This window comes from Sciurus vulgaris (genome assembly GCF_902686455.1).
Source record: "Sciurus vulgaris genome assembly, contig: HiC_scaffold_570_arrow_ctg1, whole genome shotgun sequence".
In the NCBI taxonomy this organism is placed as follows: Eukaryota; Metazoa; Chordata; class Mammalia; order Rodentia; family Sciuridae; genus Sciurus; species Sciurus vulgaris.
Genome location: NW_027632454.1, coordinates 2,806,356 through 2,878,444, shown reverse-complemented (window position 1 = coordinate 2,878,444; position 72,089 = coordinate 2,806,356).

Here is a 72,089-nt window from a genome sequence, read left to right as displayed (position 1 = left end):
GTCAAAGTTCTCAATAAGCGTATATTTTGAGTATGAGAGTTCACAGTGGGGGTAATATATGAGTATCAAAGTCACACAGAGTATTATGTGACACAGGAAAAGTGAGGATATTATATGTCAGAGGATATAATGAGAAAATATTTTCAGCATCAGGCACCATACTGTGAATATTTTATGACACTAACAGGTTATGATGAGGTTATTTTGTTAGAGTCACAAGCCAAGTGAAAACATTGTGTAAATGTCAGAGGTCACATGGATGTTATGATATAAATATCAGAGATCAAGTGAGGATATAAAATGTGTCACAGGCAACACTGTGGGTACTATGTGTGTATCAGAGGAGAGGCCAAATTGAGAAGAGTATTTGACTGTCAGAGGTCATGTTCATATTATTAAATGAATGTAAGAGGACAAAATAGGTATTATGTCAGTGTCATAGAACACAGTGAGGATAGTAAATGAGTGCTCACTGTCACAGTGAGTATATTGTTAGTTTAAGAGGCCATGATAACATATGATGTAGTGTCAGATCCCAGTGAGTTATTGTAATAGTGTTAGGGGCAACTGTAATGGTATTATGTAAGTGTCAGAGACCAGAGTGAGGAATTTATGTGTCAGATGCCACAGTGAGGGTTTCATTGCAGTGTCAGAAGCCCCAGGTAGAATATGTGTCATGGGGCGCTGTGAGTGTATTATGTCCATGTCTGAGGTCACTCTGAGATAAAGGTATGAGCATCAGAAGCCACAGTGAGGATATGATGTCAATTAGAGGACACATTGTGGGTATCAGGTTTGTGTCTCAGGTCACACTAAAGAAATAATATGAGTGAGACATGTCACTGTGATGGTATTATGTCAGTGTCAGAGGTCAGAATGAGGGTGTTATGTGAACATCAGAGAACACAGTAGTGTATTATGTGAGTGTCAGCAGCCAAGTGAAGATATTATGTGAATGGCATAGGATAAAATGAGGGTATTATGTGAGTGTCAGTGGCCACAGGAGAATACTATATGTCTGAGATCATACTGACTTTCCTGTGTCGATGTCAGAGGCCACAGGGAGGATATTTTGTGGGTAACAGAAGTTATGTGACAATAATATGTGAGTGCTAGAAGTCATAGTGAGAATTTTTTGTGTCATCAGTGTCCACAGTAAGGCTATTATGTGAGTGACACAAGAACATTAAAGATATTATGTCAGTATCAGAGGACAAGTGAGGATATTATGTGAATGCCAGAGACCACATGAAGGTATTTGGGGAGTGTTTGTGTCACAGTGAGTAAATTATATAATGTCAGATGTCTGGTGAAAATTTTGTGAGACTGCAAAATGGGGATATTTTGTAATTGTCAGAGGGCAGAATGAAGGCATTATGTGATGGAAAGTAGGCACAGTGAAGGCATTAGGTGAGTGTCAGAAATCCCAATGAGAATATTCTGAGTGTCAGAGGCCACATTTTTGGTATAATGTGTCAGACAGCATATGCAGGTGCTATATTAGTATCTGAGGTTACACTGAGGGCATTATATAAGTGTGAGAAATCACAGTGAGTGCATCTTTTGAGGATCAGAAGTCACATTAGGGTATTTTATCAGTGACAATGGTTATACTTAGGGTATTATTTGAGTGCCTGAAGTCACACTGAGGGTATTATGTGAGTGTGGTCATACTGAGGTAATTATGTGTCAGAGGTCACAGAGTATAATATGTGAGGATCAGAGATCACAGTGAGAATATTATGTCAGTGTCAGAGGCCAAGTTGTTGAGGGGGTTTAGGCAGCAGGGAGAGAGAGGATATTTTGTGTTTTATAGATCAAATTGATGCTTTTATATCAGAAGTTCCAGTATGGTAATATGTGAGTATCACAGATAACAGTGAGCAAATTGTATGAAAGTCAGTGTTCACAGTGATTGTATTATGTGAGTATAAAATTCAGAATGATATGTCAGTGTCAGACACCAAGTGAGGATATTACATAGTGTCATAGGCCACATTTAAGGTATTATGTAAGATTTAAAGACCTCATTGAGTATAATATGTGTGTAGGAAGCCAAAATATTGGTATTATGTGAAGGTCTGAGGTCACAATGGGGATATAATGTGTCAGTGGTAACAATGAAGGAATTATGTGTCAAGAGACTGATTGAGAACATTCTGTGTCAGAGGCCACAGCATGGTATTTCATGAGTGTTTGATGCCACACTGAGTGTATTATGTGAGGAACTCATGTGACAGTGAGTGTAATATGTTAAAGACATTTTGTGAATGAGAAGATATTTTTTAAATGTCAGAGGCCACAGTTAGGAAAAAATTTCAATCTCAGGGCTATTCTGAATAAATATGTGAATATATGTGAACATTGTAAGAATATTTGAGAGCATCAGATGCCATAGTGAGTACATTTTGTTATTCACAGGGGCCATAATATTATGTGACTGTCAAGGTCACAGTGATGATATTGTATGAATGTCAACATCAGAGTGAGAATATTTTGTGAGAGTCAGAGGCCAAGTGAGGATATTATGTGAATGTCAAAAGTCACAGTAAAGTATTATGTGAATGTCAGATGTCACACTGAGCATGATATGTGAGAGTGAGAGGCCCCAGTGAGGTGCTATATTAGTATCTGAGGTTACACTGTATCAGAAGTCACTAAAAATGCTCTGTATGATAGGCCATGGTGAGGGTGTTTTGAGTGTCAGAGGCCCAAGTAAGGATATTATGTGAATGTCAGAGGCCAGAGTAATGTAGCATATTATTGTAGCAGGACACAGTGAAGGTATTATGTGAGCGTAGGAGATTATAATGAGGACATTATGTGAGTGAACCAGACCATGTCAGTATATTATGTGACTATCAGAGAACACATTGCTCCATTTTTTAAATTAAAATTGTATATCTTGAAAGATTGACTAGGAAGTTTAAGGAATATACACAGGATTTCATGGATGCTCAGTACACAGCTGTCATGCCCATGATGATGAGAAAAATGGATGTGGGGTAAGAAGAGGAAATAGAGACAAGAGGTACAACAGAAAATGCAACATGTTGGGACCAAGAGCCCCACATTCTCCCATGAAGTGTAAGTTAATGGTTGCCAGACCTGGTCCTAAGGTCTTGATATGAGGAATGGGCCACTTCCCAAACTAAGACCATTTTCTGAAAGACCATTTCCCTTGCTAAGCCAAACTTAGACTGGTAACAATTGTGTCCAAAATCCTCCCAGCCATGGTGTGCCATGTCCCTCGGGAGTCACAAATTGAGGTCAGTACACACTTGGCTAATTGAAGTTTAATTTTGCAGTCATTCCTTCTGGGCACATTGGACTAGGTGCTGAGTTGAAGGCCAGCACAGATTCTTGGGCATGTCTGACATGGACTCAAGTGTCCTAGGATTTTCTAGCCAGTGCAAATTTTAGCCTTAACAAGTAGTAATGATATTAAGGGGACCAGGGCTCTAGTTTCATTCTATTGGTAACAAGCAGCATATCAACTTATGAACTTCAACAGTGCTGGTGAAGGAACTTCCTTGTGGAGTCCTGCTGAGGGGGTTCAGGCAGCAGGGAGAGAGAGAAAAAGACTCAGAGAACTGCAGCATTGGCTGGCAGCATAGTTTGGAACCCTTGAACTCCCTTACAATGCTAGAGGACAAGCCAAAAGCAAAAGGTTCACTTGTAAATATTCACCCTGGATGATAAAATCCCTGAGGTCAGGCTCAGGGCTCAATGCCCAGACAACATTGACACATTCAGTCCCTTGGGAATATTCATTTTGATTCTGAATATTTAGGGGAAACCCTCAAGATGACTTGGATTCCACAATATCCAGTGCCATTATTCTTAACATGGCACCTTCCATGGGGCAGGACAGGTGAGGCACACCTGGATCAGCTTCCTATCATTAGTTCCCAGTAGCAGGTGTGTAGGGTTTGTAGGAAAGAGTTGGGTGTCCCAGGCAGCTCTGAGGCTCTAAGTGGGGACAGTGGGCCTAATCAGGTCTCATATCTCTATATTTCTGCACACTACCCCACAAGTTACTAGCAGTACTATATTGAATGTTTTAGAACTTTTGCTCAGCAAGTACATCATCAGATGGTACTGTAGTAATCTCATTGTGCATGCAACTTTCTATTTTTCTTTACATTTGAGTATTTTCTGAGTTACATAAACCACCATATTTTTAACTATCATTCTTAAGTCTGTAGAAGAGTTGTGGAACAATGTAACAATTGATTCAGTCATATTGCTCCTCTTGAATATTTAGTTTCCTCTAGGTTTTTGCTAGTATGAAAATAATCTGGAAAATTTAAATATCTTACCAAAAATAGTAAAACCAGAGTGAGTGTAGAGGAATTTTGGTTGAGGAAAGAATTCTGTTGTCTCCCATCCCTTTCCGACAAGACCAGTCTTCCTTGGAATCCTGTTTCCTTTGCACAAGTTCGGCCCTTGAATGGTCCAGACCTTTGCCCCTTAGACTGTGTCACTTGCTCCTACTCAGCTCTATTCCTGGTGAAGTTGTGCTGAATCTTGGATGGTGGAAAGCAGCCTCCTCTCTTGGTTATTCCCCACCAAAATTGGAAGAAGACTCAGGTAGCCAGACTGAAGCTCAGTTGTAAATTAGGGCTGATCAACAGGGAGTAGAGTGGCTGACTGTGAGACAAAAGGGCACAGGCCACAGCCTGACACCTGAAAGACACAATGACTCCATAGTTCTTTCTAAGGAAGATAAAATTTACTACATGTGCAGCATCTGGTTTATGCGGTCACATAAAATCTTTCCCATTCACAGGATGAAAAGTCTTGGAGTCCTCTGGAGGAGGGTGGGGTGGGTTGGCATTTTTAAATATTTTTAGGTGACCCATGCCTGTGATCTCTATTTATTTAGGTTCATTTGAGTCTAGCAGATCATGTGGTTAATTTCCCAGGTCACAGAATATACTTGTGACTGCATTGCCACATTATAGAAACTAGATTATTCTTGAGTGAGGGGTTAATAATCTGTCCTTGGAGCTATAAGCCCAATGCAATTTGTGGTGGAAACATTTTCAGTTGAATAAATGATGACCATGTGCCAGGAGTCAGGGAACATTAATTCAATATAGCTGTACCCCAGCTGGTTTTGCAAGATGGGAGACAAAGGCCTTCAGTGCTGGCTTGCTTCTCTGTACACCTGAGGGCTTTTTCCTGCATACTCTCAAAGCCCCTTTTTTCCTTTGGTGGCTCCTCTGTTCTTCCATGGAGATTGGTCTCTGGCAGACATTTGAGAAGCAGATGGACAGTAGGAGAGTGGGAAAAGATGTGACTGCTCCACCTAGTACTACCTGACTTCCTGGGGACACTGTGCAAACCTGGTTTCTTCTTCCTAGAGCTTTTAACAAGCAGTAATCAGAATATTTAAATTGGGAGTCATGACATGACTCAATGGTCAGGAAAGAAGTTGTTGGAAAGAATCATGACCCCTCTATTAGATCACATCTAAAAGTATATGTGGTTGGAAACTAAGGATGCAGTGACCAGAACCAGGAACCTGGTTTTGAAGTGTGTGAACTTGACTATATTTGGGGTAGTATATCTTCCTGGCCTCCTGGCTGAGGGAAGTTGGGACATCCCCACATTTCTCTCTGAGTGCAATGGAGATTGAAGGAGTTCCTGGATAACTGCATGTGGCAGAAGAGCACAGGGGTCATTGGTGTTCTGGTATGACCCAGTAGCTCCAAATCTCCAAGCTCAGTCTGAAGACCCTGCCTCAGATGAATGATTTTGAATGATGCACATATGACTGGTAATTAATTTAGTAGTTCAATGGAATTTTGAAGTCAATTATTATTTGGGGCAAATGATACTCATTTTTATTGAAAATTTCCATAAACCACTGAGGTTTTTAATATATTTTAGTAAGTATAATAGGCAAGGTGACTTGAGAAAAATAAGTAAACAAAATTAAGTGCAAAAATTACAAAGACGATGTGGAAATAAATATATGTGGAAACCACTAGAAGATATGAGCAGACAGGAAGTCTTCCAAACTCAGCCACAAACTGACTGGTGTGGGGCCTCCATGAGGTGCTATCAAAGAGTGTTCATCCTTTCTGATTCCTCTCTTCCTTCTCAAGGTCTATGATAATTTTTTGTACCTCAGGGAGCCTATTAGTGCACTGGTAGTCCAAGAATGATTTAAAACATACCTTTTGAGGCTGGATTTTTCTTTATATTCTGGCTCTACCACTTTCAAGACCAGTGGCCTTGGGAAGGAAGTTTAACACCCTCTGAGCCCTGGTCTCCTTGTCTATGAAGAGGAGATGTCCTGATACCTGGGTTCTTTGACAGTGCCATGAGGTGACATAGAGGCTTCCCAACTCTGTGGTGTAGTCCACTATTCTCCTGCATATCAGAGGGAAGTGTGGAAAGTGGTGGCAGAGAATGGGATAGCAGTTTCTGAGATTGGGGGTCTCTGAGGGCCTCATGGTTGTGGCATGCCTGGTGCCTGGGAATGTTTCTGTACAAGGGCACAGGATGCTGGGCTGCTGCTGTGGCAATGCCCTGCATAAGGAGACTCTGTGTAAGAGCTCTATCAACTCTAATCTTGATCTCAGTCTTATAGCTCCTGGGAAAGAAGAAATTTTTATGCTTGACAAACCCAGTATTTCACCAGCTCCACTTCTCTGGTGTCTGCCCACTTTAGAATAACTTTTAACAATGGATTTTCTTGAGAGAAACACAAAGCTCCTAACATTAAACTTTGCAACAGTAGATTGAAACTGAGGAAAATCTACTTAGATGTCCTAGTTACTGTGACTTTCCTGAATACAGAGAATAATGGTTTCATAAGCATTAACCTGATAATGAGACATATATAAATAAGGATTCCTGTTATAAATCTTTAGATCTACATCTCCATCACAGTGCAGAGCTCGATTTTATCCCAGTGTAATCTTCAAAATCTGGGTGAATCTTGATTTCCTAATCCCCTTTTGCCCTTCACTTGAGCTGAAAATTTAGCCACATTAGTCACAGCAGGGGAATCTGCCCAGAATATTTTTATCTGTCTCCAGTGTCTATTTTCTCTTCTTCCATAAATAACTCCTGATTTTTCCTGGAATTCTTCCTCTGCATTTTACCTTATGTTGTGTGAGGTGGGAATATGACCAAGTCTAATAAATTAGAGTATGGAAACCCACTGAACAAGAAAACACAGTCTGCCAAGTTGGCTTGAACTGGTCCACACAGACTCTTTCAGAGGCCCGCAAATGGCTCGTATGAGTTGAGCATGAAAATCTTACTGCCATCTTGTAGTTACAGAGGAAGTCAGAAAATGGGATGGAAGCTAAGAGATGAAAAGACAAAAATTAAAAAAAAAGACATCAGTAAAACCAGCTGTGCCTGCAGTCAGAACTATCCCCAGATTTATTTCCTGTAAAAGAAAACATTGCCTCCACCTTTGTCTGTTAGTTTGAGTTGATTTTCTTTTACTTGAAAACAATAGTGCTTACTGACCTAGTGAGTGTTTTTCTCAATTTCCTTTTATTTATAGTAATAAAGGGACAAGAGAATGGTAACAAGGAACAACAGAAGATTAAATATCCAAAAAATCCAATTACCTAATTAATCAATAGGCAAGTGAACTAAACAGACACTTCTCAAAAGAATAAATACAAATGACAAAAAAATATATGGAAGTATGTTCAACATCATTAGTAATTAGGGAAATGTAAATCAAAACTACACTGATATTTCATCTCACATCAGTCAGAATGGCATTCATCAAGAACACAAATAATAGATGCTGGAGAGGATATGGAGAAAAAGGAGCACTTTTACACTATTGAGGGAACTGACAATTAGTATAACTACAATGGAAATCAGTATGGAGTCTCCTCAAAAGACTAGGCATGGAATGAACATATGACCCAGATATACCACTCTTTGGTATTTATCTTGAAGAACTAAAGTCATCATACTACAGGGATACATACTTATCCATATTTATAGGGGCACAATTCACAATTGCTAAACCATGGAACTGGCCTAGGTGTCCATCAATTGATAAATGGATAAACAAAATGTGGTAGAGATACAGAATTGATTTTTATTCAACTATAAAGAAAAATGAAATTGTATCATTTGCAGGAAAATGAATGGCACTAGAGACAAACAAGTTAAATGAAATAAGTCAAACTGAAAAGGTGAAGGGTTAGATGTCCCCCAGGGAAGATAGAAATGGAAAAGAGGAAAACAAAGCTGGGGGTGGATCTCCTAAAAATCAAAGGGAGACCAGTAAAGGAAAGGAACCAAGGGGTAGGACCAAGTGGGGAGGGAGAGGGGAAGTGCTGGTTAAATAATAGTGTTTGATTGTGTGCATGTGCAAATATATAACAAATCTGAGCATTATGTACAACTCTAATGCACTAATAAAATGTGGGGAAAAGAAGTTAAATCCATACAAGCCTTGAGAACAACCAAATTCTGGCCACGTTTTGGAGCACATCTTTTAAGAGTCTTAGAGACTTGCTTCTGCTTTCATAAGCTCCTCCCTATGCAAAGGTTAAAATTTACATTGTGCTAGTGGCTTGTATGAAGATGAATATAATCCAGGACATATTACAGTCATCTATTTTTCTTTAGATTTCAAAATAAAACATTTCTGTGGGATGTAGGCATGGTGCCTATTGTGTCCAATGGACAAATGAACTCTGAAAGTTCTTGCTTTTTTTCTGTATTATATGTAGCACTTTCTCAGTAGGCATGTTTGTAAAAAATTATTTGTTCTATTTTCAAGCAAATCATATTTGAATAGATCTACAATGCATATTAAGAATGGTATCAACCGGGGCATCCACCATGTGGAGGAGAAAGACAGTGTTTAGCTCTATATTATACTTTCTCCATTTGAGTTTTCCTGAAGAGTTGGAAAAGCCAGAAAGCTTGACAATGCAGCTGAAGTAAGATCAATGCAGATCTTGAGAACTGTTTAAAATATTTAGTGTTTACAGGACTGGTGACTTCTGGGAAACTAATGCAGTTCAAAGACCCACCTTCAAATCCTGATTCTTGCAACGAAATTACAAAGATTTAAGCCATGTCACTCAAAGTAACAGACAGGAGTTTATTGAAGTGATAGTACAAGGGAAAGGAGACACTCTCAAAAGAGATTGGATTCTCTCAGAGAGGAGACAGAGGTGTTCCTCTCCTGCACACTAGTTTTATTGGAGGATCTCATGGAAGTTTCATGAGAGCCCTGTCCAGGTCCACCTTTTGACTGGTACCTGAACTGTCATGTCCCCACTGCCAATGACAAATCTAGGTCACCTTGGCCGATGCTGTTTCTAATTGGCTTATTAAACATAAGTTCTTAGAGACTATCTTTCTCATCCTGAGTTTCAGGATCTGGTCTGTAAAAAGGGTCACAAAAGTCACTCTCTTCAGAGTAACTTGATTCCCTCAACATTATTTCAGGCCTGCATTTTTCCTTCAGAATATAGGTAATTTGCTGAGGAAAGTGTCATAGTCCATCCACTTAGGCCAGGCAGGGATGCAGGTAAATTGCTTCTTGGAAAAGAAAACATTTGGGGGTCATCACAGTGGGCCCACTTTAAAGAATAATTCTCTTAATTAGAGTGGGGTTCTCATCACTCAAAACTATCTGTTCTCTATTGATATGGGAAATCAGGATCATGTCCCATGGTGTTGAAGATTGACAACTGAGTGAGCCACAACTTGCATAGAAAACAAGTTTTATTTAAAAGATGTAACAGAAATAGTAGACTCTTCAAGAGAGGAGCTGGGACCCAGAGCTTGTGCTCCTGAGTGTGGGAATATTTTGCTTTTTGATAGACACCCACCTCCTTTATTTGATGTGGATGTTTCCAAAGGCAGAAAAGAATAACCTCAGGGGGTAATTACTTGTGTTGGAACTTGTGATCCTTCTAACCTGGAGGTATTAGCTATAAGTTGAACTTGAGCTGGGAAGTGCTATCCAGAGGTTAGCTGTTAGCAACTCATTTTCTTTGATAAACATTTAAAGGTCCTTTGCTCTGGTTCTTTTTTTTTTATTGTAAACAAATGGGATACATGTTGTTTCTCTATTTGTACATAGAGTCAAGGCGTACTATTTGTGTAATCATAAATTTACATAGGGCAATATTGTTTGATTCATTCTGTGATTTTTTTACTCTGGTTCTTTAGCAGTTCAGCCCAAGTCACACTAGGGTTCTAGTTGGGCTCCCAACAGTGGCCCCCGACCAGCATCTGTTTCACCAGAGAAATTGATAGGAATCAAATTCTCAGGCCACACCCCAGACCTGCAGTATCTGACTCAGGGTGGATCAGGAATCCTAATTTTCATAATCCCTCCAGGTGCACAATTGAGGCTAAATACTTATGCCTTGTTTTGGTCTCTTCTCCAAGAACAGATCTTTTTCACCACTTTGCATAAAGACTTTTTATGATAACCTCTCTCACTGACCCCTGGCAGACAGGCATCCAGTATTAGCCAATTACAACCAAGGCGTACTGACTCTGAGATATAAGGGGCTAGGCTCATGGCTCCTTAGTGCTCAGGAGTCCAGGGAATATTGTTCCAGTGTTCCCTTTAAGACCTTCAAACACAGCCTAATATTCAAAACCCTGTAAATGTTTTGACTTTCACTTCTCCAGAGGTGAAAGCAAAAACCAATTCATTGTTTAATAAGTTCTGAAAATCATGTTGCTGCTCTTTGACCACTATTGAGAGGATCAGTTTTGAAGATCACGTCTTTTTTATATGGAAGATCCTGGGTCCTGGTGCAGAGATCTCCACTGTTGCCCCGGATGACCACTACATGGCGGGGATGCACTTACCTGCTGACACCTAGCGGTGCTCCACAGTCAGTCTCCCTGCTTCTCTGGGTCCCATCATAGTCCCTGAATCCTCAGTGTGCTGAGGTTGATTGTAGTGAGGTGTCCAGGAAGTGATATGCATCCAGGGGGTTTGACTAGAGGGAGTAATGGCCATGATACTGTGGCAGAAAAATCCTTTAGAATTTTACAGTCTTCCTATCCATGCAGATTAAGCTGAATATCTTCCCACAATCTTGAGTCATGAGAGGTGGTAGAGCTCTGGTCACAGGCCCTAAAACCAATCAGGGGAAGGAGAGCTCATAAAGTGGTGACAGGTCATTTTCTTCTCATAGGAAGTCTAGTCTGTTTGTAACGAGAAAAAAGACCTGTCTATTTTGATGCTTTAAAGTGTTCACTGGGAAGGTAACTGAGGAGGTGGAAAGAGAACTAGCATTTGAATCTTGGGTTCAAGTTAGGCTCCCCTCCTAAATATGGAGGGCTTTTATCTGCTCCTGCGTCTCTTCTTTGACCCAATTTTGTTGCCAGGACAAGAGGGTGTGTACAACAGGATCCATGATTGAAAACTTACTCTTCTCATGTGCAGCTGCCTTCCTATCCTCCCACACATGGAAGCCCTTCCTATTCCCCTCATTAAGATGGGAAGGTCTAACAGAAAGTACAGGGCTAGGTGAACCACCTGAGAAACTTTGTAGGTTTGGCAATGCTGCAAGTATACCTTGGGTTTGTATTAATCTGGTATGGTAAGACTCATAGGAACAACTTTGACTCTCACAGATGGCTACATTTTCTTACAAACAGTTGTGCAGAGCTATGTGGGAAGTATTGAAGGGTTATGAAAAATAATAGTCCTATAAGACAGCTCTCCAAGAAAATGGAAGGACAGTGTGACTTTGAAGAAAGGAGGGGAAATTGATCAAACATTAAACCTCTCCCAGGACATTCTTTCCTAATAACAATGGGCCCTGTTGCAAAGGGGTGGATACTGAATCCTGGGTTCTAAATCTTTACCTTCCCCCATGGCAAATTGGTCCTAAATGACAATGGACAAGATTTGAGTACTCATCTCTTACGATCCAGCCTCTTATCCCCCCAGACAACAATGAATTTTAGACGTTTTACGACTCTCCTAAATTAAAGTTTTAACCTGTAAAACTAGCCCCTGATGGTTAAAACTGCATGTACACAGTTTCCAATTACATCATTGTACCCTATGAAACCAAAATGTCATTTGTAGCTGATGGCCATTTTTCCATCCAGAAAGTGAACCCCACAGTGCCCAAGTCCATGAAGGAATAAAGTCTTCTCTGAATCCGCTGAGGTCTGCCTCTTGTCTTTTTGTGCTTACAGTAAGAACCCTTTCTTTACATCCTTAAGCTTTCCTTACTTTTGGTAGGGCTCTCACAAGTATATATCTTAATTTATAGAAAAAAAATTGCTTTTCATTTGAGTTGTCAATGTAGGATTGCACAGGCTGTACTCTCCTGCCAGGTGTTTAAGACCATGCTAGTCAAAACTGACCTTGTTTGTATCTATTTTTATGAATGAGCTGAGATTCCTCAGAGATCACACTTGAGGATGCATGTGAAGCCTCCTGACTCCTTTACCTTTCCTGTCCCAGTGGTGCCATGTGCCAGGATGAATCAGGTCAATGTCTTGATGACCAAATGTGGCTTCTCTTGGAAGTATCAGGGACATTTCTGTGTCCAATGACCCTCTTCTTTGTAGAAGTTGCACCAGAGCTGGATTTCTGTTCTCTAGAGACCTCTTGATCTTCCTGATTGGCAGATCAGGTAACTTATCAGAATTTCAGAGTCCTTAGTGGAGTCCCTCCTATCATTCTCTGGATACTCACTGACCTTAGAGGGCAAGGGCCAAATAGTGGCTGCTTTTTCCTTGGTTCTTTTACTTCCTTGATTTTGGTATCCAAATTTTTTTTAAACATCCAGCAAGGAAGTTTCACAAGTCTTAAGGAGGGAGTAACAGGTTATAACTTCAATATCTCTAATTCTACATTCATTTACCACTTCTCTTTAATTGGGGTCGGTATTAGTAGTTGATGTATGACATATGGTCTCTCCTCTGTAGGTGATTACCCATTACCTCAAATTAACTCGGGTTGTTATATTAGAAGTTACACTTCTGTAAAGTACTAACACATAACAATTAAAGTTTTCAAGAAAAATACAAAATTAAATTAACAATCACAAAATTGCATTCAGTTTGTACAATAGCTATGGTCCAAGAAAAACAACTTTTTTATAACCCCAATCCTCACTTAGTTATATTATATCTCCTGTTTCTTTTGAGACAACAGTAGTCTTTACAACAAAAATTGATCTTTTGAACACAACTTTAAGTGAGCATAAGTCTAAACTATTTGGGAGTCATTCTAACATGAAGCAAAGTGGGAGGCAGAATCTTATCTCAGGTTAGGTTGGGCTCTTCACAATATTATATCTGAAAGATGAATCAAAATCTAAAGAGGTTTTGATCCTTTTTTGCTGAAAAGTGGCAAAATGCTTGTATGTTTTACAATATCCACCTTTAAATAGATCAGAATCTCATTATCTTTTTAAAATACTTTTAAATTTTTAAATGTATTTATAAATACATGTAAAAAGTAACATAAAATTTTACATACATCTTATTAATAGTAGGTTCAGTTACAGAATATTAAATGATATAAATTTCCAATTTAATTTTTTTATTCCTATATGATTTTAAATGAACAATTTAGACAAATTCAGTTTGGAGAACACCAGTTTGGTAAAGTGCTCTTCCAAGCTTTATATTTATAATTTGTATCTTAGAAGAACATGAGTATACTAAATATAAAAAGAACTAATAATATCACCATTATACAGATATCCTTATTTTAACTAGGTTTAATTTTTCAGAGTAAAATTCAGAATCCACAAATGTTTACAGGCTTGCAGAGTTTAGCAGTACTAGTAAAAATAATTGGTAGCCTTAAATCTCTTATATATTTAGGAAACAGTGTTAATAATTCAAATTAGACCTAGTCAAAGCAGACAGATACAGGTAAGTTTTCCAAGTGGCAGTGTTTCACTATGCCAGATGTAAGGTATAAAAGATAGTCCTTACTGGTTAAATCTACATGAACTTTTATTTTTTTACTTTCATACAATATTTAGGTAAGGCTCAGACTAATATGTTTAGTTTCAGATGTATACATATTTGTAGTCAGATATACTTAGGTTATTCATGAAAATCAAGCCTGTTCAAGATCTTAAGTCATCAGTTTCTCTTATAAAGAAAAATCCTAAAAGCAATTGACATCATATTTTAATATTTTATAGCTTTCAAGTCTTGAACAAATTGGTATTTATCAGTGTGAGGTGTTTTATCAGGCAGAAGAGGCAGAGTAGGATATCTAGCAAAGCAGACTCATTGTATAATTTAAACAACTGTCCAGAAGAGAATGAGTGCCTCTTCTTTTATTATTATTATTTCATTTTTGGAGACAGCATTTTGATTCATTGTACATGAATGGGGCACATATTTTTGTTTCTATGGTTTTGTACAATGTATATTTATACCATTCGTTTCATCATACATGTACATAGGGTAATGATGTCTGTCTCATTCCATTTTTCATACCCCTCCCTCTCATTTTCCTCTATGTAATCTAAAGTTCCTCCATTCTTCTCTTACCCAACACCCCAATTATGTATCATCATCTACTTATCAGGGAAAACATTCTGCCTTGGTTTTGGGGGATTGGCTTGTTTCACTTAGCATGTTATTCTCCAATTGCATCCATTTATCTGGAAATGTTATAATATTATTATTCTTTATGACTGGATAATATTCCATTATGTATATATACCACAGTTTCTTTATCCATTCATCTGTTGAAGGGCATATGGGTTAGTTCCACAATCTGGAAATTATAAACTGAGCTGCTATTGTTTTCCCCTTGGACAAGTTATTCCCTCCTAAATCTTATCTTGGTTAAGATAACTTTGATCACTTTTCCCAGGATCACTTTTTCTTAAAAGACCTTTCTCACTTCTAGTAGTCCTACAGCAGAGCAGGTTCTGTTTTCTTTGCCTGGAAGATACTTGCACTTGAAATTTTTAATTTTGGTGTGAGAATGTTATCTGTACATTTAATTTAAACAACAAATTTTATCCAGCAAAGGGATTAGACAGTTTGGCATATTTAAAATCTGTGACTTAATTTTTTTTCCAATTTACACTTAAGGGGTTGTAACAGGTTATTGTTTGACCAGTCTCCCTTACCATCATCATAATGCCATTAACTTTTACGTGAGTTACCCATTGTTAATTGTACCCAGGGACTCTCTCTTTACATACTTTTGTATATAATGGCACTGTCTAGTGAAGGTCACAGAAATTATTAGGAACCTCTTTCTTCAGTAATCAGGCCAAATGAAATATATTTAAATTCATGGGGGCTCATGGAGACCTTTGTATTTTAGCTCTGTGGGCAAGAGGGAAGGTCTGCAGAAGTGTCCCCTGACCAAATAGGGAAGATCTTAATAAGGAGAGACAATTTTGTTCTCACATTACAATTTAATAATATTAGAACTCATTGTTTCATTTCTTGTGATTGGCAGCTTTCATCTTCCATCCCTATTAAGATAATTTAGTTAATTCTCAATGAATATAATGGGCCCAGATAGGGTTTTTTCAAATGTAAAGGCAACCCTGTGAGCTTAAGCATTCCAGTCCACTTTTTGACAAACAGTGGCAGGAAGATAAAAATGGGAGTGAACCCAAATGGAAGTTACAAAAAATTCAGACTTAAGAACCAAAAGCATATAGCCAAATACAAAGTTATGGGCCAAGTCAACAGCCTTGGTACCTTTCCAACAACTGTACAAAATAGATTCCAACAATTAGTCTTAACACTTTTAATATCTGTTGAGCATGGACTCTGATAAATATCTTTGTCCAAAGTCTAATTTCTGAACTAGTATACTCAAGTGGAGAAGATTTCCAAAGCTTCCCTCTCACATCACAGGGAGATCCATCTCCTTTTTTCCTTTCATTCAAAACTAATTTTATTTCTTTTCTTTTTGTCCTCTCCCACCATACATGAATTTCATTCTTTGAATCTAAGGAGCAGAAACCCAGAAAGAAAATCAGTGAGGTCTATGGTTCATATAGATTCATTCACCTGCAGAAGCTGTTAAGTGAACCCTGTTTTCAAATTCTGGTTTTATTCTCATGGGCAGAGTGGCTGGAAAGTAGGGTAGAGGCCATATCCTCCCTGCCTATTTCTCTATAGACCAGGCAACTTTCCTAGGATCTTCTTTTTTCTCCTTTATATCAGGACTGTGTCCTGACCCACAGCAATATGATTTGCTGTTGCCTGGGGCAAGACTGAGAAGTAGTACTCAGACTGTTAGCACTCATTAGGAAAGAAAAATAAATAAATCCTACATTGTACTCCTGCTATACTCACACATTAGAAGGAGCACCTCTTTGCATCCAACTTAGTTTTTGCCTGTTAAGATTTATTACATAATTGCATACATGCCTGTACATACAAAATATTTTTTTAACCTCTGACAGACCAACTCCCAAGTGCAAGATTGTAATAATACAGAAAACCATTAAAAGAGCAGAGTATTACAGTAAAACATCATCTTTTCCTTAGACATGTTTATACCTATAGGTGACCCACTCAGCCAAGATATTTCCCAAGAAACAATCTATACAATCAACACAGTATTTCCCATGTCTTAAGGGAAAAGAAACAAATGCAAACAAAAAAATCTAGAGACAAATAATTAGGATCCCCAAACCTTGGCTGACAGAAGGAAACCTTTAAAGCAGACAGACCAGATGAGAAAAATTCTTCCAAGTTCCCAACTACCACTGAAACATGACATCTACACCACAGGTGACACCACAGGTGTCCCTACAAAAAGAGAATAGATATTCCCACAAAGGGGAACCAGATGTGTAGAATCAAGGGTCTTGGTGTGAACAACGAAGGAGCTTACCAAATGATGGAGGTGTCCTGACATTACTGCTTTCAGTTTCCTTTTTTTCAAAGTAGACCAAGATGGAGACATCCTTAAAATACAGGAAAGGAAGGCTGAAGTTCCCTGAATCAAAGGGGTCTTCATCAGCTGCTGGGAATCCCTCAGTCACCCCCATTACTTATAGGAATAGCTCCTCTTGATCAACCCAAGGCAAGCTCTCCCATCTACTAATTTTCCAGTAGTCAGCTCTCAAAAATGTTGCCATACTTCTTCATTCAACATGGAAGTGTGGTTGCTTGCAGTGCCAGGCCTACCCAAGAAAGCCAGAGTTTGGAGCTGCTCTTGGGTCCCCAGGTAGGGGAACAAATTTGTAACCAAATGCTCTGTCCTTGTCCCCAATGACAATTAAATAACAAGAAAATGGTTTTGAGAAAAAGAAAAAAAAATTCTTGCTTTGCTAGCAATGGAGAAACACAGGGGACTCCTGTCACAAAGGCTGTGATTCTCCCCATCAGGAGGAACAAGGGCATGTTATAGATACAGTTCAAAGGCTACATTCCAGGTATGCCCTGACAGGACACCCTGATGGTGTGTTAATATTGACTTTTTAATATGGAAGATATTCATTTTCCAGAACTTCTGGCAGATATCTCCTTCCCGTGGAGCACAGATCACTCGATGTAATCTTGTTCCCCACCCCCAGGTTAGGGAGGGTGAGAGGGAAAAGAGGAAAAGGAAAACATACCACTTTTAAAAATAAGCCTCAGATCTATATTCAAAAAGTGAAGTGGATCACTTTCACAGTTATACCCACCTCCTCTGCATCAGGGTTTGAACCTAAGGCTGTCTGAGGCAGTGGACAGACAAATTGATGGAATCTGAGTTCATAGAAAAACAATCCTCCTTCCCTGAGATGACTCAAACAAACCCATAAGTTATTCATGGCCCTTTAAATTAAAGCTGGGAACCCCACCATCACCTGGAAGCTAGGCATGGACTTTCTGTAAAATAGATACCAGCATAACTGTGGCCTTTTCTGTCTTTGGTTCTATCTGCACTGTACTGGTACACACTTCTGGTGCTCTCTGAAATATTCCTACAAACTTTTACTCACGAAGTAGCATTATTGAGGAGGGATGTTTATGAAGAAATCCTTGGAGGACAGGCAAGCTCAGTAGTTATAGAGACATGCAAAGATGTAAAAGAGTCTCAATTTGTACCTAACTGTCATTCCTTACTATCTCCATGACACAAAGTTAGTATTTGATCTCATCTATCTTTGATTTCCTTTTTGTTAAGAAGGATTGATAGGAATATTAAAGAACCACTTAGTACTTTTTAGCATTTTGGTGAACACTCAGTAACCATAGCTATTATCATATTAAAATTATTTACAAATGATGTGATTGTTCTGACTTAAACACAGCAAAAATTGAGTCTGACTGTTACAAAGTCTGAGTCTTGCAGAAGCACGGGAAAACAAGAAGAACTGAAGTCAAAGACATTATTTCAAACTTTATTAAATCTAAAACCAGCTGCAGATGCTCAGAGGAGATTTCATCAGGTGCTGGGGCTGCCCATTATGCCATGACCATGGACGCCACTGCTGCTGCCTGCAGGTCTTCTCTGGGGGGTGGGGTATAGCTGCCACAGATGCCCGGATGTCTTTTCCCTGGGTGTGACACCTGCACCTGATGCTCCTGCTTCAGGTGCCCAGAGGTCTTTCTCCAGGCCCTGCTGCTGCTCTTGATGCTGTCACAGTCAGCATTACCTGGAGGTCTGCTGCCCGCAATGGTTCCTTGGACACTTGGCTGCCAACTACATTGCTGCTGCTGCTGCCACCAACACCAAAAAAGCTCTTTCTGCTCCAAGAATATCACCTAGAGTTATCCTCTTTGGGTGCTGCTCCACTTGCAGCCAGAGCTGCAGTTGCCACAGTCCTCCCACCTACATCACCAATGACTGCAGCTCTTGCTGACACCCTGCCAGCTAACATTGACTTGTGCTACTACCATTTCTAACACTGCCCAGAGGTGAGACTCCAGGGAGACTCCAGGTTTAGATGAATGTGGTCACATACATTTTAAGATGCCAGCCAGAGCATGGGGTTAGTTTGGGGTGCCAGTGCGTTTGGTGCCACTGCCATTTTGGGGCACAGCTGCACCTGTCTGGAGACACTGGCTAGGATCTGGAGGTTCATTGTCAGGGTGCCTATGGGTGCCTATGGGTTTGTCTGCAATTGGGGTCTTCCTCTTGGGAGTGTGGGCTGCTCCCATCTAGTACAGCATCTCAGAATTGCTCATCTCTGGTTGTCTCCCTCCAAATTCTAGTGGCATTGTGATCCTGGAATTTCAATTTGGCCAAACCCAGGACATGTGAGGTCCACAGTGGTTAGGTAGTGGCTAGGTCTTCCAGGGTTTCTCTTGTGGGAAGTCAGAGACAGGACTGAGAAGATTTTGGATGCTGGCAGAGGCAGTTGTTCAGTTTTCCACTGAGATTTAATTTATTATTTTCTGTTCTCTGACCTCTCTCTCTATATCATATTTTCAGCAGGGTGTTTTTTATTTATTTATTTTTTGAATCAGTTTGTTGAAGACAATAATATACACATGGTGTTTTAAAGTTCTGCTAATATATTCTGTATATTATTATACTTTTAATTGTTTCTTCTCTCAGTATCTATTCTTCCACTTGCTTGTCTGTCTTCCTAGATTCCATTTCTACCATTTCTCCACATAACAGCCAATCTCTGTTGGTTTCTCTCCCATGCTTTGTGGATTTTTGTTTCTGGTTTCTCTGTTTCTCCTTCATGAACACCATGTCCTGCACTGTTTCTGTTCTGCTTTGTTCATTATTTGAGATTGTAAGTCTGTATAACAAACTTTCTATTTTTATTGTGGACAGTGATTGAACTCATCATTGCTGTTTATAGCAAGAGGGCAGTGAAAGACTTGCAGGGAGATATTAGATTGAGGCTGTATATTGTTTGCACTGGGTGTTTTTGATATTGGTCTCCCTCTTAAAGGTGGGATAATGGTAATCTTTATTTACAATACACGTATACAGGGTAGAATCTCTATCGTCTCATATCCAAAAAACAAATGGGAAAACATACATGGAAACAAACAAAAAACAAGGGAACAAAAAAGGAATAAACAAATCAAGAGGCCCCAATTAGAGACACTACTGACAACACAATAGAAGAAATGTCCAAGACAAGTTTACAAACTATATGGTTAATCTGGATCTGTGATTAATCTGGTTCTGTGAAACAAAGGATGGTATAAAGAGTGAAATAAAAGAGAAAGTACAGGCAGTGAAAGATAACTTCAATAAAGAATTAGAGATTATGAAACAAAGCAAGCATATATCCTCAAAATGAAGTAATCAATGAATCAAATTATAAACTCAATGGAAAGCTTCACCAACATTAGACAATTTGGAGGAAAGAACCTCAGATAATAAAAACAAACTATTTATAATGTTGACCACGCAGCGATGGTAACAATTCATGAACAGAATTTCCAGGAACTATGGGATAACTTGAGAAGAAAAAATTAAAAGGGTAATCTGGTAGAAGAAGGAACAGAGATACAAACAAAAGTAATGCACAATCTTTTCGATGACATAATATCAGAAAATTTCTCAAACCTAAGGAATAAAATTGCAAATCAAATATAGAAGGCTTACAGGACCCCAAATGTAAAAAACTACAGAAGACACACACCAAGACAAATTATAGTGAAAATAACTAAAATACAGAATAAGGACAAGATCTTAAAGGCTATGAGAGGGAAAAAGTGAGTTATGTATAAGAAAATCCAATTCACATTTCAGCTGATTTCTCCATCCAGACCCTTAAAGCTCTGAAAGAAAATGGATGCCATACAAGAATTTCATACCCAGCAAAATTAGCTTTCAGATTTGAAGATGAAATAAAAATCTTCCAAGATAAACAGAAGTTTAAAAAATCACAATTAGAATGCCTGTACTACAGATCATTGTCAACAAAATATTCCATGAGAATGAAGTGAAAACTAGCAAAGGGTGGAACTACACTAAATGAACAGTCAAAAGAAAAACTAAATCAAATTAAAAGCCAGAAATAAACCAAAATGACTGGGAAAAAGTCATATCTCAGTTATAACCTTGAATATTAATGACCTAAACTCATCAATCAAAAACATGGGCAGATTGGCTTAAAAAACAAGATCCAACAATATGCTGTCTTGAAGACACTGACCTCATTGGCAAAGTCATCCATAGATTGAAGGTGAAGGGATAAGAAAAAAAATATCTCTTATATGGAATACATAAAGAAGCAGGGGTTTCCAACCTTATATCAGATAAAGTGGACTCTAAGCCCATGTTAATCAGAATGTATAAAGAAGTTCATTTCATTCTACTGAAGGGAAGTATACAGCAGCAAGACATAACAATTTTAAATATTTATGCTCCAAACAATAGAGCGTCTATGTACAACAACAACAACAAAAAAACCTTCTCAATTTCAAGAATCAAGTAGACCACAACACAATAATAATGAGTGACTTTAGCATACCTCTTTCACTACTTGAAATATCTTCTACACAATAACTAAATAAAGAAATCATAGAATAACACAATAATTTAGATTTAACAGTTAATATAATATTTCATTTATCAATGAGTGAATATACATTTTTTTTCTTGGCAGCACATTGATCATTTCCTAAGGTAGACCATATTTTATGACACAGAGAAGCTCTTAATAAATACAAAAAAAATGGAGATAATACCCTGCATTCTATCACATCATAATAGTCTGAAATTAGGAATCAATTATAAAATAAAAATTAAAATCATTTCTGACATATGGAAACTAAATAATACACAACTGAATGATGAATGGATAGTAGAAGAAACCAAGGATGAAATACTTAGAGGTAAATGAGAGCACTAATACAGCATACCAGAATTTCTGGTACACTATGAATTAAGTACTAAGAGAAAAATTTATTGCATCATGTCATTTATTAACAAATAAAAAGTCAACAAATAAATAACAACATTACATCTGAAAGCTCTAGGAAAAGAAGAACAAATCAATACCAAAAAGAGTAGAAGACAGGAAATAATTAAAATCAGTGCTAAAATCAATGAAATTGAAACAAAAGAAACATTTGAAAAAATTGACAAAATGCAAAAGTTTATTCTTTGAAAAAAAATAAAATTGATAAACACCTAGCCACACTACAAAGAGTAAAAAAAGAACACCCAAATTACTAAAATATGTGATGAAAAACAGCATATCAAAATGGACACAACTGATATACAGAAGATAATTTGAAACTATTTTGAAAATGTATAATCCAATAAAATAAAAATACTGAAGACATTGACAAATTTCTATAGACATATGATCTACTTGTACTGAACCAGGAGGTCATACACAATTTCAACAGAACAGCATCAAGTAATAAAATCATAAACACCATTAAAAGTCTATCAATTTAGAAAAATCCAAGACCAGGCAGATTCTCATTTGAGTCCTACAAGATCTTCAAACACCAATACTCCTCAAATTATTCTATGAAATACAAAGAAACCAAAGAGACAAACCTTCCAAGTTCATTCTATGAGGTTAATATCACCCTCATACTAAATCTACTCTAAGATTTTTATCTCACTCCAATAAGAATGGCAATTATCAATAATCCAAGCAATAATATATGTTCTGGAGGATGTGGTGAAAAAGGCAGACTCCATCGATTGATGGTGGGAATGCAAATTGTTGCAACCATAATGGAAAGTAGTATGGAGATTTCTCAGAAAACTTGGAATGGAAGTACCATTTGACCCACCAATCCTACTCCTCTGTTTATACCCCAAAAAACCTTAAAATCAGCATTCTACAATGCCACAGTCATACCAATTTTTATAGCAGTCCAATTCACAACAGCTAAAATATGGAATCAATCTAGATGCCTTCAACAGATGAATGGATAAAGAAAATATAGTATGTAGAGAGCATGACATGGAATATTACTCAGCATTAAAGAAGGATAAAATTCTGGCATTTGTTGGTAAATAATTGGATTTAGAAAATATCACTAAGTGAAATGAGCCAAACACAAAACAACCAAAGCCCAAATGTTTCCTCTGTTATGTGGATGCTAATTCACCAAAACTGGGGTGGCAATAGGAAGGAATAGAGTCATTTTATATCAGGTAGAGGGGAGAAAGTTAGGGGGATTTTTATACACGCAGGAATGAAAGTAGAGTGAAAGAGTATTTATTACCTCATGTACAAGTAGGACTGCATGAACGATGAGATCCTAAATTGGTGTATGTTTCAAAATGCATAAATACATTCTATCATGTATAAATAATAAGTTAAAAAGTATCTGGTAAATGTAAATAAATTAATTAATAAAAAAGAATATTAAAATTAAACTTGTGAAAAAAAATGTTCTTCCTTTTGTATATCTCCATCTTCATCTCCACAGCTGGTTTTATAGCTTCTTTTGTGCCCCTGAGAAAGGATTGCTTGTACTTCCTCTGTGAATTGTTTTCTTTCTCTGCTTGAAATGTTAGCTGCACTTCTCAGCTAACTCTTCAAGTTCTATAAGCATGATATTATATTTTTTTTCTCCAGGAATCTTTCAGGGGCATTAAGTATTTCTTTGACTTTATCACTGGTACTCCTCATGGAGTTGGGGTGTTTGTTTTTAATTTACTACCAGACTGCTTACTAGAAGCACTGGCCATGTTCTGATTAACAGTCTTAATTCCAACCAGCACCTTACCCTCTGAAATGTCCTAGGCATGCTTTTAGATATTTATTGTACCATGAGAAAAACAATTGAGTCAAATCCAAGGGGACATTCATTTTATGATTATAATAAATCCACTAAAAGTTTAAGAGTAAAGGAGGCATATTATTTGAATTGTCATTTACAAAGAATAGCTGTGTTAAAAAAATCAAGTTTTGTAAAGGGAATAAGTTAAGCTTGGTTTTGAAAAGTTTTTTTTTTAATTTTTTTGTTTTACTTGAAAATTTTTAATTAAGTGTTTGAAAATGCATTTATGTGTTGATTAATAGTTGGAACTTACATGAGAAGATGTGTTGGTGATAGGGATTTGGAAGCCACCAGTATATGAATGGTGAGGTGAAAAATTTGTCTTATGAGAAATTGGAATGAGACAAGCAGAGGAATAAGAAAAAGTCCTATAGCATGCCAACAGGAAATAATTTGGAGGAGCAATCATGAGTAGGAGGAGAAGCAGATGTTCTTGTACTGTAACATACAGAAAAGACATTGCATATGGAGGCATATTCTCTTTGCAAGTATTTATGCTGTGGAGCAGACATGTCCCTTATGGGAGATTGGAATGTTTCACAATCTATTTTGTTCAACATGCAGTCAGTGTGTCTCTTGTGTCCTTTAAAATGGCTAGTGTGATTTTGGACCCAGATTTTGAAATTTTAATTGATTTTTATTAATTTAAATTTGTATTTAAACATTTGTGGCCAGTTGAATTGCACAGCTGCAGACTTACCACAATATGTGAGGCTGTGATTTAGAATTTGGAAAGTCATGATTGTGAAATTGTAGTGGATACTGAAGTGAATGAAGTTCAACAGCTTAGAAAAGTGAGAATTGGCTAAGAACATTGAAAAGTTGTCTTTGAAAAAAAAAAGTAAGATTATATTGTAAGAGGTAAGAAGAAAGACCAAAATTCAGAGGACTGAGAATGTAGCTGAGTGTTGAAACAATTGACTCAGAATGTCCCTGGAAAGCCTCACATGGCAGGAGGTGTTGGGTTAACCTCTGAATGTGAATGGGGTTTTAAATTTCTTACATTAGGTTTAGGATTTTTTACTTAATTCATGGTAGGAGAGGTTTGGAGGAGCTGCAGTAGTAGTGGGAGTGCTCACATTCCTGTGGTTTAGGTGAGCTGAAAGTCACTGGGCAGTTTTTACCATTAGTTTCTATGATCTTCATCTCAAAACAGAGGTTGGGATTGAGAATCAGTAGCCTGCAATTTGCTTTCCTCACTCATAAATGAGAATTAAAATAATATTTATTACTTCACAGTTTTGGCTATAAATCTTTAAAATGTGTTTTGTTCTTTAAAACTCAAGTATGGAATTGACTGTATGCTTATGTGGGAGGTATGGGGATATACAGCACCTCCAACTTTTGCTCAGTTTTGCCATGATCCTAAAACATCTCAAAAAGTAGCCTATTAGAAAAACTGGAAAGCATTATATAATCTTGAATTGTAGCAAAGTGGTGTGGTTTCATCAGAGTGACTCAGACTTGGAGGGGCAGAAATTTGGTTTTCTAGTCTCATATCTAGCTGGAGACTACTAACTGCCTCTTTCTGTTATGGGCAGAAGTAAGATCCCTTTCTAAACTAAATACAAGTAAAAGTCCTTTGAGTACTTTTGGGATCTATATTTTTATTTTCCTAGATGAGGATTAACTGTGTTTAAAGGTTGAGGCTACATTTGTGAAGTAGTTTTACTTTCTTTTAATGATTTTTTTCTAAAGAGCTAAATATTTATTCTTGATTATGAGACTATCCTATTTAAATTCAGTTTTCTTAGGGGAAGGTTTCAACCCTGATGATGGCTGAATAGGGATATTTGAATGTAAGGTGGGAACTTGTGATGAGTGGCTATATAAATTGGAAAACTCATTGGATTCCCCAAATGTTATTGTCTGCTTCCTCCCAGAGGTTATAGCACAAGGAACTTTGAAAGATTAACTTACAATTAATAACTCAAAATATTAAGAGAATATTGTTATAAGAAAAGAGCATGTGTTCTGTAAAACTGATGTATTTACAGAAAAAAGTTGTTTATTAATAAAATATTTTGCAAAGAATTTTTTTAGCATATCTTGAGAAATTTCAGGTAAGTTTCAATATAAGGTTATAAAAGTGGGGGCAGGGAGGAATTCAATATAATGCTTTGTTCTTTTACTTTTACACAAAATCATAATGCCATTTAAGGAGTTTATAGAAGGTCATGGTGATAGATACCTATGAGTCAGATGGCTCTGCTGAGAGAAGGCCATAGGTTTCTGCTCTGGCTTTGTCTTCCCTTGTAAATGAATGATTTTGCTGGGAACTTGAGAGACCCATAGAAAGGCTGTAGGTGACTAATCACAAAATCTACCTTTCCTTTTACCAAACCAATTCAGAAATGCATGTTCTATTGGCAGATCATATATATTTTTATATGAGGAATAGTATGTTTCAATTCCAAATTTCTTTCTCTTTTCCTTTTCAGTTTGAAAAAGTTTACCAATCACCAAGAAACTCAGGCTCAATTACAGAAAAAAAGGCAATGATTAATGAGGTTCCAGTATAGTTATAAACTTTTAAATCTCAGTTAAAATGTCAACCTGGGTAGTTTTGGTATGGAAACCAAACCAGGTGAACAAAAGTTATGTCTTCATAGCACCAAAATATTTGAACTTGAATTTCAGTTGTGTTTTTATAGTATTGTTTGTATGCCTTTCTGTTCTATTTTTCCTTTTAAATTACTTTTTAACTTTATTCCTACTCATATTTTAAAGAATTACCCTGCTTCCTTGTGCATCATTTTGGTTTTGTTTCTAATGTCACATATTTCATAAGTAATGTTTTCTAATTAGGCATAAGGTTAAGAAATATTTTTGCTCTTAGATTTGTCATCCATCACTGATCTTCATCCTACTGCAGAAAATAATTGCTCAAGCTATTTAATTTTCAAAACCTTCAACCTATGATAATCTTTCAGTTAATGATAATCTCTACCTGAATGAGACATTTGTGATAATTATTCAAATTCAAAAGATAAATAAATTTGAAATATGACAAAAAAGATAGAAAGTTTGAATTATGAAGCAGAGAGTTCACATACATGCTTTACATTTAAAACATGAGATAGGAAGAAATACATCATCTGCATGATTTGTATGGATGAAGGCAAAGGGATAGAATATTCAGAGCTAAATTTTCTCATGTATGTTTACATACAGATTGATGAGCAAATAAGTGTAGTTTAGCTATTTTCCTTTCATCCTGATTTATGGTTATGTTGAAAGAATCTCAGTATACTATTTTCTGTATAATTGGACAATTTTTTTTCTTTTAAATATTTAATGAACAGTTTTCTTATGAAGGCTGTGTGAAGGTATCTTAGGAGATAGCAATCTGATGAATTTCAATGTTTTTAAATAAAATTTAATACTGTTTACAGAAAAATTATTCTAATTGCTTTTGCTTTATTTCTACAAGGAGAAAGTACTACATTTCACTGAACTTTTTTCTGTTATGGAATCTTATCTTTCATATTCTTTTAGAAAATTGTTTTTTTGGCTTGTAGGCAATGATTGAAAATATATGACATTTTCCCTGGCCTTGGCTAATATAAGTTTAATACTTTTCTTTTTCATTTCCCCAGTTGATGGATTACTTGCACATCTATCCTGGAAATTTTTAGTTTATAAAACACATATCTATTATCTTTGGATATATTATTCTTTCATGGTACTTTTTTATAAAATGGGAATAAATTCATGTTTTGAAACAAATCAAGGAATCTCCTTAGTTATGTTATATGTAAAATTAACCTGTTTATGGCTATCAGAGGAAAGCCTGAAATTAAGAGATTTAATAACAGACACCATATTCATTTTTTGAAAAACTAGCACAATCTTTCTTTGAGTAATTTTTTGTACTTCTCATTCATTTGCCTTAAGACTCTTTGATCACTCTTTCTCTCTCTACTTAGATTGAATGAAGCGGTGCTTTACCAATGAGCTACATTCCCAATTCCTCTTTAACTTTTTGAGACAACTTGTCACTAAGCTGTTGATCCTCCAGACTTAGCCTATTGGGCTGCTGGGGTTACCGGAATGTGCTACTGTATCCACTCTAAGACCTTTGTATTTAATCAAAGCTTTGTAAAGTATGCTCTTTTATCTGTGATTTCCTTTGTTTGTTCCTTTATTTACTTAACTAACAACCATACACAATTAGTCACTGGGAATATAGTTCTGAATCAGATTGTTACTGTGTTAGTGTCTGGTCTCCTGAATCATATGTTCAAATGAATTGTACTTTGTCATGAACTGTTCTAGAGCGTGGATTCAGCTTTATCTTTAAAATATTAGGGAGCTAACTTTAAATGAACATGAGTGTGTGTTCATGTTGTAGGAGTTCTTGGCATTCACTGGGCAGTCTGGTTCTTAATCACAGCCACCCAGGCAGCATTGAGCTGATTCTTCTTTAGACTTTGTTTTTAATAAGACAATCTGCTTGATCTGTGATCTTTTATAATACTATTTTGTTTCTGCTGGTGTCATGTCATTGATTTCAAAATTTTATGTGTGATCTATTTTCCATAATTGTATTATAAAACTTATAATAAATATTTCTTAAATGTGCACAATTTGCAAGGTAATTTTCATATATATTGTGGGGGCTTAGAATTGTAGTTAACAATTTCAAGAAATTAACCACATTACAAAAATTTGCTGGAGGCTTCTCCAGCCCAAATTCTGCATAATTCCTTCCCTCTCCACCCTCCCCACATTCCTCTAAACACTGGGCTCCCAGTTGCATTGCTCTTCCTCCCTCCCTCCTGTACTACCACCCTGGCCTGCTCCATTCCTGATCCTGGTCCACTGTGCTGGGAGTTTGTTGGCCACCTTGTGCTGGGCTCCATAGTAAGCATTCTGCCCAACCTGCCCTGATGGTCATGCCCCAGCTCAAGCCTGTGCCAAGCTCAGCTCTCAGTCCTGCTGGAATATGTAGAAGCACTCAGAGTCTAGGTCCCCTCCCAGGCCTCTGTCTAGGAACTTGTGCCCTCCTGGGATCACCAGAGCACACAGCCTCTTCCTCTTTGGTCAGCACTCTTACCCAGATGATGCACAATTTTGCTGGGCTCTGCAGTAAGACCCCACAGGGTCACATAGGGAGCCTTCTCTTTTGCTGCTTGCTGACTATAAAGGCAGGCATCTGAATCTTCTCTATCATCAAAGTTCTCTGAATTTTCTGATGCAGTTCATTGCATGGATTCCCCAGCCCTATTGTCCTTAACCTGGCATAATAGACATTTGAGCAGACAACCCAGGAAGCCAGGTGGGTTATTTTTAATGAGCAGCCATCAGATGATTTCACATCTTACCAGTTTGGTTGCTGTGGACCACAGCTACCATATATCAGCAACTCCCTGTGTTACAGATGTTTCTAACTCCCAGGCACTGGACAGCTATAGGAAGAATGAGAGAAGGTGGCAAGGCTGCCAGCAGTCCTGGGGAGGACAAAAACAATAATGAATTTGTCTTCAGGATGCAACAGAAGCTCACACATCCCAGTCCTGCCCCTGCTCTGAGTCAGTGGGCCAGCCACAGAGAGGACTTTACACAGTCCAAGCACAGCCCCTTACCTGATGTGTCTTACCCTGAGTGGAAGCTGGTAATAGAGGAGCAGATATTCTTAGCTGAAGTGATTCTTTATGGCAACTGTTGAGATGGATACTGAGGAAAATAATGGATATGTGGATATTCTACAAAGTGACATAAAGATGACTGTGTGGCTTCCCCAGGCAAGAAAAGCCTCATTTTCATGCCATTGGTCAAAATCTTGGATAAGAAAGAGGGACAGTACCTCCTAATGTTCAGCAAGTACCAGCAGTTCTTCTGCTCTTCAACCATTCCCTGAAGTGTGATCAGACCCATCTGCAAAATGCAAGGGCAGCCCTAGGACAGAAACTTGACTGTCCAAAATAAGCACAGGAAAAGTATAACACTCACTGAGGGGAATGGTAAGCCTGGAAGCATTGGAAGTCAGCCTAAATGTCACCTGGGAAACCTAGAGGTGATGACAAAAGAGAGCTGCTCTTGGCACTGTTTTCTCACTCTGTTTTGCTTTGCTTTGGGAAGGTATTATTTTCCTTAAAGGAACTGAGTGAGTCTGTGCTGAATAAATACCTTAGTTTCTTCTGATGTCACTCAGAAGCAATGATGGATGGATATTTAAAACCTGCTTTCATGTTTTATTGTAGGTTCAGTCACAACTCTAGTAAAGCATTTTTATAGTGTTTTTGCTAATTTTTAGTATATTTTTATTATTACTTACAATTAGTTGTACATCATAGTAGAATGCATTTTGATATTCTGAAGCCATGCTGTACAGAATTGGGTTTAGGAGGCAATGTTCTCATATTTCCCATGGTTTTGTGTAAATTTTGGATTGGTTTTTCAAGGGTATGCATCACTGTATTTTATAAATGTTTTCATGTCTATTATTCCTGGACAATAACTCTCATAACAACCTTAGATTTTCTTTAAAAGTTTCTGTTTCTTAAATTCAGGTTTCAACCAAATCAGGTCTACATTTCTGCATTTTAGTAGTGATGTATTATGTTTTAAATTCTGATGATGAAGAAACTATTTACTTTGAGAGCTATCTCTTAGAGCTGGCTTTCCAATTCTATACTTGTGTAAATTGTGGTGCTTTGGTACTGCTGGTATGGTGGAAGAAAATTCTTTTCTCATCCTGATGTCCTACACATAACATCACAGGTCATGTGTAGGACAAGCAAAATCAGCATACTTGTAATCTGCTGTCCATTGCAAGCAATAGGAGACAGCCATGAATTTGCAAGACATTCAGGTCCTTTGCAAATTGAATTACTGTCAGTGATTATCTTTGCTTACCAAATGATCTCTCAATTTCTTCTTGCTGTTTTGTTATATTATTTTGAAGCTCAGTGGTCAATAGGTTTATTTTTACAGACCATTAGCAATGAAAAAATTTTTAGTATTTGTTCACTGAATTTATCTTTTCATTCCCAACAACTTTCTGCAGTTTGTGCCCTACACAAAAGTCCATAGTTCTTCCATTATTCAATACCAAGATTTGAAATGTTGTACAATTCTGATCTTGCAACATGTGGCATGGGTCAAATGATATTATGCACAGGAAAACTGTGCTCCTCACATCACTATCAGATGCTTGTTTCATCCATCATATTCACTTTCTTGGAGCACTTTTGCACCAGGGCATGACACTAATCTGTATTCTGCATCCTCCAGGATCTGCTATAAAGACCCTGGGCATCATCACAGAGGGTCTGTTTCTGAGAGGCAGGAGTCACTTCAAGAGGATGAACCCTTATGCCAAAGCAGATTTTCCAGATATATGTGCATTTAAAGGTAAGTTGAAGGGCTCCTCAGAAATTTGGGCCACGAGAATTTCTGGGGATGAGCTAATTGCAGGGCAGTAGCAAATGTAGTGGGATCTGGCAGGTAGAGTGTGCACAGAACAACTCTACTTTTTGTCTAGCTGCCTCCTGCCCTCCATCACACATACTAAATGACTCAATCCCTTCTCTCCTCTCTAGGGATTACAGCAGGCACCCACATCCACCTAGAATAGAAGTTCAACATCACAGGATAGACCTGTCATCTGTTTGAGCATTGTAGAAAAGGAGGAGCTCCCTGCAAGTTTGGTGATGATTTTCAACTCAATCATCACCTAACTCACCGAGCCAGAGGGGAGGCACCACAGCCCTATGTCTGAAACTGTCACCAGTCATCACTTCATGTGTCTGTGAGGGTCCTAGGCCATTTCCCTGACTGAGCAATATAGTGGGTGAGCCCAGGCTTGGAGGAGCTGTGTGCAAGATAAGTGCTGATGGGTCCAGTGCCTTGCTGGGTGATCCTCTAATGAGCAACTGAACATGCTTCCATGACTTTCCTGGCCACTAGACCTGGTGGGGACCAAAAACCTGTAGCAGAATAGGTATCACCAGAAGGCCAGCATGCCTGGTGCAGGCTGAACAAGAATGGCAACACCTAGCAGGCCTTGAAGGTAGTGTGGCCTGTCAGTTTTTAGTGGGGTTTCTTGCCCAGGAAGGAGCTGGAACACTCAGGTCAGGTATGCCGTGCCCCCCAATACAACCTCTCTCCTTCCAGTGGGTGAAAAAGTTGGAATAGTATTTTTTGAAAATAACAGGAACCTTGGGTAATCTAACTCAGTCATGGCTTCTTGAAGCTTCAACCAAATTGGTTTTATGAATTCTGCTGACTAAATGTAGTCTTAGGCCAGCATATCATTATATAATTAATCTAAATACAACAATTCTGAGACCACAAATTTTTAATTAATTTTATGTGCTGAATGTACGTGGTATAAGGTGTAGATGTTTAGTTTATCTTAATCTAAGCTAAAGATGTTTTTCTTTTGTCCATAAGTCATAGTGCCAAAATTATTTTCCAGCTGAAATTAAATTAATCCAAAATAGGTCAGTGACACTGAGATACACAATTTTACTTGCCACACTTACAAGCTTTTATCAACCTTAACCTAACTCTAACATTTACTTGCTATACCACTTTTTTATAAAATATCCTGAAGTCATTAGTCTGCAATTGAGTTTTACTGACAATTTACTTGCAGAAATCCACTCAGAAAAGGTTTCCATGGAATAGAAATTACAATGTATTCTACACTCTTCTTGTTACATGCATAAGTTTAGACTAAGAAAGACCTCATTGCTTTTGAGTATTGCTAATTGCTGTAAATGATGCAAAACATTTACCATTCCTTTGTCAATTTAATATGGAATACACTAATAATCCAGAAATGAAGACTTGAGTTCCCAATTTTATCTGTCTTTAGCACTAGAGTTATTATCATCTCTAAGCCTCTAAATCCTGATCATTTGAAGAAGGAGCAATTTTGAAAGATAGATTAAGAAAATACATGTACTTTAGAGTATTACTTTATAGCAAAAATTAGCTGGTTAACTGCAGTTTAAAATTTACCTACATTGATTATATATAATATATTGAAGACAAAATATTTACTACTGTAAGCAAAGGTGTATGATGCAGTTTTACAGAAATGATATAAGACAAATTAGACTCAGTTATTTTGGGGTAATTCGATTAGTAAATTTATCTTAGATTTACTTTGAAATTATTACACCATATGGTAGGAACATGCAAATACAACATGTGATCAATATAAATAATAAAACAAGTAGATATTGTTATTTTAAATACATGTGAAAGAATATTAATACATTTTCTTTTTGCTGTTAATAGAAATAAAAGTTGTTCTATTTCATTAACTTTAGAATGTGAGCTAAGACAAACTTCAAGGAGAAACTTGCTTCTATCATCACATCAAGAAATGTAAATTCTATAAAAAGAAATTCTCTTATAATAAAATCATGAAAAATAAAACAGATAATAAAGGAGCTGTGTAAATATTTACTGAGAGATAAAAGACTTAAGTGCAGATATGTACCATATTCCAAATGGTTAGACTAAACAATGCAATAGAGGTTATCACCATATTAATTTTAATATTTTACATAACCCAAATCAAATACCAAGATTATTTTTGCCAAAAACAATGAAATGCCTAAAACTCATCTACAATAATAAACAAAAAACTCCAAATATATTCTTGAATAAGAATACATGCTCTTCAAATTACCATGGGGTTATGTCTTCATAAACTAATTCTAAGATGAAAATATCATTATGTTGGAAATGCACTTAAATATACCTAACTCACTGAATATCACAGTTTAGCAACACAGAACTCTGCAGAATACTGTAGTTTAGTCCTGTAGCTTCATGGCTAACTGGGAATTGTGATAGTGCATCGCAATGTAGTATCATAATGCATATTGCCAGTCAGGGAAAAGATCAAAATTCAAAATGTGAAGTATGGGTTCTTATAAATGTGTATTGATTTTTCAGCATTGTAAAGTTGAAATTATCAGTTAGGCCATGATGAATCAGAAACAGATCATGTGTATATAGGTAGAGGGAGGAATGAAGAAATAAATTGTTCTAGATTCTAAAATGAATTAAACCAAAAATATATAAATAATAATGTCACCAATGGGGGGAAAATACATAATTTAATGAAAGAATTAGATGATATACATATAGACCCAAATGCCAACATCATTTATACCTGTGATAAAATTACATATATTATAAAGAAAACTAAGGACAATTATATTATTATTTTGATATACCTGAATAATTACACAAATATCAAGTTGATCTAAAGAATTGAAAGTGTTAATTTATTACAGAGAACACTGATATTGTTTTCCTTAACTCACTCAGAAACAATATTTTAACAACAAAAATAATCAACCAGCAGGACAGACACTCTAATCTTCATTGTCTCTACAGCTATAAAAAAAAAAAGAAACAAACTTCTATTTTTAAAGATTTTATTTTTGGTAGAAAACTATTAATATACAGTACATACTGAAATAATAGTCATGATTTCTGTCTTCAAAGTTATAATATCCCATTGATAAAAAAGGAAATATGTTGCATAACTTAGATGGAGAAATAATTTACTATGTACAATAGGGAATTCTAGGTGCCATAAACCACAAAGGAAATGATACTGATACTTATAAAGCAAGGAGGAAAAAAGCTGGTGTCTATTTTATTTTTCTCTCTTAAAATCTGAATATGAATTATCCAAGTGAATGTCAAAGGGATATAACTGAAATCACATGTTCTGTCAGTCTAGATTTCTGGAATTTTTTTTAAAAAATTACTTTTCCTCAACAGGGAACTAAAAATGAATATTCTGTATTCTGTAGAATGTAGAATACTATCATTAGTGTGTATTTGCCTTGGAATAGTAATTAGGAAAAAGGAAATATTAAGAATACAACTCACTGATATAACAGCTTTCTTCATAAAAATTCAAATTACTTTATTTGCTTGATATATATATGTATATATGTGTGTGTGTGTTTATTTATATATGAAAACACACATATAAATGTATATTTATGTATTTTTAAAGTGTTACCTCCATTGAGATCTGTCTGTTTATGATTTCTGAGACAAACACCTGTAGGTGACTGGACTTCAGCAGATGACTTCACAGAAGTCATCTCAACATCTAATCCCATTTTTAAAAATTTGTGAACATTATCTGTATTGGAAAATGAGACAATGTTTAACTTAATAAATATTTATTTTATCCTACTATGTAATTATCATTGCAGGTAAAATATAGATAACCAACATTTAAAAATCAGAGCATTACAGTCTTTTATAGTTAGATGCATATGTGTGCAGTTAAGAGATCAAAACATTAACTCAAATGTCTTCAAAGAGGAAGTATTAAAAAAACCTTTTCCACTCTTGGATTATGAAACATTATGAAAGAACTTGTATTCAATTCTTTATCCACAGTTGAATAAAAATTACAGCCTGGAAATATACATTTAAACTTTTAATGAATAATAGTTACTTAAAAATAGTACTTTAAAAATTGAACTCAAGGGTTTCTTACCAAATCAATATTAAAATTTACCTTATTTCTCTATTTTTGTCTTGATACTTAATACTAGAAAAAGTCCAATTCATATTCATAAGCAGTTGCAAATGATAATGGAATACACTTCTATTATAAAGAGATTCTGGGGAAATTTTATGTTGACATGTCAAAAAAAATTAACTTGGCAGCAAAAATCATTGTATCAGTGACTGATTCCTAATCTCTTTAAAATTTCATATCAAATACATCGACAGTCACAAATTTTTTTGGTCACACTTAAAAATGTTAATGAATTTATACATGCCTTATATTTATAGCAACATTTGAAAATTTTCCTACCTCAGTGAAATGTAGATCAAAATATAATGCTTAAATATGTAAAGGTGGTTGCAAGAATGTATAGGAAATACCCAGGAAGAAAATTTAACAAAGAGAGAACTGAGAGTCAATATCTCTTAAGCATATACAGACTGTCAATTTCTTGGTAGGGGTTGCTGATACTGGCAGAAAAGTGCTTGGGTTTAGGTGCACAGTGTGATAAAAGGTGAAGCCTTGGATGTCTAAACTGCAACTGAGTTCTCACAGAAAAACCAGTCTCTTGCAAAAAAATTACAAGGTAAGTTTGGTAGTCTCAGACTATGAATAAAAACTTGAATACTACCTGACACAACCACATTATTATGTTATTAACAAACAAGTATGATTCAAACACAACTGCTTATTGGTAGTTTTGCAAACCATAAGAATACTTACTTGCTCAATTTTTGTGCCATTCATTACTTAAGCTAGAGATCCAGAAAACTTAAATTTCATCTCATTTCCTAACACTTTCAACATTGCTTTCTTAAATCTAGACCAAGAGTCCAGTATAAGAATAGATTTTTTTGTATGGTTCCTGAAGTAAACATGTTTTTGCATTTGGTTTTGATTTGGTTTTGCACTTTAAATTTACTAATCAAAGAAAAGAATATGAAATAGAGACTATAGTCAACAAAACCTAAAAATGTACTAACAAGCCCCTGGTTTAGACAATCAACAGTCAGCCAAGTCCTGATATGTAGTATTTTCTGATTTCCTTCGGCAACAGTCCTCCATAGCAGACTTCATACTACCAACATGACACCGAATGTGTGACATGCAGGAGCACACCATTACATGGTACTTTGCAATAAATATACCACAGGAGTAATTCTTACCACACAGATAACAATAGTAAAAAGCACTAGAACAATCATAAATAATTACTCTTGCATGTTTATTACTTTTTATTCTGGATTTACCTTAATTATTGTCTCATCCAGCGAGTACAATGAAGACTCAGCTCTCAAATGAAGTTTTAAGGTCTTTATTTTTATGGGAGTGCTTCTGAGCTGAGTGCCTGGTTCTTCCTCCTCCTCCACCGCCACCGTCTTCTTCTTCTTCTTCTTCTCCTGTCGTGCAGCTCTCTCTCTCCTTCTTCTCTTGTCGCGCAGCTTTCTCTCTCCTTCTTTTCTCTCGTGCAGCTGCCACTTCTCTCTTCTTCCTCTCTCATCACGCCGTGGCCGCCTCTCCTCTTCTCTCATCCTGCAGCTGCTGCCTGCCCTCCTTGCCTTGCTTGCTTCCACCGCCATGCAAAGTACTCAGCTTTATGGGATATAACAGCCAATCACCTTAATGGGTCAGGCGTTTGGCTCATGGAGACTTAATGGTGGGTAATGAGGACATGTACTGATCACGAGCTAAGCACGGATGCGGAGGAGATCAGTCAGCCAATAGAAAGCACTTCCTTAAAGTTGTTTTTAAGCAGTTGGGCTTCTCAGCGCCATCTTAGGGCTAGGCCAGCCACCACTGCGGGCCCTACAGGGCAGCGGCCCCCAACAATTATAAGTTCATATGATTAAACATTAATAATAGCCATGTTTGATAGGCAAAATTTCTAAAAATTTAAGAATCATCTCTCAGTATGAGCTGACTGCAGTACACCATTCTGTAGGGTTACACCTAAACAGGAAAAGGCTATACACATTACCCACAGATAAAAACTGCAGGAATTCATATTCCCAAATTTTATGAAACACATCAGGAAATAATTTGCCATGGCAAAAAAGAATGAAGGCAGTACAAAAAATGCTCAGAAACTTCAGTAAATATAATTATCTAATGAAACAATAAAATTGATCTGTTTAGCTGGGTGTGGTGGTACACACCTGTAATGTTGAGGCAGGAGGATGGTGAGTTCAAAGCCAGTCTCAGCAAAATCGAGGCACTAGGCAACTCAGTGAGACCCTGTCTCTAAATAAAATATAAAATAGGTCTGGGGATGTGGCTCAGTGGTCGATTGCCCCTGAGTTCAATCCTGGTACTCAAAAAATTTTCAAGAAATTTTGAATTGTTATGTTAAAATCATAACGTGCTGAAAAAGCCAAATCAAACATGAATTTAAAAAAAAAGAAATCACCAGGGTTGTGTTTGTGGCTCAGTGGTAAAGTGTGTGCCCAGGACATGTGAGGCACTTGAGTTCACTCCTCATCACATAAAAAATACATAAATAAAATAAAGTCCTTGTGCCAATCTGCAACTAAAAAGTATTTTGAAAATTTTAAAAATAGACACCACCAAAAATGATCAGGGAAGTAGGCATAAAATAAATAGAAACTTTCAGATATGTATTTTCCAGGATATTTAAAAGGACATAATAAAAAAAAAAAAAAAAGAGTAACAACCCAGGTGATAATCTAATTACTGCATGAGTCTATAGTGATTTTTTTCCAAGCATTAATGAGGTGTGATCTTAAATTAAACACCACCCTAAGCTGCCAATCAGTTTGAAATTCTGCATGTCCTTCTTATGGGATTTGGTTCCTTTCTGATGGACAGGTATTCAAATATTAATTCTCTGTAGTATCAATAATACCCTTTCTAGAATCTTCCATCTTTCTTATACCCTTCCTACTCTTACCTTTTTTTTTAACTGGCAAAGAAAGCAAATAAGAGCTGGCAGACTAAAATCTAACAACATGTATGTTCTATAATCAGAAAGTTAGATAAAATAGACAAGTAATCAAATTACTAAATCTGCTTCCATTTCTGGGCATTGACATGATGGAGCCAAGGTTTCCTCCAGTAAGACTGTGGGGTCTCCACAATGGGTGTTTCTTGAAAGGCCCTGTGTGCTGATGGAGGAAGCAATGAGTGCTGTGAGATGGTGGAGGTCTGCCAGTGTTGACCACAGGCTCTGTGGTCACAGTATTTGAAAATCATTCCATCACCATCCCAAGATTCAGGATCACATAGGAAAGATTGAGAAAGCAAAGCAGAAAACTAAAGTTGTAACAGAGATTACTACATATAAACTCTTGTCTAGGACTATTCATAGAAACCAGTAGTGTTAAAATAATTTCTATGAAAAATATTTATAAAAATATTAAAAATAGTTTAATTTTGCTAATATCTATTCCTTTCTCATGTAATAAAAATTAGTCATCACAAAACTAATATGATTGTATCCATTTGCTGACTTTATCTATCTCAAGATTGTTTACATCCATTCCTTCATGAATTCACTACCTAGTATGTGCTTTATAATTAAGCATGTTATAGAATGCCAGGGTCCAGCCCTAGCAGGAGTCGATGGGTTCCACACTGGCAAATGGGGCATGGGGAGACAGCATCAGCGATGGATGGAGAATGAAAGACACAGACTCTAGTTCTGGTGCAATTAATCCCACTTTATTCTAGGGAAGGCTGGGTTTATATACACTTTTCTTCAGGCTATGATGACAGGCTTATGATTAATAAAATCAAAGATGTTTCCAAAGCATAGGCAGAAATTGTTTTTACCGAAATCAGTAACCGTACAGATTACAAATATTTAATTAAGTCAATGAGCTAATACAATGTTTAGTTCCTTAATATCTAAACTCTATGTGACCTAAGACTATTATTATTCTCGCGGTTAAAGCGATAGACAAATAATCTCACATGACCATTTCTCCTAGGTCCATCTGATTAATATCTAAATTGCTAAGTTACAGGAGGGCAACAGTCCCAATGGTTCCCATGGCTAAGTTTTTATACTAAATAGATTACCTTGTCTTATGTAGCTCCTTTTCTCAGAACAGGACATTGTGTACCAATGTTTATTATAGGGGTGACCTATTCTTTGTAGGAAGGAAGGAATGTTGTGAAACCTTATTCTTTTACCTTACCACCACACATAAACAAAACCATCATCTGGATTAAACCACCCTGTAGGAGACAGAGGGAGATCTATATCTACCTTCTCTAAGGGCTTGCCTTTAGGGGGGGGTAGCGGGGCTTGCCATTGATAAAATAGGCTAGTCCATATCTAGTAGCTACTGTGGGAGGTGCTTTTTGCATACTCATGGTTGGAAAGACAGACGGTTCTGTGGCCAAATTTATGTACTGCATTACATGTTCATAACAAGCACCCCAGGAAGAAGACACATCACACAGTGGTAAAAGATTTTTTACTACTTGTGGCTGAGAAGGAGTTATAGTCCCTAATGTTTTATTAATATTCTTGGGAAATTCTGTAGTATTCCCTTCACCCTCAGTGATTACTACCAAGGAATAGTATGAGTAATATACTATTAGAAACATAATGCAGAAAAAGGACCAGAGTCCGGAGGCAAGCATCTGACATCTCCCGGGATGATGAGTCCTTGCAAACATCATTCCCCTAGTGGATCCTTGTCAAGCACTGGTTGGGTTGCCAGGTGCCCCCGCAATAGAATATAAAACATGTAATCTTTATTTAAATGAACTTATATTCCTATTGAAATACATCCAGAATAGTGTGTCAATTAGTGAATTAAAAAAAGAAAAAGTATTTATACAGAGACTATGAAATAATTGTCCCAAATTTGAGATTTTAATATAAAGAATCTTTAAACAATCACAGGTCTATCATCAAGTAGAAATATTCCTATAATATAATACTTCAAAGTTTCTTAGGCCAGGTGCACTGGTGCATCCCTGTAATCCCAGCAATTCAAGAGGCTCAGGCAGAATGATCACAAGTTCAAAGCCAACTGCAGCAACCTAGCCAGGCTCTAAGTAACTCAGCAAGACCCTGTCTTAAAACAAAATATAAAAAAGGCTGAGGATGTGGCTCTGTGTTTAAGTTTCCCTGGGTTCAATCCCTGGTACCAAAAATTAAGTTATTTAGCTATAAATGGCAAATAATATGAACAAGACTTTGTAAACTTGTTTCAACTCATTTGAGTAAAACCCTAGGAACAGAATGGCTGCCTCATATGATAATTTTATATTTAAATTTTAGTGGAAATTTTATAAATTAATTTTTGAAAAATTTTAAAAAATTAAACATTTAAAAAATCTGATGGACTCAGAATTCTCTATTCTTGCAGGTACTTTAGAAAAAAATTACACAATTCTCTGTATTGTAAAATAATTTTTATGCTAACAACAACAAACCTAAACTACATAAGGAAAGAATGTAATTGAATCAATTATCTGGCACTGACCAAAAAGATGAAGAATTTCTGTCAAAGTTATTAATGAAAGCAAGAGAATACGCAATATCAGATTGTGATAGACTTTGCTACCTGCAATCTCTTCAATGTCATTATGATGCCCTCAAGTGTTATATCAAGTAAGTCTGGTGAAGAAGACATTCAACAGTTTGTATTTTTTCTTCTCTACTATCTGTCAAAGATACTATTGTAAAAGGGACTGTTATTAAAAGTATAGGCCTACATGCTCCTTGTGCTCTCAATACTACAGAGTCTGTAACAAACATAAAATTGTAAAACAATAAAATTTATTCATGATGAACTTTAGAATTTAGTAGTCAATATGCATATAGCACGTTGAAAAACTATGCTGAGACCACAAAAACATTTCACAAATGTTCTATGCATTTTTATGCTGCATTAATTCAGGTTATAAGACTAGTAAAAATAATTAAATGTCAATTTAACAACAGTTACCTAACAACTAGGATAATATTATGCAATATATCATTATATATGAACTAGTAAAAAACAGAAATGTGGGATGGAATAATTCATTATGACTTGAGACAGGCATAATAAAAATGTTGAAGTGAATGTAGAATATTTGAGTAAGCATGAGAAAGTTATACAATGTTGTGTTTCCTAAAGCACCAGGAAATGAGAGAAATAAAAGGTCATTATTATGACTTTATCTAGACAGTAAGTTCACATTGTTTATAAATTAAATGGGGGAAGCATTTCTTCCATCCCAAATATGTACTATTACTATTGCTGCTGTTTTCTTCAATAGTCATTTGTTCAGCTAATTCAGAAAATAATTCACCAATATTCTGGCATTCTCAAAGAGTGTGGGATAGCCTTATCCTAAACTTTTTCATCCTATCAATTGAATGTGGCTTAAAAAATTCCTGAAAGAATGAACAAAAAAGCAAAGTTATCAATATTTTACTGCTCAAGAAAACAATGTCGAGGGAGATTCAAGATGGCGGACTAGAGGGTGGCTGCGTTTCGTGTTGCTCCAGGACTCAGGACTCAAGAAGAGGAGATATAGAGAGACTTGGGACCAACTCAAAGAAGCCGGGGGAGTGTCTCCCACTGGGCAGGCGTCCTGGACGGGGCAGGAGTCCTGGACGGGGCAGTAGCCCCGAAAGCAGGGATCTTTGCGAAGTACAGCTGCCAGCGAGGCGCCCCTCCCCCCGCCGGAGCAGTGATCGCAGACAACTGGGAGCATTGGAGAGGTGGCTGTTCACCACAGCGCTTGGACTCGGCGCAACCCACCCGGGCTCTGGGAGGCTGCCCAAAGGAGTAGGTGCTTGGTGAGCTGTTTGGACTGAAAGCGACCATCCCTGAACACAGGGGGCTGCCCAGAGGAGAAGGAGAAATACGGGCTTGGCACGTCGCTTAGAATTGGAGCAGCTGTGCCAGGGCTCTGGGCGGCTATCGGGTGGAACAGCGTGGTGAGTGGTTTGGTCCCAGAGCATCCGCTCCTGAACACAGGGGGGTTGTCTGGAGAAGGAGGAGGAGCGCGGCGGGGTGCTTGGGCTCGAAGTGACTGCACCAGGGCTACTGGTGGCAGTCGGGACAAGAAGGTGCACAGTGAGTTCTTGGGACTCGTGACGCACCAGATCTCTGGGTGACTGCCTGGTGGAGAAAGAGGTGTGTGGTGGGTCACTTGGATTTAGAGCGACCGCACGGAACAACAGGTGGCTGCCGGAGGAAAAGGCGTGTGGCGGGTCACTGGGACTCGGAGCGATTGTAAGGGGCTCCAGGTGGCTGCTCAGAGGAGGGGCCGCATAGCCAGGTGAAAAGTGCAGAGCAGGGTCCCAGGGCCTAGGCGGCTTCTTGGTGGAAGAGCCCCACAGACAAACTGAGGGGCGGAGCGAAGGCTCCAGGACTGCAGGCAGCTTCTCTGAGGAGAGGCAGCCTAAGGAGATTCGTTTGCGAAGGGTGAGGCTTCCAGGCCCAGGAGGTAGGTCCGGGTCTCTGGGAACATTGCAGAAGAAGGCTGCCCAGCCCAGGCGGTAGTTGTGAATTGAACGGAACCTCTGGGAGGAAAACCGACCAGCGAGACCTCCCCACCGGGTGACTCCTCCCTGTCGGGTGAGGTTCTCCCAAAAGGACTGTAAAATCAGAGACACAGGCCCAAACTGGTCTTGCATCAGCCCACATCCTACTTCCCTTTTGGATGACCATTCATCAGCAAGTGAAGGTACCTCTGCCCACTAGCAGGGAATATACCCCACCGGAAGGCCACCACCCCTAGGGAGTCAGCTCCCTTGTGGAGCACTGCATTATCAACATCCTCCAAGACTTCAGGCTACTGAAGACTAAGAGGGGATATAATAGAAATCTTCAGGGATATTATAAGACAATAGAGGAAATCTGCAATATCACAGCGGTCAACTGATACCTGAACAATATGAGAAAACAAGGAAAGAAAATGCTGCAAACAAATCTAGATGTTACATCAATGAAACCCAACGACAGCATGGCAGAAGAAATGACAGAAAGGGAGTTCAGAATGTACATAATTAAAATGCTCAGGGAAGCAAATGACGAGATGCAAGAGCAAATGCAGGCACTGAATGATCGCACCAATCGACAGTTAAAAGAGCAAATACAGGAAGCAAAAGATCATTTCAATAAAGAGTTAGAGATATTGAAAAAAAACCAAACAGAAATCCTTGAAATGAAGGAAACAATAAACCAAATTAAGAACTCCATAGAAAGCATAACCAATAGAATAGAACACCTGGAAGACAGAACATCAGACATTGAAGATAAAATATTTAACCTTGAAAACAAAGTTGAACAAACAGAGAAGATGGTAAGAAATCATGAACAGAATCTCCAAGAACTATGGGATATCATGAAGAGGCCAAATTTAAGAATTATTGGAATTGAGGAAGGCTTAGAGAAACAGACCAAAGGAATGAACAATCTATTCAATGAAATACTATCAGAAAATTTCCCAAATCTGAAGAATGAAATGGAAGACCAAGTACAAGAGGCTTATAGGACTCCAAATATACAAAATTACAACAGACCCACACCAAGGCACATTATAATGAAAATGCCCAACATACAAAATAAAGACAGAATTTTAAAGGCCGCTAGAGAGAGGAATCAAATTACATTCAGGGGGAAACCAATACGGATATCAGCAGATTTTTCAATCCAGACCCTAAAAGCTAGAAGGGCCTGGAACAACATTTTTCAAGCCCTGAAAGAAAATGGATGCCAACCAAGAATCTTATACCCAGCAAAACTTACCTTCAAATTTGATGATGAAATAAAATCCTTCCATGATAAACAAAAGCTAAAAGAATTTACAAAAAGAAAGCCAGCATTACAGAACATTCTCAGCAAAATATTCCATGAGGAAGAGATGAAAAACAAAGAAACAAATCAGCAATGGGAGGAACTATCCTAAAGGAATTGTCAAATAAAGGAAGAACCAAGTCGTCTCAAAATAAATAAATAAATAAAATGAACCAAATGGCCGGGAATACTAATCATATCTCAATAATAACCCTGAATATTAATGGCCTGAACTCATCAATCAAAAGACATAGACTGGCAGATTGGATCAAAAAGAAAGATCCAACAATATGTTGCCTGCGAGAGACTCACCTCCTAGAAAGAGATACCATAGACTAAAGGTGAAAGGATGGGGGAAAACATACCATGCACATGGACTCAGCAAAAAAGCTGGGGTATCCATCCTCATTTCAGATAATGTGGACTTCAAGTCAAAACTAGTCAGAAGGGATAAAGAAGGACATTACATACTGCTTAAGGGAACCATAAATAAGCAAGACATAACAATCATAAACATCTATGCCCCAAACAGTGGCTCATCCATGTATGTCAAACAAATCCTTCTCAATTTCAGAAACCAAATAGACCATAACACAATAATACTAGGTGATTTTAACACGCCTCTCTCACCACTGGACAGATCTTCCAAACAAAAAATGAACAAAGAAACCATAGATCTCAATAACACAATCAATAATTTAGACTTAACGGACATTTATAGAATATACCATCCAACCAAGAGCGAATACACTTTCTTCTCAGCAGCACATGGATCCTTCTCTAAAATAGACCATATATTATGCCACAAAGCTAATGTAAGCAAATACAAGAAGATAGAGACACTACCTTGTATTCTATCAGATCATAATGGATTGAAGTTAGAAATAAATGAAAGAGTAAAAAACAGAAGCTACTCCAACACCTGGAGATTAAACAATATGCTATTACATGATGAATGGATAACAGAAGATATTAGGAAGGAAATTAAAAAATTCTTAGAGGTAAATGAGAACAAAGAATCATCATATCAAAATCTTTGGGACACTATGAAAGCAGTACTTAGAGGAAAATTTATTTCATGGAGGGCATTCAATAAAAGAAGTAAAAATCAACAAATAAACAACCTAACACTACAGCTCAAAGCCCTAGAAAAAGAAGAACAGACCAACACCAAAAGTAGTAGAAGACAGGAAATAGTTAAACTCAGAGCTGAAATCAACGAAATTGAAACAAAAGAAACTATACAAAAAATTGACAAAATAAATAGTTGGTTCTTTGAAAAAATAAACAAAATTGATAAACCCTTAGCCACTCTAACAAAGAGAAGACGAGAGAAAACCCAAATCACCAAAATTCGGAATGAACAAGGAAATATCACAACAGACACGATTGAAATACAAAACATAATTAGAAGCTATTTTGAAAATCTATATTCTAACCAAATAGAAAATTTCGAAGACATCAACAGGTTTCTAGAGACATATGAATTGCCTAAATTGAACGAGGAGGACATACACAATTTAAATAGAACAATTTCAAGTAATGAAGTAGAAGAGGTCATCAAAAGCCTACCAACAAAGAAAAGTCCAGGACCAGATGGGTTCTCAGCCGAGTTCTACAAAATCTTTAAAGAAGAGCTCATTCCAATACTTCTCAAAGTATTCCATGAAATAGAAGAGGAGGGTACCCTCCCAAACTCATTCTATGAAACCAATATTACCCTGATACCCAAGCCAGATAGAGACAAATCGAGGAAAGAAAATTTCAGACCGATATCATTAATGAACATTGACGCAAAAATTCTCAATAAAATTTTAGCAAATCGCATACAAAAATATATTAAAAAGATAGTGCACCACGATCAAGTGGGTTTTATCCCAGGGATGCAAGGTTGGTTCAACATCCGGAAATCAATAAATGTAATTCACCATATCAATAGACTTAAAGTCAAGAATCACATGATTATTTCAATAGATGCAGAAAAAGCATTTGATAAAATACAACACCACTTCATGCTCAAAACACTAGAAAAAATAGGGATAGTGGGAACATTCCTTAACATTGTAAAGGCCATCTATGCTAAGCCCATGGCTAATATCATTCTAAACGGTGAAAAACTGAAAACATTCCCCCTAAAAACTGGAACAAGACAGGGATGCCCTCTTTCACCACTCCTATTCAATATTGTTCTTGAGACTGTAGCCAGAGCAATTAGACAGACCAAGGAAATTAAAGGAATACGAATAGGAAAAGAAGAACTCAAACTATCCCTATTTGTGGATGATATGATTATATACTTAGAGGAACCTGGAAATTCCACCAGAAAACTGTTAGAACTCATAAGTGAATTCAGTAAAGTGGCAGGTTACAAGATCAATGATCATAAATCCAATGCATTTTTATACATAAGTGATGAATCCTCAGAAAGAGAAATTATGAAAACTACCCCATTCACCATAGCATCGAAAAAAATAAATTACTTGGGAATCAATCTCACAAAAGAGGTGAAAGACCTCTACAATGAGAACTATACAACACTAAAGAAAGAAATTAAAGAACACCTTAGAAGATGGAAAGATCTTCCATGTTCTTGGATTGGAAGAATTAATATTGTCAAAATGGCCATACTACCTAAAGTGCTATACAGATTCAATGCAATCCCAATTAAAATCCCAATGACGTACCTTACAGAAATAGAGCAAGCAATCATGAAATTCATCTGGAAGAATAAGAAACCCAGAATAGCTAAAGCAATCCTTCGCAGGAAAAATGAAGTAGGGGGTATCGCAATACCCGAACTTCAACTTATTACAAAGCAATAGTAACAAAGACGGCATGGTACTGGTACCAAAATAGACAGGTAGATCAATGGTACAGAATAGAGGACACGGACACAAACCCAAATAAATACAACTTTCTAATACTAGACAAAGGCGCCAAAAATATGCAATGGAGAAAAGATAGCCTCTTCAACAAATGGTGCTGGGAGAATTGGAAATCCATATGCAACAGAATGAAACTAAACCCATATCTCTCACCCTGCACAAAACTCAACTCAAAATGGATTAAGGACCTTGGAATCAGACCAGAGACTCTGCAGATTATAGAAGAAAAAGTAGGTCCCGATCTTCAACATGTCGGGCTAGGACCAGACTTCCTCAACAGGACTCCCATAGCACAAGAAATAAAAGCAAGAATCAATAACTGGGATAGATTCAAACTAAAAAGCTTTCTCTCAGCAAAGGAAACTATCAGTAATGTGAAGAAAGAGCCTACAGAGTGGGAGAATATCTTTGCCAATCATACTTCAGATAGAGCACTAATCTCCAGAATCTATAAAGAACTCAAAAAATTCTACACCAACAATACAAATAATCCAATCGACAAATGGGCTAAGGAAATGAACAGACACTTCACAGAAGAAGATGTACAAGCAATCAATAAACATATGAAAAAATGTTCAACATCTCTAGTAATAAGAGAAATGCAAATCAAACCACCCTAAGATTCCATCTCACCCCAATTAGAATGGCGATTATCAAAAATACAAGCAACAGGTGTTGGCGAGGATGTGGGGAGAAAGGTACACTCATACATTGCTGGTGGGGCTGCAAATTAGTGCAGCCACTCTGGAAAGCAGTGTGGAGATTCCTTAGAAAACTCGGAATGGACCCTCCATTTGACCCAGCTATCCCACTCCTTGGCCTATACCCAAAGGACTTAAAATCAGCATACTACAGAGATACAGCCACATCAATGTTCATAGCTGCTCAATTCACAATAGCCAGACTATGGAACCAACCTAGATGCCCTTCAATTGATGAGTGGATAAAGAAAATGTGGTATATATACACAATGGAATATTACTCAGCCATAAAGAATGACAAAATTATGGCATTTGCAGGCAAATGGATGAAATTGGAGAATATCATGCTAAGTGAGATAAGCCAATCTCAAAAAGCCAAAGGTCGAATGATATCGCTAATAAGTGGAGGATGACACATAAAGGGTGGGAGGGAAGGGTTAATGTTAGGGTTAGAGTTAGGGTTAGGGAGGGGGGGCAAGTATGGAGGAAGAAAGTACTGTATAGAGGGTAAAGAGGGGTGGGAGGGGTGGGGGGAAGGGAAAAAATAACAGAATGAATCAAACAACATTACTCTATGTAAATTTATGATTACACAAATGGTATGCCTTTATGCCATGTACAAACAAAGAAACAACATGTATCCCATTTGTTTACAATAAAAAAAAAAAGAAAACAATGTCATTCTGGATTTCCTGGGAATCTTCAAAATACAAATATGATGAATATAATTAAAAATTTTTACTTTGCAAAACATCACAAAATTCAAACTTTTGTTTAAAAAGATGCATTTGCTAATTAATGCTATAATTATTGGGCATTAATAAAATAGCATAAATTTTGCATATTTAGAATTTGATCATAATAATGAAATTTAGGATTGGAAATTTTCTAAAGATGTACTTTCTAAAAGATTCTATCCCTACAACTCACAATCACATAGGAACCTGTCACTAGATATCTTCAGATATAACCATGGGTTAGAAGAGGTAAAGAGGAAAGGATAAAGAATAATCTTTGACCTTTTACTATCCCATTTTTATGTATTAGAAAATTTTCTCAAGGAAGTTCCCAGATCCAAGTCAGACAAATAACAATTAGGCTGAAAAATAGGATTGCCATTGACTTTATCCTCCACATTATAGCATCTCTGAAACTGTATGTATTTCACAATTAATAGGATGTCAAAATGTAATGGAGAGCATTTTGTCTTTCTTATACATACATAAATGAATGGCACAATTCATGGTGTACTCTTACAAATGATGAAACAATGTACTTGCTACTAAACCCATTTCTTCAACAATTTACCCATCGCTTCTTTCTGATTTACTTTCTGACTTGCAATGAGCAGGTTTATCAGATCATCATTATACTATAAGCATTATCCTACATAATAGTAAGGTCCTCATAAATTCCTTTATGCTCTGGCTCAGTGGTGGAGTGTTTGCCTGGCATATGTGAGGCACTGTGTTCAATCCTCAGTGCCACATAAAAATAAACAAAATAAAGGAATTGCATCTATCTACTAATAGTGTTTTTAAAAACTCCTTTATGCTAAAATACATGTTTTACCAACCACCTCTATTTACCTATTTCTGTCTATGTTTTGCTTATTGTCTCATTCTAAGGCTCTATTCTGAGTAGTTGAGTTTGCTGAACAGGGGACCTCTGCATAAGATACTAGTTATGTAATAATTTTTATTTGCTTAGAGTCTGAATGGAGGGTATCCTATACAAATTTACATGTAGCAATACTTTTGTTCCTTACAACTCCGTGTTATGTTTACTATCCATTTCAAAATAAACACTAGAAGAAAAATATAAAACTACACACATTGAAATAGCAAGAGTCACATTTACACTATAATAAAGACTTTTTTCACTCCTAAGCTGTAAAATAGGAGACAGACTTTGGTGAATTATTGAAAAGACTTCATGCCTTCACTTGGTTTGGTTATAACACCAAAATGACAAGTATATTCTGCTGAATATTTTCTATTAATTTATCTTTTAGATTACTATTCCTCTTTTCAACTGTATCTATCCTGCTATTAAACCTATCTATTGGGCTATTCATTTTAGTTACTACATTTTATCTGTTTCAAAATTTCCTTTTCTTTTCTATAGATTCCACTTCTCTAGTGAAATTTTCAATCTCAGCATGCATTTTCATAACTAGATTAGTTATCATGTTTTAATGCCTCTGTAACTCCCAAATCTGTGTAAACTGTATCAAGACTATTTTGATGTTTGAACTGTCCCTGTTCTTGATTATTTTCTCTTGGTCTTACTGTACACTTAGCAATTTTTTCTTGACTACCAAGCACTCTGTGTGAATGATTTTATGAAATGCCTATAGGAAAAATATACAGATTCCAGATGCTGTTATCTTCCTGCCAAAGAAAATTTAATTCTTTCCTAGAGGGAAGTCAAAGTAGATGAACAGATCAACTCAATCCAATCAGGAACAGAGATTGCTTGTGACTGAGTTTCAACGCTATTATAAAGATTGGTCTGCCTGTGGTTTGTCCTCACTCTTATGACACAGCCCTTCAACAGATTCCACTGTAACCTGAGCCAGAACAACAAACTATTAAAAACTCCATGAAACTACTCCAGTTGCTTTTTGCTTACTTTTTATAACATGAGAGAAAACCCATTACAGAATGTGTCTGTATTCTTCTCTCCTGAATCTTAAATGATTCAGCAGCTCTACAATATCTTCAAAAGGATTTTAGTTTCCTAGCACTACCAGTAGTTTCAGCAGAAAATTTAGTCTTCTACAAGTTACTCCATCATAGGCAAAAATGGAGGTTTTGATGTGGATTTAAAGATAACATAACACAGGTATTTTACCAAGCAATGAGGTAGTCAATGAAATCAAAAGTTGAATCCAAAAAGAAACCTGTTTAGTGTAGGGCTGTCCTAAATGGTATCACATATCTGACTGTCAAACTTATCGAGCTACCTTCATGGTCAGTCATTAATGCCATTCATTTAAACATATTAGATATTTAAGATGAACTGTGCTATGTCACTCTTATCTCTCTAAATGAGTCTGGAAAAGACTACCTTAGAGACATTAGAGAGTCCCTGTAGCAAGTCATCAAGCATGGCAATTGTGTTGACCCAGAGTCGTCAAGAAATCTGCATTCTACAAAAGTCCTAAAGCCGGTAGCTCGTAACCACCAACTTCTTAGACAGCAAACTTTTTAAATACAGTCATATGGCTGCTGATGTATAATTAACTACACAGACATCATTTCAGAATCTGGGCATACATTTTTTTTTTTTTTAAATTGGGACCTGCCTATTTCAAAATTTTTGAAAACTGGAACCTGCCTATTTTTTATAATAAATAGGAATAAAATTAAGATAGCATAATAGAAATGATTTATATCACATACTAACAGATCAGTTATATATGGATTCAGTGTACCTTACAGCATACAGTCTGGCTATTTGAAACAGCAGTCAATAGTCAAATGTGGCTAATGAGTACCTGAAAGAAGTTAGTACTAATTGAGTTGAGCCATAATGTGAAATGTAAATTAAACTTCAAAGGCTTAGTAGGATAAAAGAATATAAAATAATCCAATAATTGTAATTAATATCATAGAAAAAGAAAATAGAAATGGTAGCTGCTGGGGGAAGAAGCGAAATGAGAATTACTGATTACCTGGTACAGATCTTCAGTTTTACAAGATAAAAAGAATCCTCAGAGACATATAATGGTGATGGTTGCAAAGCAACATCAAGTATTTTCATAAAAACACACACAATAATCATTAAGTCAGTACATATTAAATGTATTTTTTAAAAACTAAAAGCCCTTATTTGCCTAGGACAGTAATAAGCATTTATTATCTCACAAAATTTTAAATTTAATTAAATTTTAATTGTTCTTCTGATAATGCAGAAAAGATACTTTGTATATATTTAAGTGAAATACATTACTAAGTTAAATGCATCTTTTAAAAAACCTTTGAAAAATACATGTTCAAAAGCTTCCTAGAATGGACAGAAAAAGTCCTTCCCATGTATGAGTTCATTTCTGAGTGAAAAATATAAAGGTTGTCTGTTTAGCTAAATATTTCCCAAGAATCAGATCAATAATGTTAGATTTGGGATACAGAGTTGGGTAGTGGAATAATGAGTTTCAGATATTATCAGATTCAGATGTAGCAAAAGTGTAAACATTTGAGTACTCCATGTGAAAAGGAGATGAGAGAAAAATAATAATGACAGAAACAGGAAAACTTTTATTTATACTAGTCCCATTGAAATAATTTTGCTAGTTGCTATTATTTTATTTTAGATAAAATAATTTTATTTTAGACATGCAAGAAAAGCTATTTCAAGATCTACTAATTTAAAGCAAGCAGCTGTATACAGATAACAAAAGCAACAACTTCTTACAGCCCAGCACACAGCATCCAAAGCAAACAGGCTAGCCCCTGAATATAATTACTTTCTAAGGTAACTGTGACCACAAAATATGTTTCTTACATGAAAGATCTGTACATTATTTGAAAGTACTCAAATGATGACTTTATGTGAAGCATACATTCCAGGGACTTAATGTTTTTAATTATATGGTTCCACTGTGGGGATGTGAGGATATTTGGGAAGAAAAAATGAATAATGGATGTGGTGGAGTGGTCCAAAATAATCACTGAGTAAATTGCACTGCAGCTTTTATTTATGAGATATATTTGCTTTTTATGCCAGAGTGGCTGCAAAATGAAAAACATATTAATGAATATATATTGTTTACAATATATAAACATTTAGGTATTGAGACAGCATGAAAATTTTTGAACTACATAAATAAGTTCAGTATTTATAAATGGAAAGTGGTATCACTGAGCAATATATAGTGCAGAAGACATTTCTAACAGCTTTGTGACAGTTCTTAAAGAGATTGATCAGTATCATAATGTAGCACAAATGTGATTCAATAAATATGGCACTACAAAATTTCTTAACTCAAAGCTTTAAATATTGTATATGAGTACAAATTAATTTTAGTTTCTTGTGTTATTTAAACATACTCTTTTATGTGGTACATTAGAACACTCTAACTCAGTTTGCAAGAAAATCACACTATAGTTTTGCTTTGTTTTTTCCCCCTCCAACAATTGAAGGCAGAACAACACTAAACATTATGCACTGCTTACATGGACAGATTATGTCATCCAAATTCTCTTTGATAAACAATAACGAATGCTACGTTTTCTCTTATAAAATTCACAGTTGCTTCATTACTTGTCATGCTTGTACTGAAGATGAACTATTACTCAAATTATTCACATGTCATACCTTGTCAGAAGAATAAAATATATCCAGATCATATACAGAATGAAATAATACAGGAAAGATAAATGAACACAAGAAAACATACAATTCTAATGGTACTGGTTCTGAACTATTCTATTATTATTTTATAAGATAGTTACTGAGGTGAGGATATTTTCTTTCATAAATATTTTAGCTCCTTATTTCCTCTGCAAAATTTTGCATACTTGTTGAGTATTCATTTAGAGCACAGGGACATTAAAATATTCATGTTGTGACAACTATAGTAGATAAGCTTGCTCAAATGCTTTAAAAATATTTTTCTTTGATATTTTCTTAACTTTCCCTCCCAAAAAAAACTCATTCACAATAAAACAAACCTTCTCAAAATTAAAAATGATTTTAAGTTCACAACATTGTCAAGTAATTTACACATAACAGTAAATTATTTCCAGGCTACTTAATTCATTTTCCTGATCCTCAATAGCACAGCAAAAGGCAGACTAGAATATCTTTTGAAAAAAATCTTCAGATCTCACCACTCAAGGAAGCACATTAGGGTTTCCTTGATAAATGGTCTAAAAGCATTCTAATGTGATCTTTTCCTTCTCTTTGTATAACATTGGGACACACAACTTCAGTAGTCTACACTTGACCTGACAACTAAAATACAACATACACTGCTTGGCAGCTGCTGGCCATGGACATGGTGAAGCATAGCAAGGGTGACTGAAGGGAAGCCCCTGGAAATGTGCTAAGGAAAATAAGCCATGCTGCTGTGGTGAGGCAGATTACAAGAGATGGAACGTCTGGCTGAGTAAACTGAACAAAATGAAGATGGGTTTATATGGGAAAAGATATATGATTATAAAAATAGGAAGAAGTTAGAAAGATGGACAGGACATTAGGACTTTAGAACATAGTGCCACGACTTTTTGGGTGTCATGTGTTTAATTTTCACAAGAAGGTTCAAGAATTTTCACACTATTTTAATATAAAAAGAGAGCTCTATAAATGTATTTCTTAGTGTGACTGAGTCTCTTTATCCCTATCTCTAGCACATACACAGAGACAAATATAAACTCTAGACAAAGGAACAAAAGGAGTCCTACCTGAAAACTAAAGAAGGCCTAAGTCAGGACAGAGAATAGAGGTCCATTTAACACTTTGAAAAAGGCAATGTCATGGCATTGGGAAGGGCACAGGTTTTCCTTCCTCTTTTTGCTTTAGGAGAGGCCACGGGGGGAGGGGGTAAAAACATCATTAAAGAAACCTGTAGCCTGGGTTCATGAAGACCCAGAAAACAGAGTGTTAATCCCCAGATCATGGAAAGTGAGAGGTAATGCCAGAAAGAAGAAAACCAGATAGAGGGGACCCTAATTTTGTGTATACCTTCTGCCCACATCTCTAACAAATGAAGGAGACATTTGTGGGCAGATTGGAAACAAATTAAAGCTAACAGAAATGAGATCTGAAGATCCATGAGAAGGAAGTTTCTGATGACTGACCTAATGACAACTTTAGAAATCTAAACTGTTGAGGCTAAGTCATGAACAAAACATGGCAAATGTGTCTGTGCATGTTTTGGGGATGTGTATAAAACAGGTAATCCAAGGAAGTGGAAATTGCCTTATAAAAAGAAATTAAAAATGAGAAATAACTCAAAATGAAAGGAAAAAAATCATATCTCAATAATAACATTGAATGTAAATGCCATAACTCATCAATCAAGAGACATAGTCTGTAAGATTGGATTAAAAAGAAAGACCCAAAAATATGCTATCTCCAAAAGACTCTCCTAATGGGCAAAGACATTCACAATTTAAGGTATAAGGATGGAAAACAAATATCATTCACTTGGAACTCATATACAAGGAGGCTTTAATATTCTTAGATAGAGTGGACTTGAAGTCAAAGATAATCAAAAGGAACAAAGTATGTCATATCGTACTGCTTAAGGAAATTATACATCAATAAGACATAGCAATTATAAATATCCATGCCCCCCAAAATGGAGCATCTACATATATGAAACCTTTCTCAATTTCAAGAATTAAATAAACTAAAACATAATAATACTGGGTGATTTTAGTAAATCCCTATCAACAACTGATAGATCCTCCAACCAAAAAATAAATAAAGAAGGTTTAGAAATAAACAGTACAATTAATAATTCAGACATAACTGACAAATAGAATATTTCATCTGTTAGTGATTGAATAGAATTTTTTTCTCCATAGTACATGGATCCTTCACTAAAATAGATCATATTTTAAACCACAAAGTAACTCTGTGTAAATGCAAACTATAGCTGTAATACCTTGGATTATAACAGATCACAAAAGAATGAAATGAGAAATCAGTGATATAAAAAATAAAAGAGAGGCTACCCTGACAACAGGAAAATATATACTACACTAATGAATAGCTAATGGGTAACTGAAGAACTCAGGGATGAAATTAAAAAAATTCATAGAGGCAAATGAGAATAGAAACACAGCATATCACAATTACTGGGACACTACAAAGGAACTTCTAAGGGGAAAGATTATTGCATTGAGTTCATTCAATTAAAGAATAGAAAATTCCAACTAAATAACCTAGAATTACATCTGAATGCCTAAGAAAAGAACAAATCTATACCAAAATGGTAGAAGACAGAAAACAATTAAAATCAGTGCCAAAACCAATAAAATGGAAATAGAAAATTAAAAGTCAATGAAACAAAAAGTTGCTTCTTTGAAAAATAATAAAATTAATAAACATTTAGCCAAGCTAATGAAGAGAGAGAAAACTCAAATTACTAAATTTATGATGAAAACAAAATATTACCACAGACACTAATGAAATGCAGATGGTAGAAACTATTTTAAAAATCTATAATTTAGTAAAATAGGAAATCACAAAGAGATCAACAAATTTCTAGAGAAGTATGACCTACACAAATTAATGTAGGAGGACACAGAAAATTAAAACACACCAATTTCAAGCAATGAAATAGAAGATGCCATCAAAACCCTAACCCCCCCCAAAAAAAAAAAAAAAAACAGGACCAAATAGAATCTCAACCAAGTCTTTCCAGACCTTCAAAGGAGAATTTACTCCAATATTTCTCAAATTATTCCATGAAAAAGAAAAGGGGGAAACACTTCAAAACTCATTCTATGATCCTAGTTTCACCCTGGTATGAAAACCAGACAAAGATTCACCAAGGAAAGAAAACTCAGGCTAATATCCCTGATGAATATAGATGCAAAAACTCTAAAGAAAATACTGGCAAATTCCATACAAAATCATATTAAAAAGGATAGAGAACCATGATCAAGTGAGCTTCATGTAAGGAATGAAAGTATAGTCCAACATACATAAATCAATTAAAAAATTCATCACATCAATAGATTAACTGCAATAATTACATGATTATCAACAATAGATGAAGAGAAAGCATTTGACAGAATTCAGCACCCATTCATGCTCTATACACTAAATAAATTAGGGATAGTTGGAACATTCCTCAATATTATGAATGCTATATATGCTAAACTCAAGGCCACTATCATTCTGAATGGATAAAATTGAAAATTTTTTTTCTGCTAGAAATGGGAACAAGACAGGGATGCCCTTATTTAACAATTCCATTCAAGTTAGAACTTACAAACCTCGCTGGAAAAATTAAACAAAAGAAAGAAATTAAAGTGATATGAATAGGAAAAGAAGATCTTAAATTATCTCTATTTGCCAATGACATGATTCTATATTTAGAAGACCCAAAAAATCCACCAGAAGGCTTCTAAACTTCATTAACAGATTATGCAAATTAAAGGATATACAATTAATACCCATAAACCAATCATGTTCCTATATATCACTGATGAATGAAATGAAATTCAGAAACTCTCCCATGCATAATAAGCTCAAAAAATGCTCAGGTATAAATCTAACAAAAGAGGTGAATGACCTCTGCAATGAAAACTACAGAACATTAAAGAAAGTAATTGAAGAAGACCTTAGAAGATTGAAAGATCTCCCATGTTCTTGGATAGGCAGAATTGATAAGCCAAAATAGTCATATTATCAAAAGCATTTTAGAGACTTAATTCAATTCCTATAAAATTTCCAATGATTTTCTTCATAGAAATAGAAAAGTCAATCATGAAATTTATTTGGAAAAACAAGTGGACCTGAATAACTAAAGAAATACTTATTGGAAAAGTGAAGCAGGAGTCAACACAATATTATACCTTGTTATACTACAGAGCTATAGAAACAAGAACAGCAAACTACTGGCACCAAAACAGACATGAAGACAAACAGGACAGAAAACACAGAAACAAACCTACATGTATGCAGTTAACTCATTGTAGAAAAAGGTGTCACAAACACATGACTCTTCACCACATGGTGCTGGGTAAACTGGAAATCCATGTAGAGTACAGCAAAATTTATCCCCTACCCTTAGCCTGCACAAAACTCAACTCACTATAGGTTAAGGACCTAGACATTGGAAGAGAATGTTTATCTCATAGAAAAGAAACAGAGGACAAATTGTCCACCATTTTAGCCTAGGAACTTACAGCCTCATCAAGATTTCTAAAGCACAAAAGGTAGAATCAAGAATCAATAAATGCATGACATCAAACAAATATTCCTCACAGAAAAGAAAAAGAATGTGAACAGAATTCCTACAGAATGGGAGAAATCTTTGCCACCTGTACTTCAGGTACAGCATTAAAATCTAGGATATATAAACTCAAAACATTACACACACACACACACACACACACACACACACACACACACACATAAAATAACCCAACCATTAAATGGGCAAAGTAATTTAGCAGGCACTTCAAAGAAGATATACAAATTGTCAACAAATATATATAAAAATGTTCAATATCTCTAGCATTTAAAGAAATGCAAATCAAAACTACAATGAGATTACCTCCCACTCCTGTCAGAATGGCAAATATCAAGAATACAGGTAATAACATTGATGAGAATGTAGGGGATAATGCTCAGTCATACATTGCTGCTGGTACTGCAATTTGGTGCAACCACTCTCGGAAGCAGCATAAAGAGTCCTCAAAAAACTTGGAATAGAGCAATCACTTGATTCAGTTATCCCATTCCTCAGTTATATATATAAAGGATTTAAAATTAGTATAGTGTGATGCAGTCACATCAATTCTTATTGAAGCTCACTTTGAAGAGTGTAACTATGGAACCACACTATGTGCCCCTCAACAGATGAATGGATAAAAAAATGTGGTATATATAGACAAAAAAATATTACTCTGCCATAAAGAAGAATAAAATTTTGGCATTTTCCTGGTAAATGGGTACAATTGGAGACTATCATGCTAGGTGAAATATGCCAGTCTCAAAAAAACAAAGGTCAAATATTCTCTCTGATATGTGGTTGCTAACACAAAATAAGTGGTCATAAGGGAATAACAAGTTTATTGTGTTAGACAAAGGGGAATGAAGGTACGAAAGTTGCATGGGCATAGGACATGCAAATGAATTGGTATAATTTTCCTTTTCACGATCAGTGAACTTCCACATCATGTTCAACCACAAGAATGGGATCCTAATTAGAATAAGATATATTCCATGCATCCATAATACCTCATAATATAGTGCGTATGTGTATATATGTGTGTGTGTGTGTATACACACACACACACACACAAACATATATCTCACATATTCTTTATCCATTCATCTGTTGAAGGGCATCTAGGTTGGTTCCATAGTTAAGCTATTGTGAATTGAGCTGTTATAAATATTAATATGGATGTGTCACTGCAGTAAGTTGATTTTAATTTCTTCAGGTATAAACCAAGGTGTGGGATAACTGGTTCAATTCCAAGTTTTCTGGAGAATCTCCACACTACTTTAAATATTGGTTGCACCAGTTTGCATTCCCACCAGCAATAAGTGAGTGTAATTTATCCCCCACATCCTCACCAACATTTATTGTTGTTTGTATTATTGATAATTGCCATTCTGATTAGAATGAGATGAAATCTTAATTTTTGATCTTGCATTTCCCTAATTGCTAGAGATGTTGAACATTTTTCATGTATTTGTTGATCAATTGTATATCTTCTTCTGTGAGTTGTCAGTTCAGTTCTTTAGCCCATATATTGATTGGGTTATTCATTTCCTTGTGTGTGTGTTGTTCTTTGAGTTCTTTATATATCATAGGAATTGATGCTTTATCTGAGAAGCATGTGGTAAAGATTTTCTTTCAATCTGCAGGCTCTCTCTTCACATTATTGGATTTTTATCTTGTGTAGAAAAGAAGCTTTGTAATTTAAGTCCATCCCATCTATTGATTCTTGATTTAACTTCTTGTGCTTTAGAGGTCTTGATAAGAAGTCAGGTCCTAGGCTAACATGGTGAAGATTTGGGCCTACATTTTTCTTCTATTAGGTACAGGGTCACTGTTCTAGTGCCTAAGTCTTTGACCCACAGTGAGTTGTTTCATGCAGGGTGAGAGATAAGGGTTTAATTTCATTTTGTTACATATGGTTATCCATTTTCCCAGCACTATTTGTTGAATAAGCTATCTTTTCTCCAGTGAATATTGTTGGCACCTTTTTCTCATATGAGATACCTGTATTTATGTGGGTTTGTCTCTGTGTCTTCTTTTCTGTACCATTGGTTTACATGTCTGTTTTGTTGCCAATACCATGCTATTTGTATTACTATAACTCTGTAGTATAGTATGGGGTCTGGTATTTTGATGCAACCTGCCTCACTTTTCTTGCTAAGGACTTCTTTGACTATTCTGGGTCTCTTATTTTTCCAAATGAATTTTATATTCTTTACTATAGTTCTAGGAAAAATGTATTTAGGTTTATAATAGGAATTGCATTAAATCTGTGTAATGCTTCTGGTGGCATCTTCAGAGGCAGCATATGTGGCAGAGTCTGTTGTGCCTGTGTGAGCAGCTGCAGTGCCCAGGGGGAAAATACCTCTGAGCCCTCTGCCATGGAAAACATTTAGTCACATCTAGTAACATGGAAAAGTGACTAGTAGTATATGTTACTAGTCTGCAATATATGGCTGGGTTATATCCCCTGTACCAAAAAAATAAATTTTTCATATGACTATATAGAGTAATATCTTACATATTACTTAATATATGCACATGTGTGTGTGTGATTCATTGCATAAACAGATTTCAGTACAAATTCACAAGATTGTCTCAACAGAAGTAGAAAAGTCTTCTGAAAACATCCAGCATCCTTTCATCTTTAAAACTCTAGAGGAACTAGTAATAGAAGGAAATTTTTCCAACATTATAAAAACTGAATATGAGAAACCCAATGCTAACATTATAGTGAATGGAGAAAAATTAAAGCATTTTCTCTAAAAAACAAGAAGAAAACAATGATATAAACTCCCTCCACTCCTATTCAACTTGAAATTCAAGCCAGAGCTATCAGGCAAGAGAAGAAATTTAATGGCATGCACATAGGGAAAAAAATTCACTTGTCTCTGTTTGATGATGACACGAACATTAACTTAGAAGATTTAAAATAATACATTAGCAAATTTACAGAGCTGATAAACAAATTTACTGAAGGAGCCAGATATAAGAACAACATACGTAAATCAATAGCATTCCTATATTGCAATAGTAAACCTGCTGCAAAGAAAATTAGGAAAAAATATTGCAATCACAGTACCCTAAAAAATACTTGGAAAAAATCTAACCAATGAGTTGAAAGACATCAACAATGAAAACCAGAGAACACTGAATTAAAAAAAAAAAAAAATGGAAGCAGACCTTAAGAGGTGGAAATACTTCCCATGTTCTTGAATAAGTAGGATTAATATTATCAAAATTGCCATACTACCTACAGCAGTAAATAGACTCAATACAATCCCAATCAAAATATCAATGACATTCTTTACAAGATACACTGACAAAAAGCAGTTCTAAATTCATTTGGACAATTAAGAGACATAGAATATCCAAAGCACCCTGAATGAAAAAAGGGATGCTAAAAGCACCACAATACCGGATAACCAATTATGTTTAGAGCTTTTGTATACAATGTCTACTACCAAAACAGACCTTAAGACCAATGGTATAGAAAATACAGAAAAATCCATGTAGATACAGTGAACTGATATGTGACAAATGTGCCAAAAACATATGTTGGAACAAGGACAGACTTTTAAACAAATGGTGCTATGAAAATTAGATATCCATGTCTAGAAAAAATAAAACTTGATACCTATCTCTCACCCTGCACCAAAGTCAACTCCAGTGAATCAAAGACTTAGAACTAAACCAGAAACTCTGGAAGTGCCTAAAGAAAATATAGGTCCAACACTCCAACATATTGACTAAAGCAGCAACTGCCTTAATAAGACTTCTAAAGCATAAGGGATAAAACCAAGAAACAATAAGTGGGATGAAATCAAATTTTTAAACTTCTGCCCAACAAAGGGAAGAATGTGAATAGAGAGTCTCCCAATGTGATTAAATCTTTTTCGCCTGCTTCTAATGATAGGAAATTAATATAAGAATATAAAAGAACTAAAAAAAATATGAACTGCCCAATTACTAAATGGGCAAAAAATCTAAACAGACATTGCTTAAAATAAGAAACAGAAATGGCCAACTTATATATAAAAAAAGTTCAACATGTCTAGAAATCAGTGAAATGTAAATCAAAACTACATGGAGGAGAGTCTATTATTATTGTATCCTTGTTATTTTCCTATACCTCAATAACATTATTACATTTAAAAAGTACTAAATAGAGATTTTTATCTCACTTCACTCATAATAGCAATTTTCAAGAATAATGTGGGGTATCCATGTATCAGAGAAAAATTTTGGGGGAAGATTATATATACAAGACCAGTGTAACTTCACATCATGTACAACACAAGAATGGTAAGTTATCCTCCACATGTGTATAATATGTAAAATATACTCTAGTGTTATGTATATCTAAAGAGAATTTCTAAGAAGATCAAAAGAAATAATGTGGGGGAAAATGGTGTTAGTATTATAGCAAATTAGTATAATAATTCTGTAAAGGCCTATGGATATCCCTTTCAAAAGGTGGAATGGAACCACCATATGACCCAGTTGTCCCATTCCCTGATATATATCCAAATATCTCAAATCACCATACTGTAAAGGAACAACCACCTCAGTGTTTATAGCAACACAATTCACAATAATCAAATTACAGAACCAGCCCACATACTCATCAACAGACTTATGGACAATGAAAATATGGTGTACATTCACAACGGCATTTCACTTAGTCATACACAAGAATGAAATGATACAATTTGGTGGAAAATTGATGAAGCTGGAGAACTTGATTCTATGTGAAATAAGCCAGATTCAATCAAAAGTCAAATATTTCCCTTCATGTGTGAATGCTAGATGAAATAATGGAAAAAAGGTAATTCATTAAAAATAAAAGCATCATCTGTGGAGTAGAGGAAGGGGTTATAGCAAAAGGAGGACAAAAGTGGGATAAATAGTAGAATAAAACAAACCAAACTCTCTTATGTACATATATGAATAAAGCACAGTGAATTTCAATTTTATGTATACCTATAATCCCTCATTTAAACATCTATAAACATCATCTAATTTATGAATCAACAGAAGCCAATCTCATCATTCTTTTTTTCACTTTTCCTTTTTTTCCTTTATTTTGCCATCCCCCTCAGAAACAACACATAATACTTTGCCTCTGCATCAGCCCTATTCAACTTTTTAAATTGCAAACTGTTTTCTACCCACTCATCTCTTATTTGTCCCTCTTTTTAACTCTACTTTTAACTTCTCTTAGTATTTGTTAGTTTATAAAACATCAGAGTGCATCACTAATGCTATAGCAAAAATTAATACACAGAAAGTCAAAGATAATACCTAATGTTTGATTTTGAGATAGATATGATTCATGATTACCTACTGCCTTTACTGAGAGAAACTGCCATCCTACCATTTCTGTTCATTGTATCAACCAAAATTTCAGATGTCACAATAGGAAATAAGTATGTAATTTAGTCCTACATGTCATATGCATAAGTTTTAGTTGTTATTTAGCTCCCCCAATCTGTGAGGCACCCTAAGCCTACAGGATTCCTCACAACTTGTAGAGTAGAAGCCCTCCTTCTCCAGATTCATTTGAACAGATGGGTAGACACATAAAAAATATGTAAAGCAATGGAAGAAAACATCTAAAACAAACAGTATGATTCAACAATAGACTCCACTGACACCACAGTGCAGAAAATGTCAGGTAAGGAATTTAGAAAGTACAAAGATAAGATGATCTAAGAGGTAAAATATGATGGAAGGATTAAAATCACAGAGAAAATACAAGAAGTGAAAGATCACTTCATTATGGAATCAGAGATTTTGAAGAAAAATCAACAGGTAATTCTTTTTTTTTTTTTTAATGTGGTGCTTCAGATCAAACCCAGTGCCTCATGCATGCTAGGCAAGTGCTCTACAACCTTGTCACAACCCCAGCCCCCATTGGTAATTCTTGAAATGGAAGAATCAATAAAACAAATTTAAAATTTAATGGAAAGCATTACCAATAGACTAGATCATTTGAAAGGTTTTCAGGCAACAAAGGCAATATACATTATCTTAAAACATAACTTGATCATGGATAAAAGATATTAAGAGACCATGAACAGAATTTTCAAGAAATATGGGATAAAATTACAAGGTCAAATCTGGGATTTGCAGGGGCTCTGAGGTACAAATTAAAGAAATGCACAATATTTCAAAAAAATAATAATGGAAATATTCCTAAGTCTGAAAAATGAAAAGAAAAATCAAATACGGGAGTCATACAGGACTCCAAATAAACAAAATTACAACAAACCCATTCCAAGGGACATGTATTAGTCAGAGTTCTCTAGAGGAACAGAATCAACAGGAAGTATAATTATAAAAGAGGATTTATTAAATTTTCTTACCTGACCAGAAGCTGGATAGTCCACAATGGCTGTCTGCAGCAGGAGAGCTGTAAAAACCAGAAGATGCACAGTCCAAGACACTGAAATCCCAGAATAAGAAGGATCAAGAGTGCTACCCTATTTCAAGAACAAGGCTTCTGGAAACTACATGGAGAATCACTGGCAGAGTCTGCTTTGGAAGACTGAAGAAGCGAGAGTCTGATATCCTCAGATGATCCAAGCTGATCAAATCCCCTTCAAGAGGAGCCAAGCTTCCATCTTTATCTGCTTCCTTTTTCTTCAGCTTCCTGTTGGGCAGTGCCATCCATGCATAGGGAGGGTCTACACTTCAGTTCACCATCCCATGGTCCAATCGTTCCTAGACAAACCCTCATTGACACACTCAGAGGTCACTTAATCATTGGCATCTCTTAATCCAGTCAAGTTGACAATTCAAATTAAGCATTACAGGACATTATTATAAAAGTGCCTAACTTACAGAAAAAGGACAGAATTTGAAAAGCAGCTAGAGAGAAATGACTGGTCACATTTAGATGCAAACCATTGTAGATTTCAGCTGATTTTTCAACCCAAATACTAAAAGCTAGGAGGGCTTAAAATATTTTACACAAAACTCTAGTGGACAATGTACACTATACAAGAATACTATAACCAGGAACATTAAGGTTCATAATTGATGATAAAATGAAAACCTTCAAGGATAAACAAAAGTTAAAACAATTCACAACTTGAAAGTTGGAACTATTTTCAAGTTGAAACTACATATTCAATAAAATATTTAATGAAGAAGACATGGAGAAAACATGAAAACCATCAGAGAATGAAACTACACTAGGAGAATCAAAGGAAAATCAAATTCAACTTTAAAACTAGAAATAAATCAAAATGACAGAAAATAAAATTCTTAATAATTCTGTGCTTTTAATGGACTCAATCAATCAAATGACATAGATTGAATTAAACAACTAGACCCAACAATATGCTGTTTCCAAGAGACTCAGTTCATAGGCAAAAACATACACAGTCTAAAATAAATAGATGGTAAAAATCATCACTCACATGTATCAATGAACAAGCAGGTGTTAAACAAAAGAGACAAAGGTCATTTCATAATGCTTAAGGGATTTGTGAAATAACAAGAATTAACAGCTGTAACTATGTATGCCCCCAAAATGGAGCATCTACATATATCAAACAAACCCTTCTCAATATCATGAATCAAAAAGACCACAAGTCAATAATACTCAGTGATTTTAATAATCATCTCTCTTCATTAGACAGGTTATACAAACAAAAAACTAAATAAACAATGTTCAGAACTAAAAAGTACAATTTAGACTATATATTTATATTTTTATATGTATAACATTTCATCCATCAGTGACTGAATACAATTTCTTCTCAGCAGGACCTGTAAAATATTCTAAAATAAACCATATTTTAGGACACAAAGAAACTTTAGGCAATTTCAAAAATAGATAATGCCTTGCATTTCATCAGATCATAATGGAAAAATAATTAGAAATAAGGGCTAAGATAAATAAAACTTACCCAAATACCTGGAATTTGAAAAACTCAATAGTGAATGATGAATGGAGAGCAGAAGAAATTAGGGGTGACATGAAAATTATATAAAGACAAAAGAGAATAATGATGCCAAGCAGCAAAATCTCCAGGACACTAAGAAGGCAATTTTAAGAAGAAAGTTCATAACATTGAACTTTCAATACATCAAAAAACTTCATACATCAAAAAAAAACTTGAAAAACACCAAATAATATATTACATCTTATGACCCCAATACAAAAGAAAAAAAAAATCAACACAGAAATCAGTATAACACGGAAAATATTTAAAATCAGAGCCAAAATCAATGAAATTTAGATTTTTAGAATTTTTTTTTATGAATCAATGAAAGAAAAAGTTGGTCCTCTGAGAAAATAAGTAAAATTAACACTTAACCAAGCTAACCAAGAGGGAGAAAAATTACTTTATTAAACTCTGTGATGAAATGGTACTATTGAAATACAGAGGACAATCAAAAACTATTTTGAGAATTCATATTCCAATGAGATTGAAAATCTTGAAGATGTTGACAAATTGCTAAAGAAATATGTCATATACTAATTGAACCAGGATTACATAAAAAATGTGAATAGATCAATTTCAAATAATGAAATTGAAGATGCCATCAAAAGACTACCAACTAAGAAAATCACAGAACCAAATGGATTCTCAGGTGAGTAACATCAGACTGTTAAGAATTCATACCAAACCTCCTTAAATTATTCTACAAAAAAGAATAGAAGGAAAATTCTTGAAACACATTCTATGTAGTTTGTATTACCCTGATATGAAAACCAGAGACATATTAAGGAAAGAAAACTACACCAATATTTTTGATGAACATAGATAAAGGATTCTCAATAAAATACTGGCAAATTACATTAAAAAATTAAAAACATATGCACCATAATTAAATGTAGTTCTTCTCAGGGCTGCAAGTTTCTTTTAACATATGGAAATCAATAAATATAATCCATCACATTAATAGACTTAAAGAAGGGAATCACATGATTACCTCAATAGCTTCATAAAAAGCATTTGGCAAAATGAATAATACATTTGTGATCAAAACACTAGAAAAGGTAGGGATAGAAGGAAAATAACTCAACATTGTAAAAGCTATATACACCAACCCCACAGCCAACAGTATTCTAAACAGACAATCACTGAAACATTTTTTTCAGAGGAAGAAGAAAGGTATACCCACTTTCATAACCTATTCACCATAGCCCTAGAATACCTACTCAAAACAATTAGGCAAAAGAAAGAAATTGAAGGAACACAAGAAAAGAAGTGCTTTCACTGGTTGCTAACACCATGATCCTAAATTTACAAGAACCCAAAAATCCACCAGAAAACTTGTAGAACTCATAAATTAAATCACAATATTATCAGAATTCAAAATTCACACTCATAAAATCAATTGTACACCAATATTCCAAGAAAAATCAGTTGAAAGATAAATTAAGATAACACATTCACAATAACACCTCAAATATAAATAAATACAATACTTGGAAATCATATCAAAAGAAGTGAAGACCTCTATAGTGAAAGAGAACACACTAAATAAAGAAATTGAGGAAGACCTCAGAAGATGGAAGAACGTCTCATGCTATTGGATAGGCAGAATTATTATTGTCAAGATGGCCATAGTGCCAAAAGCACTATACAGACACAGTGAAAATTTTATCAAAATTCCAATGACCTTCTTCATGGAAATTAAAAAAAGCAGTAATAAAATGCAATCATAAAAAGAAGAAGTCCAAAATAGCTAAAGCAATCCTTAGCAGGAAAAGTGAAGCAGGAGGTATCATGATACAGACTTTATACTATAGAGCTATAGTAACAAAATGGCATGATATTGGCACCAAAAGAGGCAAGAAGACCAACGGAGTAGAATAGAAGGCACTGAGACAAATCCATATGAACATAGTTATCTCATAGTAAATAAAGGCACCAAAACCATGCATTGGAATAAAGATAGCCTCTTCAACAAATGGTGCTGGGAAAACTGGAAATCCATATGCAGCAAAATAAAACTAAACTCCTATCTCTCACCCTGCACATAAATCAACTAGAAATGGATCAAGTATCTAGGAATTAGACCTGAGACCCTTCACCAAGTAGAAGAAAAAATAGGCCTGAATCTCCATCATGTTGGCTTTGGACCAGACTTCCTTAACAAGAACCCCATAGCACAAGAAATAAAAGCAAGGATCAATAAATGGGATAGATTCAAACTAAAGTTTTTTTCTCAGCACAGGAAAAGAGAGCCTACAGAGTGGGAGAAAATCTTTTCCACACACACTTCAGACAGAGCACTCATCTCCAAAGTTTATAAAGAACTTAAAAAAACTTTCCACCCAAAATACAAAGAACCCAATCAATAAATGGGCTAAGGAAATAGGCAGACACTTCACAGAAGAAGATATACAGGTTATCAACAAATATATGTAAAAGTGCTCAACATCCCTAGTAATTAGGGAAATGCACCCTAATTTTCATCTAACTCCAATTAGAATGGCTATTATCAAGAACACAAGAAACAGTAAATGTTGCTGTGGATGTGGGGAAAAATGGCACATTCATACATTGCTGGTGGAGTTTCAAATTGGTGCAGCCACTCTGGAAAGCAGTATGGAGATTCCTCAGAAAGCTTGGAATGAACCCACCATTTGACCCAGCTATCCCACTCCTTGGTTTATACCCAAAGGACTTAAAATCAGCATACTGCAGTTACACAGCCACATCAATGTTCAAAGCAGCTCAATTTACAGTAGCTAGATTGTGGAACCAACCTAAATGCCCTTCAATTGACAAATGGATAAAGAAAATGTGGTATCTATACACAATGGAATATTACTCAGCCCTAAAGAAGAATAAAATTATGGCATTTGCTGGTAAATGGATGAAGTTGGAAAATAACATGCTAAGTGAAATAAGTCAAGGGCACAAAAACAAAGGCAGAAGGTTTTCTCTGATAAATGCATGACAATATATAACAATGGCAAGGAGCAGGGGGAAGGGAAGAATGAAGGAACTTTGGATGGTGTAGAGGAAATAGGGGTGGGAGTGGGTGAGAATGGAAAAACAGTAGAATTAAACAGACAGTATTACCCTATATATATGTATGATCACATGAATGGTGTGAATATACATTGTGTACAACCATAAAAATAAAAAGTTGTACCCCACTTGCATACAATGAATCAAAATGTGTCTGTAAAAATAAAAAAATATTTTAATAAAAATAAAGTAAAATATAATACAAAAAATAAAAATAAAATAAAATATGGGGCTGGGGAGATAGCTCAGTTGGTAGAGTGCTTGCCTCAAAATCACAAGGTCCTGTGTTCAATCCCCAGCACTGCAAAATGAATAAATAAATAAGTAATGAATAAATAAAATATAACAGTATTTTAATAAAAGGGATGGCTGATCAAAAAGTTAGGTATCTATAGAGGAGAATTCTGCTGAGTAACAGAGTGATTTATTATCATGCCAAAAAACTTGGTTTCATTGCAAAGCACCTATAAAATAATAATGGTAAACATAATGATAATTATAAATAATAATAAGGTAATATTATAATAAAAATATTAAGAAAATAGGTTTCTTAAAAACAACCAATGATTCAAATATGATAGGTTTCTCATCTGAATGACAAATGGATGCCATGTACATCATGGAGTCTGGTTAAGTATAGTGGGGAGTTTGGTTTGAGGTCTACACAATAAAAACAGCTGAACTGCATTATCACAGTTTTGTCATTGCACCATCCAAAATTACTTAGTTAACTTCTACTGCTTCTCCCTAATTTTAGCTTTTAGGTTGTCCAAAGAAACCTCCAGAGATGGGAACTTGTTTTTTTTTTTTTTTTTTTTTATATATTTTTATATGGATTGTTCCATCAATCTGTCTTGTCAAACTTTGATTATGCCTGTAAATGCTGACATAAACTGGTTTTGCTTTCCCTGGGGTACCTCAGAAATTTTTCAGCTTCCAGACTGGGTAATAAGAGACCTATAAAGTATTGATTTTTCTGTACAGTCCATCAGTTCCTGGAATTGAAGGGGCTGCTTTTACCGCATGCTGCTGTCAACAGTTGTATTTATTTCCACCCATAACTGAGTTTGTGGTAGGAACTAAAGAAGATAACAGGTGCTAGGGATGATGTCTTTTCTACAGATGGAGATGAATGGAAAATTCAAAAGTAATGTTATGCACAAGAGGTAGCATGAAATGCTGAGAGCATGAAAGGCTGTATCTAGAGAAAGGGCTTAAAAGGGAATGTGTTTTTATGGTGACATACAGATTGGTAAGAACTGCCATAGGACAGTGCAGGCAGAGAGAGGGTTCAAATTACAGAGTGAAGCAGAATTTGTATTATGAACATTTTCTAGGGAAAATAAGATGCTTGGTCATCCATGTTCTAAAGAGGGCCCATGGAAATATACACATATGACCACATGCATAATTCACAGGAACAAACTCAGTGCTACAAGTTGGTGGACATGAGCAGCATGGGCATGAATGGAGATGAATAAAGTGAAAGCAGCAGTAGACTAGGAAGTTGATGCAGGCCTACTGGAGGGAATGTTTCCAGAAATACAGAGGATAAAATAATTTCAATGACCTGTGTAGAATGAAGATTAATCACGTGAACAAAGAAAGATTGGCCATATGAATGTGAGATTCTGGTCCTGTCTGCAACTCAAAGTTTCCAATGAGATCTGTAATAAAACACAGAAACTGTGAATGCTGCTTTCATTACCATGTATTTTCTCCCAGTGCAATATCTTCCTATGTTGAGGGAACTTGTTGAGGAAATTGGTGAGCATTTTTCTGAAACTTGGATATACAAAACCTACACAGAATCAGAGAGGTCTATGGGAGAGGCTCAGTGGCAGAGCAATTGGATAGGAGGCAAAAAGTTTTCATTCAGTGACTGCCATTGAGAATAAAATCTTAAAAAAAGGAAACATCTTGGAAATATGAGAAAAAACTTCATTCAGATGTGCAAGTATATTCTCGATTTATAACTTTTAGTTGAAATTTCTGGAAAGACTATTCTTCAGCCAATAATGTTTTTTTTTTTTTTTTTTTTTTTTTTTTTACTGGAGAGGAGTAAAATAAATTACATATGCTCATACATTGCATTATTTCTAGCTACATACTAACCATGCCAGTGGAGAAGGGCATGAAAAAAGTGGAGCATAAACCACAACACAGGATTTATGGTATTAGTTGATACACAAGGTGTCATAGTATAGTGAACTTTCCCTTGTAGATGATCAGGTTTTCCTGTGTCACAGACTGGATTTGACCTCCTGGGTTCAAGGAAAAACCATATCCTCATTTTCCCAGGCATCTCAACTCTAGCCTTGTTCCCCTTAAATTCTTTCTGAAAATAATCTGCATAATCCAACTAACCATTGTAATGACATGAATTTGGGAAATTTATGGTTAGAACCCTCTATGATGTAAACTCTTTTTAAACTTCTTTTCTTCATGTTTGTACAGAAATATTTTGAAACATGGATGCAATCATCAACACACATGTTGGGGCACATCCTTCCAATACATTGTGGAAAAATATATCATGTGTGAGGAATTTGCCATTATTTCAAAAGTTTCATTATACTTTTCCAGAGAAGTTGTCAGTCAAGAGTTACCTGACTTGAGTGCCAATGATTCCTTCTTCCATCTTAATCTTTTTGGAAGAGAATCTCTGATTTTGATCATAGGCTTGATGTGCTTGGAAACAAGATATTATACAAACATTTTACATTTCATTAAGTATGCAGTAACATAAATATAAAAGATGAATTACATTGCAGGAAGCATGTGAATCCTGAGGTATTGAAAATAAATTAAGATATATACTCAACAAAAACTGAATGTTAAAAAAAATAAAACTACCTTCATGTTCTTATTCAATGACTATAGACCCTGGTGTTAGGAGTGAGCAGTGTTGAAGACTACTTTATCTTGGAATTCTTCTTTCGACTGGGGCTTTTATTTTGAGTAAAGTCAGATGACTCAAGTGCACTAAATTAAAATCAGGAACATAGGTTTAGAAAAATTAGCAGTTAAGATTCTGATGGTAATATCACTTTTGCAATGACTATTAATATTAAGATACTGTTTTATATACATATATACACACATATAGATGTATATATATATATATATATATATATATATGTCAGTGTCAAGATGCAGAGTGCTGCAAAGCACAGTGATCTGTATTCAGAGGAGAAAAGAAGGTAACTGAGAAGTTCAATGTCTAAGATGAAAAAAAAATGTGGCAGCACACATCTCAAGTGAATACTATCAGAATATTTTAGTCCATTTTATTATATGTTTCCTGTCCCTCATGTGCCTTATATAACTAATAAATCCAAAGTTGTGGTGAGATCTCAGGGTAGGTATAATTGTTTGCCCATCAAAGTTTTCTGAGCTAATTAGTTGAGAATATGTTTACAGAATAACAGCTAATACTTGTATGGGTATTGTTTCAAACTCATGTGGGAATCTGGTGCATCTTCATTTCCTATACACTCTGGTTTAATCAATATCACATTTCTTTTTTAACTCTTGTTAAAGACAGTTGTGCAACATTTATAAAAAAAAAGAAGTATGATAAAGCATAAGGGAATCAAGGAAGGATACCCAAAAGAAAAAGTATTCTGAAAGCTTG